At 45.7% G+C, this 72,089-nt stretch overlaps 1 protein-coding gene across 2 annotated transcripts; it reads right to left on the reverse strand.

Moving 5' to 3' along the window:
* Positions 1 to 11,794: 11,794 nt before the first annotated feature.
* On the reverse strand, positions 11,795 to 49,796 carry FOXK2 (forkhead box K2). Of its 2 annotated transcripts, XM_073660286.1 has the most exons (10): positions 49,358 to 49,795; positions 18,703 to 18,897; positions 18,439 to 18,586; positions 18,204 to 18,350; positions 17,925 to 18,118; positions 15,453 to 15,628; positions 14,478 to 14,768; positions 14,186 to 14,395; positions 13,674 to 13,733; positions 11,795 to 13,168 (listed from the first exon to the last, which is right to left on the reverse strand). In XM_073660286.1, the coding sequence occupies exons 1-10, from the start codon at positions 49,654 to 49,656 to the stop codon at positions 12,963 to 12,965; spliced, it is 1,926 nt and encodes a 641-aa protein (XP_073516387.1). In that variant the 5' UTR covers positions 49,657 to 49,795; the 3' UTR covers positions 11,795 to 12,962. The 2 variants fall into 2 exon arrangements, with proteins under 2 accessions (XP_073516387.1, XP_073516388.1); XM_073660287.1 differs by lacking the exon at positions 13,674 to 13,733 and having other exon boundaries at positions 49,358 to 49,796.
* Between the last annotated feature and the right edge of the window lie 22,293 nt (positions 49,797 to 72,089).

Below are 72,089 nucleotides of genomic sequence, written 5' to 3' on the forward strand. Positions count from 1 at the left end.
TACACCGAGGACACCGCAGCTTCGTCCCCCTCCTCCACGTATATGACATACGCCGAGGACACCGCAGCTTCGTCCCCCTCCATGTATAGGAAATACGCCGAGGACACTGCAGTTTCGTCCCCCTCCTCCACGTATAGGAAATACGCCGAAGACACTGCAGCTTCGTCCCCCTCCTCCATGTATAGGAAATACGCCGAGGATACCGCAGCTTCGTCCCCCTCCTCCATGTATAGGAAATACACCGAGGATACCGCAGCTTTGTCTCCCTCCTCCACGTATATGACATACACCGAGGACACCGCGGCTTCATCCCCCTCCCACACGTATAGGAAATACGCCGAGGATACCGCGGCTTCATCCCCCTCCCACACGTATAGGAAATACGCCGAGGACACTGCAGCTTCGTCCCCCTCCTTCATGTATAGGAAATACGCCGAGGACACTGCAGCTTCGTCCCCCTCCATGTATAGGAAAGACGCCGAGGATACCGCAGCTTCGTCCCCCTCCTCCATGTATAGGAAAGACGCCGAGGATACCGCAGCTTTGTCTCCCTCCTCCACGTATATGACATACACCGAGGACACCGCGGCTTCATCCCCTCCCACACGTATAGGAAATACGCCGAGGATACCGCAGCTTCGTCCCCCTCCATGTATAGGAAATACGCCGAGGACACTGCAGCTTCGTCCCCCTCCATGTATAGGAAATACACCGAGGACACGGCAGCTTCGTCCCCCTCCTCCACGTATAGGAAATACGCCGAGGACACCGCAGCTTCGTCCCCCTCCATGTATAGGAAATACGCCGAGGATACCGCAGCTTCGTCCCCCTCCATGTATAGGAAAGACGCCGAGGATACCGCAGCTTTGTCTCCCTCCTCCACGTATATGACATACGCCGAGGACACCGCAGCTTCGTCCCCCTCCATGTATAGGAAATACGCCGAGGACACCGCAGCTTCGTCCCCCTCCATGTATAGGAAATACGCCGAGGACACCGCAGCTTCGTCCCCCTCCATGTATAGGAAATACGCCGAGGACACTGCAGCTTCGTCCCCCTCCATGTATAGGAAATACACCGAGGACACGGCAGCTTCATCCCCCTCCTCCACGTATAGGAAATACGCCGAGGACACCGCAGCTTCGTCCCCCTCCTCCACGTATAGGAAATACGCCGAAGACACTGCAGCTTCGTCCCCCTCCTCCACGTATAGGAAATACGCAGAGGATACCGCAGCTTTGTCTCCCTCCTCCACGTATATGACATACGCCGAGGACACCGCAGCTTCGTCCCCCTCCATGTATAGGAAAGACGCCGAGGATACCGCAGCTTTGTCTCCCTCCTCCACGTATATGACATACGCCGAGGACACCGCAGCTTCGTCCCCCTCCATGTATAGGAAATACACCGAGGACACTGCAGCTTCGTCCCCCTCCATGTATAGGAAATACACCGAGGACACAGCAGCTTCGTCCCCCTCCTCCACGTATAGGAAATACGCCGAGGACACTGCAGCTTCGTCCCCCTCCATGTATAGGAAATACGCCGAGGACACTGCAGCTTCGTCCCCCTCCTCCATGTATAGGAAATACACCGAGGACACCGCAGCTTCGTCCCCCTCCATGTATAGGAAATACGCCGAGGACACGGCAGCTTCGTCCCCCTCCTCCACGTATAGGAAATACACCGAGGACACCGCAGCTTCGTCCCCCTCCTCCACGTATATGACATACGCCGAGGACACCGCAGCTTCGTCCCCCTCCATGTATAGGAAATACGCCGAGGACACTGCAGCTTCGTCCCCCTCCTCCATGTATAGGAAATACGCCGAGGATACCGCAGCTTCGTCCCCCTCCTCCATGTATAGGAAATACACCGAGGATACCGCAGCTTTGTCTCCCTCCTCCACGTATATGACATACACCGAGGACACCGCGGCTTCATCCCCCTCCCACACGTATAGGAAATACGCCGAGGATACCGCGGCTTCATCCCCCTCCCACACGTATAGGAAATACGCCGAGGACACTGCAGCTTCGTCCCCCTCCATGTATAGGAAAGACGCCGAGGATACCGCAGCTTCGTCCCCCTCCTCCATGTATAGGAAAGACGCCGAGGATACCGCAGCTTTGTCTCCCTCCTCCACGTATATGACATATGCCGAGGACACCGCAGCTTCGTCCCCCTCCATGTATAGGAAATACGCCGAGGACACTGCAGCTTCGTCCCCCTCCATGTATAGGAAATACGCCGAGGACACTGCAGCTTCGTCCCCCTCCATGTATAGGAAATACGCCGAGGACACTGCAGCTTCGTCCCCCTCCATGTATAGGAAATACACCGAGGACACGGCAGCTTCATCCCCCTCCTCCACGTATAGGAAATACGCCGAGGACACCGCAGCTTCGTCCCCCTCCTCCACGTATAGGAAATACGCCGAAGACACTGCAGCTTCGTCCCCCTCCTCCACGTATAGGAAATACGCAGAGGATACCGCAGCTTTGTCTCCCTCCTCCACGTATATGACATACGCCGAGGACACTGCAGCTTCGTCCCCCTCCATGTATAGGAAATACGCCGAGGACACTGCAGCTTCGTCCCCCTCCATGTATAGGAAATACGCCGAGGACACTGCAGCTTCGTCCCCCTCCATGTATAGGAAATACACCGAGGACACTGCAGCTTCGTCCCCCTCCATGTATAGGAAATACACCGAGGACACGGCAGCTTCGTCCCCCTCCTCCACGTATAGGAAATACACCGAGGACACCGCAGCTTCGTCCCCCTCCTCCACGTATAGGAAATACGCCGAGGACACTGCAGCTTCGTCCCCCTCCATGTATAGGAAATACGCCGAGGACACCGCAGCTTCGTCCCCCTCCTCCACGTATAGGAAATACGCCGAGGACACGGCAGCTTCGTCCCCCTCCTCCACGTATAGGAAATACACCGAGGACACCGCAGCTTCGTCCCCCTCCTCCACGTATAGGAAAGACGCAGAGGATACCGCAGCTTTGTCTCCCTCCTCCACGTATATAACATACGCCGAGGACACCGCAGCTTCGTCCCCCTCCATGTATAGGAAATACGCCGAGGACACTGCAGTTTCGTCCCCCTCCTCCACGCATAGGAAATACGCCGAAGACACTGCAGCTTCGTCCCCCTCCATGTATAGGAAATACGCCGAGGACACTGCAGCTTCGTCCCCCTCCTCCATGTGTAGGAAATACACCGAGGACACGGCAGCTTCGTCCCCCTCCTCCACGTATAGGAAATACACCGAGGACACCGCAGCTTCGTCCCCCTCCTCCACGTATATGACATACGCCGAGGACACCGCAGCTTCGTCCCCCTCCATGTATAGGAAATACGCCGAGGACACTGCAGTTTCGTCCCCCTCCTCCACGTATAGGAAATACGCCGAAGACACTGCAGCTTCGTCCCCCTCCTCCATGTATAGGAAATACGCCGAGGATACCGCAGCTTCGTCCCCCTCCTCCATGTATAGGAAATACACCGAGGATACCGCAGCTTTGTCTCCCTCCTCCACGTATATGACATACACCGAGGACACCGCGGCTTCATCCCCCTCCCACACGTATAGGAAATACGCCGAGGATACCGCGGCTTCATCCCCCTCCCACACGTATAGGAAATACGCCGAGGACACTGCAGCTTCGTCCCCCTCCTTCATGTATAGGAAATACGCCGAGGACACTGCAGCTTCGTCCCCCTCCATGTATAGGAAAGACGCCGAGGATACCGCAGCTTCGTCCCCCTCCTCCATGTATAGGAAAGACGCCGAGGATACCGCAGCTTTGTCTCCCTCCTCCACGTATATGACATACGCCGAGGACACCGCAGCTTCGTCCCCCTCCATGTATAGGAAATACGCCGAGGACACTGCAGCTTCGTCCCCCTCCCTGTATAGGAAATACGCCGAGGACACTGCAGCTTCGTCCCCCTCCATGTATAGGAAATACACCGAGGACACTGCAGCTTCGTCCCCCTCCTCCACGTATAGGAAATACGCCGAGGACACCGCAGCTTCGTCCCCCTCCTCCACGTATAGGAAATACGCCGAAGACACTGCAGCTTCGTCCCCCTCCTCCACGTATAGGAAATACGCAGAGGATACCGCAGCTTTGTCTCCCTCCTCCACGTATATGACATACGCCGAGGACACCGCAGCTTCGTCCCCCTCCATGTATAGGAAAGACGCCGAGGATACCGCAGCTTTGTCTCCCTCCTCCACGTATATGACATACGCCGAGGACACCGCAGCTTCGTCCCCCTCCATGTATAGGAAATACACCGAGGACACTGCAGCTTCGTCCCCCTCCATGTATAGGAAATACACCGAGGACACGGCAGCTTCGTCCCCCTCCTCCACGTATAGGAAATACACCGAGGACACAGCAGCTTCGTCCCCCTCCTCCACGTATAGGAAATACGCCGAGGACACTGCAGCTTCGTCCCCCTCCATGTATAGGAAATACGCCGAGGACACTGCAGCTTCGTCCCCCTCCATGTATAGGAAATACGCCGAGGACACTGCAGCTTCGTCCCCCTCCATGTATAGGAAATACACCGAGGACACTGCAGCTTCATCCCCCTCCATGTATAGGAAATTACACCGAGGACACGGCAGCTTCGTCCCCCTCCTCCACGTATAGGAAATACACCGAGGACACCGCAGCTTCGTCCCCCTCCTCCACGTATAGGAAATACGCCGAGGACACTGCAGCTTCGTCCCCCTCCATGTATAGGAAATACACCGAGGACACCGCAGCTTCGTCCCCCTCCTCCACGTATAGGAAATACGCCGAGGACACTGCAGCTTCGTCCCCCTCCATGTATAGGAAATACGCCGAGGACACCGCAGCTTCGTCCCCCTCCATGTATAGGAAATACACCGAGGACACGGCCGCTTCGTCCCCCTCCATGTATAGGAAATACACCGAGGACACGACAGCTTCGTCCCCCTCCTCCACGTATAGGAAATACACCGAGGACACGGCAGCTTCGTCCCCCTCCTCCACGTATAGGAAATACACCGAGGACACCGCAGCTTCGTCCCCCTCCTCCACGTATAGGAAAGACGCAGAGGATACCGCAGCTTTGTCTCCCTCCTCCACGTATATAACATACGCCGAGGACACCGCAGCTTCGTCCCCCTCCATGTATAGGAAATACGCCGAGGACACTGCAGTTTCGTCCCCCTCCTCCACGTATAGGAAATACGCCGAAGACACTGCAGCTTCGTCCCCCTCCTCCATGTATAGGAAATACGCCGAGGATACCGCAGCTTTGTCTCCCTCCTCCACGTATATGACATACACCGAGGACACCGCGGCTTCATCCCCTCCCACACGTATAGGAAATACGCCGAGGATACCGCAGCTTCGTCCCCCTCCTCCATGTATAGGAAATATGCCGAGGACACAGCAGCTTCGTCCCCCTCCTCCACGTATAGGAAATATGCCGAGGATACCGCAGCTTCATCCCCCTCCTCCACGTATAGGAAATATGCCGAGGACACCGCAGCTTCATCCCCCTCCTCCATGTATAGGAAATATGCCGAGGACACAGCAGCTTCGTCCCCCTCCTCCATGTATAGGAAATACGCCGAGGATACCGCAGCTTCATCCCCCTCCTCCACGTATAGGAAATACGCCGAGGACACAGCAGCTTCGTCCCCCTCCTCCATGTATAGGAAATATGCCAAGGACACAGCAGCTTCGTCCCACTCCTCATGTATAGGAAATACGCAGAGGATACCGCAGCTTCGTCCCCCTCCATGTATAGGAAATACACCGAGGACACGGCAGCTTCGTCCCCCTCCTCCACGTATAGGAAATACGCCGAGGACACAGCAGCTTCGTCCCCCTCCATGTATAGGAAATACACCGAGGACACGGCAGCTTCGTCCCCCTCCTCCACGTATAGGAAATACGCAGAGGATACCGCGGCTTCATCCCCCTCCTCCACATATAGGAAATACGCCGAGGATACCGCAGCTTCGTCCCCCTCCTCCACGTATAGGAAATACGCCGAGGATACCGCAGCTTCGTCCCCCTCCTCCACATATAGGAAATACGCCGAGGATACCGCAGCTTCGTCCTCTTTCTCTTCTTACAGGGATTATGAGACAGCTTCACCCCCCACCACCCTCTGATAGGGAATACGCTGAGGAAGATTCTGCAGCTGCATCCCCCTCCTCCCTTATAAATGAAACTGCAACTTTCTAATATACACTGCTCAAAAAAATAAAGGGAACACAAACAGAATATAACTCCAAGTAAATGAAACTTCTGTGAAATCAAACTGTCCACTTAGGAAGCGACACTGATTGACAATCAATCTCACCTGCTGATGTGCAAATGGAATAGACTATAGATGGAAATTATTGGCAATTATCAAGACACCCTCAATAAAGGAGTGGTTCTGCAGGTGGGGACCACAGACCACATCTTAGTACCAATGCTTTCTGGCTGATGTTTTGGTCACTTTTGAATGGTGGTTGTGCTTTCACACTCGTGGTAGCATGAGACGGACTCTACAACCCACAGAAGTTGCTCAGGTAGTGCAGCTCATCTAGGATGGCACATCAATGAGAGCTGTGGCAAGAAGGTTTGTGTCTGTCAGCGTAGTGTCCAGAGGCTGGAGGAGCAACCAGGAGACAGGCCAGTACACCAGGAGACGTGGAGGGGGTCGTAGGAGGGCGACAACCCAGCAGCAGTACCGCTACCTCCGCCTTTGTGCAAGGAGGAACAGGAGGAGCACTGCCAGAGCCCTGCAAAATGACCTCCAGCAGGCCATAAATGTGCATGTGTCTGCACAAACTGTTAGATACCGACTCCATGAGGGTGGTATGAGGGCCCGACGTCCACAGATGGGGGTTGTGGTCACAGTCCAACACCGTGCAGGACGCTTGGCATTTGCCACAGAACACCAGGATTGGCAAAGTCGCCACTGGCACCCCGTGCTCTTCACAGATGAAAGCGGGTTCACACTGAGCACATGTGACAGAGTCTGGAGACGAGGTGGAGAGTGATCTGCTGCCTGCAACATCCTTCAGCATGACCGGTTTGGCAGTGGGTCAGTAATGGTGTGGGGTGGCATTTCTTTGGAGGGCCGCACAGCCCTCCATGTGCTCGCCAGAGGTAGCCTGACTGCCATTAGGTACCGAGATGAGATCCTCAGACCCCTTGTGAGACCATATGCTGGTGCGGTTGGCCCTGGGTTCCTCCTAATGCAGGACAATGCCAGACCTCATGTGGCTGGAGTGTGTCAGCAGTTCCTGCAAGATGAAGGCATTGAAGCTATGGACTGGCCGCCCGTTCCTCAGACCTGAATCCGATTGATCACATCTGGGACATGTCTCGCTCCATTCACCAACGTCACGTTGCACCACAGGCTGTCCAGGAGTTGGCGGATGCTTTAGTCCAGGTTTGGGAGGAGATCCCACAGGAGACCATCCGCAACCTCATCAGGAGCATGCCCAGGCATTGTAGGGAGGTCATACAGGCACGTGGAGGCCACACACAATACTCAGCCTCATCAGGAGCATGCCCAGGCGTTGTAGGGAGGTCATACAGGCACGTGGAGGCCACACACAATACTCAGCCTCATCAGGAGCATGCCCAGGCATTGTAGGGAGGTCATACAGGCACGTGGAGGCCACACACAATACTCAGCCTCATCAGGAGCATGCCCAGGCGTTGTAGGGAGGTCATACAGGCACGTGGAGGCCACACACAATACTCAGCCTCATCAGGAGCATGCCCAGGCGTTGTAGGGAGGTCATACAGGCACGTGGAGGCCACACACAATACTGAGACTCATTGTGACTTGTTTTAAGGACATTACATCACAGTTGGATCAGCCAGTAGTGAGTTTTTCCACTTTAAGTTTGGGGCTTACTCCAAATCCAGGCCTCCATTGGTTAATAAATGTGATTTCCATTGATGATTTTTGTGTGATTTTGTTGTCAGCACATTCAGCTTTCTACAGAACAAAGTATTCAATGAGAAGATTTCATTCATTCAGATGTAGGAGGGGTATTGGAGCGTTCCCTTTATTATTTTTCAGCAGTGTACTTTATCCCAGACTCATCCTGGTCTTACAACCAATCTTACTCCAGTAAAAAAAAAAAATTGATATTAATGTTTGAACTTTTTTTTAATTTTACACTTTTTTTTTTTTTTAGGTTTACTTGGTTTCTCTCTTGCGCGGTGGTTTTCCTTATCCAGATGTTTTTAGCCTTATTCAACATTTTTTTAGGTTTTGCGTGTACCCGGCGTAACTCGCTGTCCACTGGATATGGCCCAATGTAATCAGATTCTAGCAGGAGAAACACTGAGATGGATTACAGGAAGTTGGGGGCGTGGCTCTGCCCGTAGACAGGAAGTTGGGGGCGTGGCTCTGCCCGTAGACAGGAAGCTGGGGGCGTGGCTCTGCCCGTAGACAGGAAGTTGGGGGCGTGGCTCTGCCCGTAGACAGGAAGCTGGGGGCGTGGCTCTGCCCGTAGACAGGAAGCTGGGGGCGTGGCTCTGCCCGTAGACAGGAAGTTGGGGCTGTTTCCCAATAAGAAATGGAAGGGAGGTCTTTATCTTTAAATAATGGGGGTGGGGGGTATAGTTTTGTTTTCTTTAGGAAGGAGGGCAGGTCTTCGCCCATTTATAGGATGTGGTGGCGGGTCTTTATTTTTCTACAGAAAGTGTAGGTGGGGGGCTTTGTTTCTTTACAGGAAGTAAGGTGGGTCTGTGTATTTGTACAGGAAGTGGTTTGATATGTCCATAGGAAATGGGGGTGTGTCTTAAATTTTACATTAAAAAGGGGGCAGGGCTTTGTCTCTACAGAAAAGGGGGTGAGCTTGTTCCACAAAAAAAAGTGGAAGCAATGCTTTTTAATTCAGGGGAAGGCTTTGTCCCCTTTACAAGAAGTCAGACCAGGCCTTTGCCAATTCTCACACTACACGGGCAACATCGGGAGTAATAGGATGCGGGGAAGATAAGAATAGGAACTTCCACGACTCAGGGCGCCGGCAAAATGCTGATAAAGAGGAATCTGAAAGATTTAACACTGAGCAGCATGCAATGGATGAGAACACATGCAGGCTGACAAAACATTTGTTTGAAAGCACCTAAAAGGGTAGTAAACTTGTGTAATAGTTTTTATGCCACATTTTTTGAGGTTTTCCTGCTTTTTTCAAAGGCAAAGCTATTGTAGAAATCCGACAAAATTAACAAAAAAAAAAAAAAAACACAAATATTTCTGCCGACTGATTGGCAATGTAAGAAGTTGTCAAGTGTCTAAACCAAGAAGCCAATATGCCCAAATATAATTTCCCCAACCTCCAAATAAAAACAAAACACCATGAATAAAAACTAAAAAATATTTATATTCTTGGGCCGAGATTAGCAAGGAGTATGAAATTTTGCATGGAGTATAAAATCCGGTTTACAACAAGCACCTGAAATGGCAATGATGCATCAGAAGTGCAAGTAATCGGCTTTACCATCCGGGCAGCAGAGGATCTCGTCATCATAGAGGCCTCCAGAGCAGAAATCAAAGCGTTCCAGCATTTTACGGACCCTCAAAAACAGTCCAAGAGTGCATCAAAGGCTTCAAGGTTGGCTATAAATGAATAAATTGTATGGAAGAAAAACAAAAAAACACAAAGTATAAATTGAAAAAAATACAAATAAAAAGTCATAAAAGGAAATTAAACCAAATAAATGGGAATAAAAAAAAAAACACTAAAGAAAAATATAAATCTAGAAAAAAAAAATACAAATAAAAAATAGAAGATCATGAGGAAATTAAATAAAATATTTAATAAAAAAAAAAAACATACAACACTAAAGAAAAAAGTGCAAATAAAAAATAGAAAATCATGAGGAAATTAAATAAAATATTTAACACTAAAGAAAAAAGTGCAAATAAAAAATAGAAAATCATGAGGAAATTAAATAAAATATTTAACAACACTAAAGAAAAAAGTGCAAATAAAAAATAGAAAATCATGAGGAAATTAAATAAAATATTTAATAAAAAAAACATACAACACTAAAGAAAAAAGTGCAAATAAAAAATTTAGAAACTACATCAAATGTAATAGGAATAAAAACAAAAATGAAAATCATAAAGTTAAATAAAAAAATGGGGAGAAAAAAAATTGGAAAAAAAAGGAAAATAAAATAAAAAAAAAAACACTAAAGAAAAACAATAGAAAAATACAAATAAAAAATCATGAGGAAATTAAATAAAATTTAATAAAAAAAAACAAAAGAAAATCATAAGGAAATTAAATAATATTTAATAAAAAAAATGGGGATAAAAACACTAAAGAAAATAGGAAAAAATAAGGAAATTAAATCAAATAAAAAGGAATAAAAACAAAACTCTAAAGAAAAATAAAATAGAAAAATGTACAAAAAAAATCAGAAGGGAATTAAAATTAATAAAAAAAGGGAAAAAAAAACAAAAAAAAACATACAACACTAAAAAATAGAAAAATGTACCAAAAAAATCATGAAGAAATTAAATCAAATAAAAAAAAACAAAAAAAAAAACACACTAAAGAATAAAATGCACAAATAAAAAATCAGAAGGGAATTAAAATAAAAAATGGGTATAAAAAAAACATACAAAACACAAAAAAATAGAAAAACGCACAAAAAAATAAATCATGAAGAAATTAAATCAAATATTTAATAAATAGAAATAAAAAAAAATATAGAAAATCATAAGGAAATTAAATAAAAAAATGGGAATAACCCCCCCTCCCCCAAAATATTGAATACAAATTTAAAGTCTTTCCCAATTGGGCACCCACAAAAAAGGTGCTACTGGGGGGGGGGGGGGGGGTCTCATCGCCGAGACCCCCACAGATCTGGAAAATGCTGTATAGGATGTCACCAGAGCCCTGGTCTTGGGACCGGTGAGGTCCCGGCCATTCCCAAGTTACCACCTACCCTAGAAGAAGCCTTTAAGACTTATTCATACGATGCAGTAAAATGTTGCTGCAATCCCCCCCCCCTATAAATTGCGTAGGGGGTTTTTGTTTTTTGCAAAAATTGTGACAAAACTGCAGCATTTTCCTGCAATTTTGTGACAATATTCCAAGACTTGGCTCCACCGTGTGAAGAGACTTGGCTCCACCGTGTGAAGAGACTTGGCTCCACCGTGTGAAGAGACCGGAAATAAATATCAAAAGGAACATAAAACGGACCTAGAAAATAAGGTTCATGTAAAATATCATACTCCAAGGTTTATGACAGGTCAAGATTATAAATATTTTAATGGTTGTAGGTAACAAAAAAAAATAATATATCTATGTATATATAAATAAGAGCCTCCGTTTTTTTCATCCGATCTCTTCGTTTTCATGGCAGCTGATGGTTTATAAAGGAAAATATAATTACAAATATTTATATAAATTATATATATATATATATATATATATATATATATATATATATATATATATATATATATATATATATATATATATATATATATATATATAAAAAAAACACCTAAAAAAAATGCAGTGGAAAGGAGGACGGCGAAATTCCAATTTTGCGGAATGACGTTAAAAATAAAATTATTACGTGCCGAAAATTAGACTCTGCGAGAGAAACGGGTTTACAGTTCCAGTGTTGAGTTGTTGTTTTTTTTTTTATTAATATTTTTTTTTTCCTGAAAATTTACCCTCGACACTTGTTTTTTTTTTTTTTTTTACTATTTTTTTCTCGTTTATTATTTTTCTGTTTCCTTCTTGAGGTTTGGAAATATTTTTTTCTTTTTTTTTTCCTTTTCTAAATGGGACTTGAACAGCAGCCTTTTGCCATTTAAACATACACAATATTAAGCAAGATATTTTTTGTGATTTTTTTTTTTTTTTTTTTTTAACCTTAGAAGTAAAAGTTTTTTTTTTTTTTTTGGGTGGAGGAAAAGGGGGCACAGGTGGTGGGGATAAAGATGGGTAAAATTAGGCCGGGGCACAGAACAAGGAAGGGAGGACGAGGAGTTAAGTGCAGCTCTGATCAAAACTGATAGCAGTTTCTTTACAATTTGTTAAACGTCTCTTACGATAATTTCTTTTTTTCCTCTTTCTTTTCTTCTTTCGGTTACATGCACGCTAAAAAAAAAAAAAACAATTTGATCACCACACGTGGCAAAAAAAAAAAAATTGCTAAATGTAACAGAAAAAAATAAAAAAAAATTCTACATTCAGTTTTTCAAAATTAAAGAAAAAAATTTTTTTTTTTTTTCCATGATGTTGAAGTGGCTGGAAATTCTGAAATGTACGACCCGTTGACCAGAGAAGTTATTTTTTTTAGATTTGTGTGAATTTAAAAAAAAAAAAAAAATAGTAGGGGTAGACGACATGTTGTGCGAGTCCAGAGGGGCAGGATGAAGGCTGTAGCTGCCGATCGTTGAATAGTTACAGTTTCCCTTTACAAAGGAACAAACGCTGAATTGTGACTTCCGGATTCAGCCAATATGGAGCGATGGCCAGAATAAAAAAAAAAAAAAAAACACCTAAAAGGGAGGGTGGGAGTTGTAGTCGAAGCATCCAACATTTCTCTAACAGTTTTCCGATTTGCGTACAGCGGGTGAGGAGAGAGGCGGACGATATCCAGGTAGAGGTGACAAAAAAAAAAAAAAAAAAAAAAGTTTCCAAAAACTTTCTATAATTTTCCCTTGATGTGATCTAGGCCACTCCCCCACCCCCCTCAATCTTCAGTGACTTTTCACCTCTTCACGGGGCCCACCCCCCCCCCCAATCCCAGGATTGTTTTTGGCACCTCTGAAGCTGCGCGTGTTTTCCTTTAAATGGAGGTCACTTCCAGAAACGAAGGGAAGGAAAACCAGGAAAGAACGAAGAAAAGAAAAAAAAAGGATGGATATATATATTTTTTTTCCTGTGTGTCGGGGAGGGTGGTTTCCTATTTTTGGTTGTTGTCTTGTTCACTGGACCCCTCCGTTTTCTGGGCGTTCTCGTTTATGGATATGACTAGGGCCTCGGAGCGATCTTCCACTTTGATTCTCTTGAGTTCCGGCTGGTCGTTCTGGTCTCCGTTTTGCCTCTTGGTGGGGAGGGAGGCCGATGCCGAGGCGTGGGTGGCCAGCATGTGCAGGGGGCTCGCTGTGGCTATAAGGGGGGGGAGAGAAGAGAGGCGAGTTATTCTCTGCACCAACAGTCAGAGACACCTGTTCTGGGACTGATCAGAGGCGTCTCTCATCCCGGTGAGTCTATGATGAAGTGACTGCAGTTCTGGGTCTACATTCCCCTCTGCAGACCTGTGTTGCCGTGGTAACAGACTACAAACAAACCCTGTGTAGTCAGATTCGGCTTCTGCTCGTAAGTTTTTTGGTAGGACCTTGTAATGGTGACCTATCGGCTGTATTTACACACAAAAATCAACAAAGACAACCCCCAATAAACGAACATACTAGTCATATATGCTCCGGGAGCATAGGTGTCCCAGTTGTGAAAGGGGGCTGGCTGAATGGTGTCAATGGAGGGGGCAGGCTCAGCTACTGAAATGAGCAGTCGGCTCCGAAGCCGGGAGCAGAGTGGATCCCCGACAAAATTGGGGTGATATAATAGTGGGGTCGGGGCTAGAATAACACAAGACAGACACAGCGGATCCTACCTCGGGCTCCATTTCCTCTCCATTGCCAGGGGCTGTCAGTCAGGGAGTAGCTGGCGTTTGCTGAAAAAACACATCCAGCTGAAGATCGGGATCTGAAGACGGGGCCAATCACCCGCCCAGCCAGACGCAATCAAGTCGTCTGATTTGACGAGAGGACATTAAATCTAAAGCAAAAGTTACCGTCCAGTCTGCGCCCTCTTACAGGAAACAGCAGGACGGGAACCCCGAGAAGCCTTAACTTTTCTATCCTACTCCCGAGCATCGATTTTGCTCACCGGTTTCAATATTTCTGCTTCCAATGGAAACACATCCTTCTCACAGCTGAGGGTTTGGTACAATTGCATCCAGTCTTAGATAATCCTCTTGTGAACCAGTTTGTTACAATGTATCAGCGCAGGTAAAACCTTGATACAACTGTAACAACCCATCAGCCGTGAAGCAGAGATGTTGAAAATGGTGAGGAACTGACACAAGCACCGGCTGTTCGCGGCGGCCCGTCCCCGGCTCCTTACCGGTGGTGACCTGTCCTTGGATGGCGGTGGTGATGGGCACGACGTGCGTCCCGTTCTGTGTGACCGCTTTGATGGGGAGCTGGTGTTGACCTAGAGGCGCTTGTTGCACTATGGTGACTGTCTGGAGGGGAGCGGACGTCGGGGTCTGGATGATGCGGCTCGCCGTGCCGAGCGCCGGGTGACTAATGGCAGGAATTGCTTCTACTTTCACTGAGGAGGAACAAGAGTGACCCCATTCACTGACAACAATAGATGAAATCACCCCCCGTAACCAGCAGGAGGCAGCACTGACCTTTCACCTCTTTGTGGTCTCCGTTCTCTTGAGGCTCTAGTTTGGGTTGGGCTACGACCGCGGCTTGTGCTAGCACCGCCTGCCCGCCCACCGTGTAGGTGTTGACAGGAGTGAGGCCCGAAACGTTGGTGACCGACACGGCCGGTATCTGGTGAACCACGTGCACGGTCTGCATCACCGTCTGCTGGGACGTGGTGACCGGAGTGGCCACCGTGTACGTGACCGGCTTTATGGTCTGCGGGAGCTGCCGCTGCACAGTGATGAGGACCGGCTGGCTGGAAAGGGGGGATCCTGCCCCAAAAGAGAGACATACGTGGTAAGAGACTGCAGCCACCACTAGGGGGAGCTCCCCATATACAGAGATACATGATAAGATCCTGTCTGCAGCCACCACTAGGGGGAGCTCCCTGTATACAGAGATGCATGATAAGATCCTGTCTGCAGCCACCACTAGGGGAAGCTCCCTGTATACAGAGATACATGATAAAATTCTGTCTGCAGCCACCACTAGGGGGAGCTCCCCGTATACAGAGATACATGATAAGATCCTGTCTGCAGCCACCACTAGGAGGAGCTCCCTGTATACAGAGATACATGATAAGATCCTGTCTGCAGTCACCACTAGGGGGAGCTCCCTGTATACAGAGATACATGATAAGATCCTGTCTGCAGTCACCACTAGGGGGAGCTCCCTGTATACAGAGATACATGATAAGATCCTGTCTGCAGTCACCACTAGGGGGAGCTCCCTGTATACAGAGATACATGATAAGATCCTGTCTGCAGCCACCACTAGGGGGAGCTCCCCGTATACAGAGATACATGATAAGATCCTGTCTGCAGCCACCACTAGGGGGAGCTCCCTCTATACAGTTAATACTGCAGTCAGTGGAGCTCCCCCTAGTGGAGGTTGCAGGCAGCCAGTATTTATACAGGGGGTTCAGATCTCATTACATAGGTGTCGCCCACCATTACCTGGAGCGCTCTGTGCAAACCGTGCTTCCTGGATGACTGCGAGCTTTGGCGGGATGGTGCTGGGTTCGGGGTCCATGGGGACCGGGGAGCCCTCTCTGGACAGGCTTTCTGGAGTCTGGACGCCACTTGAATGTGCAGACAAGACCCCCGAGTGGTTGGGAGACGCTGGAGCACTCCTGGGGGGACAAGAAGCCACAATTATACAGTGATGGGGGTAATGCCGTCACACTGGATCCTGCGCCTTGATGGGAAGGTTTATACACTTTGCTCTGGTCATCTGATAATCCGGAACCTCTCCGGTCTCATTGATGCCTGATGAAAGGAATCCGACTACAAAAGTCCAGAGCACACAGGTGATAGCCATTAAAAAAGAGGGGGCGCGCGGGAAAAAGGGGGCGCGCGGGAAAAAGGGGGCGCGCGGGAAAAAGGGGGCGCGCGGGAAAAAGGGGGCGCGCGGGAAAAAGGGGGCGCGCGGGAAAAAGGGGGCGCGCGGGAAAAAGGGGGCGCGCGGGAAAAAGGGGGCGCGCGGGAAAAAGGGGGCGCGCGGGAAAAAGGGGGCGCGCGGGAAAAAGGGGGCGCGCGGGCCAAAGGGAAAAAGGGGGCGCGCGGGAAAAAGGGGGCGCGCGGGCCAAAGGGAAAAAGGGGGCGCGCGGGCCAAAGGGAAAAAGGGGGCGCGCGGGCCAAAGGGAAAAAGGGGGCGCGCGGGCCAAAGGGGGCGCGCGGGCCAAAGGGAAAAAGGGGGCGCGCGGGCCAAAGGGAACGCGCGGGCCAAAGGGAACGCGCGGGCCAAAGGGAACGCGCGGGCCAAAGGGAACGCGCGGGCCAAAGGGAACGCGCGGGCCAAAGGGAACGCGGGGGCCAAAGGGAACGCGGGGGCCAAAGGGAAAAAGGGAACGCGGGGGCCAAAGGGAAAAAGGGGGCGCGCGGGCCAAAGGGGGCGCGGGGGCCAAAGGGAAAAAGGGGGCGCGGGGGCCAAAGGGAAAAAGGGGGCGCGGGGGCCAAAGGGAAAAAGGGGGCGCGGGGGCCAAAGGGAAAAAGGGGGCGCGGGGGCCAAAGGGAAAAAGGGGGCGCGGGGGCCAAAGGGAAAAAGGGGGCGCGGGGGCCAAAGGGAAAAAGGGGGCGCGGGGGCCAAAGGGAAAAAGGGGGCGCGGGGGCCAAAGGGAAAAAGGGGGCGCGCGGGCCAAAGGGAAAAAGGGGGCGCGCGGGCCAAAGGGAAAAAGGGGGCGCGCGGGCCAAAGGGAAAAAGGGGGCGCGCGGGCCAAAGGGAAAAAGGGGGCGCGCGGGCCAAAGGGAAAAAGGGGGCGCGCGGGCCAAAGGGAAAAAGGGGGCGCGCGGGCCAAAGGGAAAAAGGGGGCGCGCGGGCCAAAGGGAAAAAGGGGGCGCGCGGGCCAAAGGGAAAAAGGGGGCGCGCGGGCCAAAGGGAAAAAGGGGGCGCGCGGGCCAAAGGGAAAAAGGGGGCGCGCGGGCCAAAGGGAAAAAAGGGGGCGCGCGGGCCAAAGGGAAAAAGAGGGCGCGCGGGCCAAAGGGAAAAAGAGGGCGCGCGGGCCAAAGGGAAAAAGAGGGCGCGCGGGCCAAAGGGAAAAAGAGGGCGCGCGGGCCAAAGGGAAAAAGAGGGCGCGCGGGAAAAGGGAAAAAGAGGGCGCGCGGGAAAAAGAGGGCGCGCGGGAAAAAGAGGGCGCGCGGGAAAAAGAGGGCGCGCGGGAAAAAGAGGGCGCGCGGGAAAAGGGAAAAAAAGGGCGCGCGGGCCAAACGGAAAAGGGAAAAAGAGGGCGCGCGGGCCAAACGGAAAAGGGAAAAAGAGGGCGCGCGGGCCAAACGGAAAAAGAGGGCGCGCGGGCCAAACGGAAAAAGAGGGCGCGCGGGCCAAACGGAAAAGGGAAAAAGAGGGCGTGCGGGCCAAACGGAAAAGGGAAAAAGAGGGCGCGCGGGCCAAACGGAAAAGGGATAAGGGCGTGGGTTAAACAGAAAAGCGAGTGAGAACAAAAAATAGAAGAGGGAAAAAGCAAAAAAAAACGCATGCGGCAAACAAAAAAGGGATTAATGTGTGGGAGCCAAATAGAAAAGGGAAAAGCGCATGGGACAAAAAAAAAAAAAAGAAAAGGGCGCGTTGGGAAAAGAAAGTGCATGGGGGGAAAAAGTGCCTAAGGAGAGGTGGTGGGTGAAAGCCGTCTATTAGGAGACCAGGTATTCATCTGCCTCATGTACGGCTTTTGGCCTCTCTTGGTTTGGTCGCCTCTACCTGCTATTCCAACACTTGCCATAAAGGGGCGTCAGCGCTGACGAGGGATGGATTTCCAGGCCTAGCTCAGTGAGCGGTTTCCTGGGATAATTGGGGACACAGTAGAGCGACATACAATGGCTGGACTGTGACTCGGCTCCCATGAAGGTCGATGTATCTGAGGTGAACGTTGCAGATGATCATGTAAAGTGATATGGACGCTCAGCGCGGGAGGGCCGAGGTTTACTCCGTACCTTGAGGACAGGGGTCCTAGAGGGGTCCTGAAGCACGGCACGCCCCGTGGCCTTCGTTTCCTAAACGCTTGCTCTATGAGTTTGCTTTCCGAGGCGGGGTCTATCCTCCAGAAGGAACCTTTCCCGGGCTCCTCTTGGGACCGGGGGACTTTGATGAAATACCGGTTTAGAGAGAGATTGTGACGGATCGAGTTCTGCGGGAGAGAAGACGTACGAGGTGTGAATGTCGCGTCCCACCTCCGGGTCGCGGGGGCTCGGGAAGGCCTGGGGGGCACCCACCTGCCAGCCTTTGTCCGCTGTCCTGTAGTAGGGGTAGTTTTTCGTGATGTGCGTGTAGATGCCGTTTAACGTGAGCTGCTTGTCGGGGGCCATGGTGATGGCTTGTACTATGAGCTGTGCGTACGAGTACGGGGGCTTCGAGTCATCCTGGAAAACGGCAGAAGAAAATTCGAGAGCTGTGCACCAGAAAAGGGGGAAATTGGAGCGGCAGCCGGGAATGACCCCCATTACTGACCTTTGGGCTGTCTCCACCGGACGCTTCCTTGTCGTTTTCCAGGTGGGAGTTGTCGGCCATGAGGTGGAGGTCCGCAGCGATCACGCGGCCCATTTTATACCCTGATGAGCCGGCGCCGCGAGGACTTGATGGACAGGAGTTTGCAGCACTGGAGGGAAAGAAGGGTAAATCACGTGATCTCCGCTGTAACCGAAGCCCATGGTCGGCCACAGTTACAGAGGTAACCTCGGCTGTGTACCGGCCGTCTCGGGTGGCACCACCTACCTGATGGTTCCGGTGGGGGAGGGCAGCGGGCTGATCAGGTGCGCCATGTTGTCTGGAATGTTTATGGTCAGGGGGGAGATCTGCGGCTGCACGGGTTTGATGGGGGATTCGGGCGCCTCCTGCTTCTCCTTCTTGTCGCAGGACAGAGCCGTGAACGTGATCTTGATATTTGTGCTGGGAAACCTGAAGGTGCATCTGTGGGGAGACAGAAAGAGTTAAAGTACGAGGCAGGAAGACCCTCGTCCCGACTAACGGGGGGGGGTCTGATCCAGTTCTGGAGTCGGTCATACATTCATCATGATAACGAAGCTTCCTAAATCATTGCGACTAGTTAGTACTGGAAACCATCAGCAAGCTGGTGTAAGAGCAGTGGGGCCGTTCTTCCTACATAGTGTCTGCAGCCATCTAATGATCAGGGAATGAGAGGAGATTTCAGCTCTGAAGCCGGCAGAATTCACCTATAATAAAGGCTTATGCAGGAACGAGTACAGGAGCCCAGGGACAGAGGTCTCCGATTATCCTCACGGACCCCGGTCTGCTGGCCGCGAAGAGGAGCCAAAACAGTGCAAGGGACAGAAGTCACGGGGACAAGCGAGAAACGCCGCCGGCTTGTAGCTGCCCCCCGAGGACCTGGACCCCAGGGGGGCGGCCGCTGGACCCCAGGACAGTCATCCCAGCAGTTTAACCCCTTAGCAGCCAATCACAGGACAGGATTAGCCTGTGGAAGCGGGCACTTAATCGCTTCCTCCGGAGACGGCGGATTACTCCTCCAGTTACTCGGGGATAATCCTCGGCTGCTCGTTAGGACACCGGGGGCTTGTAGTTGCCGCGCTCATCTGTGCGGCCGTGAAATCAAGAAAAAGAGGAGTCACTGACTGACACAACCAACAGAAAAGAGCGGAAAATTAAATCTACTGCTCCCTGTTATCAGCCAATTCAGCTGGAGCTGATAACAGGGAGCAATAAACTGTCCCCTTCTGGCACATGAGACGTCTCTCCGCCCCGTTGAGGCATCGGGAGCAGCTTTCTCCGCAGGCGTCCGGCGCCCACAAAAGGTGAAAGGAATTCACCAGGAGACGGCAGAGCGCACAAAGGATGCAGAGCCGGGGGGCAATCCGTTACCATAGTAACCGGTCTCCTGCATTCCAGCGGTGCCCCCTCTGCAGGAGAAAAAGCAGAAAATTCGGATCTAGAAAGAGTAATAAAGAAGCTGCACTCCCCCAATGTGTGCAGCAGGAAACAGGGATCGGGAAGGGCAGAGACGCAGCGGCGCCATCTACCTCCAGTACCTGGAAAAAAGATGGTAGCCGTACTGTCAGCCGACAGGTTATAGAAATAGGGCACCGACCAGGAGACACGAGAGCCCCAGAGAGATTCACGACAAGTACGAGTATATACCGTACACTCACTGTACCCGTGTATACTGAGCAGGGAGGAGAAATGTAACCTGCCACTTTCCTGAAATACTTAGTGCTGCTGGGGACAATAATCGTCTCCTGAAATACTCAAGTGTCAGGGATTATGCACACGCACTACGTAGCTATCGGCATGCGAGCAGTGAGCGCATGGCGTCACACCTCCGAATAACAGCGCATGGAATATGTGTATACGCCCCCCCGTACAGTCACTGCCAGCTTCACGATAGCCCAATTAAGATTATTCGCCGCCACCGATCAAATTTGAATAGTCAAATCCAATACAGGCCTGATTGGACGCCTGATTTCTGGTAGCGTATATGGCTTCGGGGGAAGAATGATTACAAAACAGGACTATTATATTTTATATTTAATCAAAAAGGGAGAGAGTGTTTAGGAAAAATATACAAAGATTTAACAAAGGGGGACAAAACAATACAGAATATACAGTTACACAAAATAAAAAAAAGGTTAACCGAAGAATCTTACTAGACAGATCCCAGAGACGATGCAGTTTAGCTGGAGGGGAGGCGCTCCAATGGACCGCTATTGAACAGGACCCCTTCTTACACAAATATGTATCTCCCGGCACAAGTATACTGCAGATCCAGGCTCAGCTGGATCTTTTATGCTGAAGGGGGGACCTGACCGCACACTCCCTTGTGATGGTCTCCGCCATTCATGGTTTTTATTAAATCTCCAACTTCTGCGATAACTTGTTGCTGGTTGATTGCGGAAGTTAGCAAGTGACGTCATATTTTTTATTGCGAATTTACCTTTCTGTAGAGATCAGACATGACCGGGCTGCTGTCAGTTATTTTTGTACTTTCGCGTTCTAGCTCACCGGCAGGGCGTAGATACGGGAAAATACGCATATTGTTCCTTAGCTAACCCTGCCGCCAAAAATATGTCACCTCACAATCGGAATTATAGAACTTCCGATATTCCATACTTCGTGTTGGTACCTGCGAGACTGCAGATTGAACACACATGCAAATGGGGATGTCCTGGCAATTGTGTGGGGTGAGGTAGGTTTCCTTTGAGGCTTAACGAGCAGTTTCCTCTTTGATTCAATCTCTGGCCCATATGCTGAGGTGTCTGTTTACAGGTCTCTGCTACTATGAGCTACATTCGTATGGTAATTAGCCTGGATAATCGAGTTTGCCCCTTCTTTTGTACACGGCTATTTGCATAGAAGCAACTGGCTAGAGTGCTAGCTCTTCTCCTGTGACAAATAGTATAGGGGAGAGGGAAGAGGGGCATGGAGGGAGAGAGCATTTTCTATAATACTGAACGCTGCTGGGGACCCCCGCCCGTCTCCTGAAACACTCAGCGCTGCAGAGGATCCCCGCCCGTCTCCTGAAACACTCAGCGCTGCTGGGGACCCTGCGACTTCCACTAGGTATCTCTCGGCCTGTGGCCTCCCACTGCCCTTAAACTATTCAGTTTTTTCTATTATCTTTCAAACTATTCTTAAATCCTCTGTGCTGCTCGGGAGCCCCTCCTCCTAACATTATGATTTTGTGTCAACGGGTTCCCAACCTTATAGATATACAGATTGCTGTGGCGAGGTCAGTGATGTCACTGTTATCCTCATTTGTGCCACAAGGGGGTGCTGTGTGACAGCTGATAGAGGTCTGGCTTCTCTATGCAGAATCCAGGACAAAGCCAAAACCGAGGCCCCATAATAACCCGAAACAACGGGACCAGGAGAAAGTACAATCACCGATTCCTGACCGTCTGCTGGACTTGTGTCCTCAGCACTGGCCTTAAAGAGTTAAGGATCTGCTTGCACAGAGTCAGCAGAGGCCCAGCCGTTGCCATAGTGATTTCATTCTCTGTCCCTGACATGGCTGGTAACTCACCGGCTTCACCAGGCAACAGAGGAGAAGGATGGAAATAACAGTGAGGCCACAACACCAAACACACGGCAAAGGGGTGGGGGGGGGCAGCACGGGGCCAAAGAGAGGCCACAGTCCCCCAAAGCGTGAGGCCCACAACCACCCGGCCTCCACCGGGACACGATCTGCTCCCAATATACAGGAAGAGAGGAGGAAATAATCAGCAAAGAGAAGACAGAAAACATCATACCGCCCCCTATACACAGGAACATAACTACTATAATACTGCTCCCTATATACAAGAATATAACTACTATAATACTGCCCCCTATGTACAAGAATATAACTACTATAATACTGCTCCCTATGTACAAGAATATAACTACTATAATACTGCCCCCTATGTACAAGAATATAACTACTATAATACTGCTCCTATGTACAAGAATATAACCACTATAATACTGTCCCTATGTACAAGAATATAACTACTATAATACTGCTCCTATGTACAAGAATATAGCTACTATAATACTGCCCCTTATGTACAAGAATATAACTACTATAATACTGCTCCTATGTACAAGAATATAACTACTATAATGCTGCCCCTATGTACAAGAATATAACTACTATAATACTGCCCCCTATGTAGAAGAATATAACTACTATAATACTGCCCCCTATATACAAGAACATAACTACTATAATACTGCTCCTATGTGCAAGAATATAACTACTATAATACTGCTCCTATATACAAGAATATAACTACTATAATACTGCCCCCTATGTACAAGAATATAACTACTATAATACTGCTCTCTATGTACAAGAATATAACTACTATAATACTGCTCCTATGTACAAGAATATAACTACTATAATACTGCCCCTATGTACAAGAATATAACTACTATAATACTGCTCCTATGTACAAGAATATAACTACTATAATACTGCCCCCTATGTGCAAGAATATAACTACTATAATACTGCTCCTATGTACAAGAATATAACTACTATAATACTGCCCCTATGTACAAGAATATAACTACTATAATACTGCTCCTATGTACAATAATATAACTACTATAATACTGCCCCCTGTGTACAAGAATATAACTACTATAATACTGCCCCCTATGTGCAAGAATATAACTACTATAATACTGCTCCTATGTACAAGAATATAACTACTATAATACTGCTCTCTATGTACAAGAATATAACTACTATAATACTGCTCCCTATATAAAAGAATATAACTACTATAATACTGCCCCCTATGTACAAGAATATAACTACTATAATACTGCTCCCTATGTACAAGAATATAACTATTATAATACTGCTCCTATGTACAGGAATATAACTGCTATAATACTGCTCCTATGTACAGGAATATAACTGCTATAATACTGCTCCTATGTACAAGAATATAACTACTATAATACTGCTCCCTATGTACAAGAATATAACTACTATAATACTGCTCCTATGTACAGGAATATAACTGCTATAATACTGCTCCTATGTACAAGAATATAACTACTATAATACTGTCCCTATGTACAAGTATATAACTACTATAATACTGCTCCTATGTACAGGAATATAACTTCTATAATACTGCTCCTATGTACAAGAATATAACTACTATAATACTGCCCCCTATGTACAAGAATATAACTACTATAATACTGCCCCCATGTACAAGAATATAACCACTATAATACTGCTCCTATGTACAAGAATATAACTACTATAATATTGCCCCCTATGTACAAGAATATAACTACTATAATACTGCCCCCTATACACAGGAACATAACTACTATAATACTGCTCCCTATATACAAGAATATAACTACTATAATACTGCCCCCTATGTACAAGAATATAACTACTATAATACTGCTCCTATGTACAAGAATATAACTACTATAATACTGCCCCCTATGTACAAGAATATAACTACTATAATACTGCTCCTATGTACAAGAATATAACTACTATAATACTGCCCCTATGTACAAGAATATAACTACTATAATACTGATCCTATGTACAAGAATATAACTACTATAATACTGCCCCCTATATACAAGAATATACCTACTATAATACTGCTCCTTATGTACAAGAATATAACTACTATAATACTGCCCCTATGTACAAGTATATAACTACTATAATACTGCCCCCTATGTACAAGAATATAACTACTATAATACTGCTCCTATGTACAAGAATATAACTACTATAATACTGCTCCTATGTACAAGAATATAACTACTATAATACTGCTCCTATGTACAAGAATATAACTACTATAATACTGCTCCTATGTACAAGAATATAACCACTATAATACTGCTCCTATGTACAAGAATATAACTACTATAATACTGCTCCTATGTACAAGAATATAACTACTATAATACTGCCCCTATGAACAAGATAACTACTATAATACTGCCACCTATGTACAAGAATATAACTACTATAATACTGCCCCTATGTACAAGAATATAACTACTATAATACCGCCGCTATGAACAAGAATATAACTACTATAATACTGCCCCTATGTACAAGAATATAACTACTATAATACCGCCGCAATGAACAAGAATATAACTACTATAATACTGCTCCTATGTACAAGAATATAACTACTATAATACTGCTCCTATGTACAATAATATAACTACTATAACACAGCTCCTATGTACAAGAATATAACTACTATAATACTGCTCCCTATGTACAAGAATATAACTACTATAATACTGCCCCTATGTACAAGAATATAACTACTATAATACTGCTCCTATGTACAGGAATATAACTGCTATAATACTGCCACTATATACAAGAATATAACTACTATAATACTGCTCCTATGTACAAGAATATACGGTAACTACTATAATACAGCCCCCTATGTACAAGAATATAACTACTATAATACTGCCCCTATGTACAAGAATATAACTAGTATAATACTGCTCCCTATATACAAGAATATACGGTAACTACTATAATACAGCCCCCTATGTACAAGAATATAACTACTATAATACTGCCCCTATGTACAGGAATATAACTACTATAATACTGCTCCCTATATACAAGAATATACGGTAACTACTATAATACAGCCCCCTATGTACAAGAATATAACTACTATAATACTGCTCCCTATATACAAGAATATACGGTAACTACTATAATACAGCCCCCTATGTACAAGAATATAACTACTATAATACTGCCCCTATGTACAAGAATATAACTACTATAATACTGCTCCTATGTACAGGAATATAACTGCTATAATACTGCCACTATATACAAGAATATAACTACTATAATACTGCTCCTATGTACAAGAATATAACTACTATAATACTGCTCCTATGTACAAGAATATAACTACTATAATACTGCCCCCTATGTACAAGAATATACCTACTATAATACTACCCCCTATGTACAAGAATATAACTACTATAATACTGCCCCTATGTACAAGAATATAACTACTATAATACTGCTCCTATGTACAAGAATATAACTAGTATAATACTGCTCCCTATATACAATATACGGTAACTACTATAATACAGCCCCCTATGTACAAGAATATAACTACTATAATACTGCCCCTATGTACAAGAATATAACTACTATAATACTGCTCCTATATACAAGAATATAACTACTATAATACTGCCCCCTATGTACAAGAATATAACTACTATAATACCGCCGCTATGTACAAGAATACAACTACTACAATACCGCCGCTAGGTACAAGAATATAACTACTATAATACTGCCCCTATGTACAAGAATATAACTACTATAATACTGCTCCTATGTACAAGAATATAACTACTATAATACTGCCCCCTATGTACAATATAACCACTAAAATACTGCCCCCTATGTACAAGAATATAACTACTATAATACTGCCCCCTATGTACAAGAATATAACTACTATAATACTGCCCCCTATGTACAAGAATATAACTACTATAATACTGCCCCCTATGTACAAGAATATAACTACTATAATATTGCCCCCTATGTACAAGAATATAACTACTATAATACTGCTCCTATGTACAAGAATATAACTACTATAATACTGCTCCTATGTACAAGAATATAACTACTATAATACTGCCACTATATACAAGAATATAACTACTATAATACTGCTCCTATGTACAAGAATATAACTACTATAATACTGCTCCTATGTACAAGAATATAACTACTATAATACTGCTCCAATGTACAAGAATATAACTACTATAATACTGCCACTATATACAAGAATATAACTACTATAATACTGCCACTATATACAAGAATATAACTACTATAATACTGCTCCTATGTACAAGAATATAACTACTATAATACTGCTCCTATGTACAAGAATATAACTACAATAATACTGCCCCCTATGTACAAGAATATACCTACTATAATACTACCCCCTATGTACAAGAATATAACTACTATAATACTGCCCCTATGTACAAGAATATAACTACTATAATACAGCTCCTATGTACAAGAATATAACTACTATAATACTGCTCCTATGTACAAGAATATAACTACTCTAATACTGCCCCTATGTACAAGAATATAACTACTATAATACTGCCCCCCATGTACAAGAACATAACTACTATAATACTGCCCCCTATGTACAAGAATATAACTACTATAATATTGCCCCCTATGTACAAGAATATAACTACTATAATACTGCTCCTATGTACAAGCATATAACTACTAGAATACAGCTCCTATGTACAAGCATATAACTACTAGAATACTGCTCCTATGTACAAGAATATAACTACTATAATACTGCCCCTATGTACAAGAATATAACTACTATAATACTGCTCCTATGTACAATAATATAACTACTATAATACTGCTCCTATGTACAAGAATATAACTACTATAATACTGCTCCTATGTACAAGAATATAACTACTATAATACTGCTCCTATGTACAAGAATATAACTACTATAATACTGCTCCCTATGTACAAGAATATAACTACTATAATACTGCCCCCTATGTACAAGAATATAACTACTATAATACTGCCCCTATGTACAGGAATATAACTACTATAATACTGCTCCTATGTACAAGAATAAAACTACTAGAATACTGCTCCCTATGTACAAGAATATAACTACTATAATACTGCTCCTATGTACAAGAATATAACCACTAGAATACTGCTCCTATGTACAAGAATATAACCACTATAATACTGCTCCTATGTACAAGAATATAACTACTATAATACTGCTCCTATGTACAAGAATATAACCACTATAACACTGCCCCTATGTACAAGAATATAACTACTATAATACCGCCGCTATGAACAAGAATATAACTACTATAATACTGCCCCTATGTACAAGAATATAACTACTATAATACCGCCGCAATGAACAAGAATATAACTACTATAATACTGCTCCTATGTACAAGAATATAACTACTATAATACTGCTCCTATGTACAATAATATAACTACTATAATACTGCTCCTATGTACAAGAATATAACTACTATAATACTGCTCCCTATATACAAGAATATACGGTAACTACTATAATACAGCCCCCTATGTACAAGAATATAACTACTATAATACTGCCCCTATGTACAAGAATATAACTACTATAATACTGCTCCTATATACAAGAATATAACTACTATAATACTGCCCCCTATGTACAAGAATATAACTACTATAATACCGCCGCTATGTACAAGAATACAACTACTACAATACCGCCGCTAGGTACAAGAATATAACTACTATAATACTGCCCCTATGTACAAGAATATAACTACTATAATACTGCTCCTATGTACAAGAATATAACTACTATAATACTGCCCCCTATGTACAATATAACTACTAAAATACTGCCCCCTATGTACAAGAATATAACTACTATAATACTGCCCCCTATGTACAAGAATATAACTACTATAATACTGCCCCCTATGTACAAGAATATAACTACTATAATACTGCCCCCTATGTACAAGAATATAACTACTATAATATTGCCCCCTATGTACAAGAATATAACTACTATAATACTGCTCCTATGTACAAGAATATAACTACTATAATACTGCTCCTATGTACAAGCATATAACTACTAGAATACTGCTCCTATGTACAAGCATATAACTACTATAATACTGCTCCTATGTACAAGAATATAACTACTATAATACTGCTACCTATGTAGAAGAATATAACTACTATAATACTGCCCCTATGTACAAGAATATAACTACTATAATACTGCTCCTATGTACAAGAATATAACTACTATAATACTGCTCCTATGTACAGGAATATAACTACTATAATACTGCCCCCTATGTACAAGAATATAACTACTATAATACTGCTCCTATGTACAAGAATATAACTACTATAATACTGCTCCTATGTACAAGAATATAACTACTATAATACTGCTCCAATGTACAAGAATATAACTACTATAATACTGCCACTATATACAAGAATATAACTACTATAATACTGCTCCTATGTACAAGAATATAACTACTATAATACTGCTCCTATGTACAAGAATATAACTACAATACTGCCCCCTATGTACAAGAATATACCTACTATAATACTACCCCCTATGTACAAGAATATAACTACTATAATACTGCCCCTATGTACAAGAATATAACTACTATAATACAGCTCCTATGTACAAGAATATAACTACTATAATACTGCTCCTATGTACAAGAATATAACTACTCTAATACTGCCCCTATGTACAAGAATATAACTACTATAATACTGCCCCCCATGTACAAGAATATAACTACTATAATACTGCCCCCTATGTACAAGAATATAACTACTATAATATTGCCCCCTATGTACAAGAATATAACTACTAGAATACTGCTCCTATGTACAAGCATATAACTACTAGAATACTGCTCCTATGTACAAGCATATAACTACTAGAATACTGCTCCTATGTACAAGAATATAACTACTATAATACTGCCCCTATGTACAAGAATATAACTACTATAATACTGCTCCTATGTACAATAATATAACTACTATAATACTGCTCCTATGTACAAGAATATAACTACTATAATACTGCTCCTATGTACAAGAATATAACTACTATAATACTGCTCCTATGTACAAGAATATAACTACTATAATACTGCTCCCTATGTACAAGAATATAACTACTATAATACTGCACCCTATGTACAAGAATATAACTACTATAATACTGCCCCTATGTACAGGAATATAACTACTATAATACTGCTCCTATGTACAAGAATAAAACTACTAGAATACTGCTCCCTATGTACAAGAATATAACTACTATAATACTGCTCCTATGTACAAGAATATAACCACTAGAATACTGCTCCTATGTACAAGAATATAACCACTATAATACTGCTCCTATGTACAAGAATATAACTACTATAATACTGCTCCTATGTACAAGAATATAACCACTATAATACTGCCCCTATGTACAAGAATATAACTACTATAATACCGCCACTATGAACAAGAATATAACTACTATAATACTGCCCCTATGTACAAGAATATAACTACTATAATACCGCCGCAATGAACAAGAATATAACTACTATAATACTGCTCCTATGTACAAGAATATAACTACTATAATACTGCTCCTATGTACAAGAATATAACTACTATAATACTGCTCCTATGTACAAGAATATAACTACTATAATACTGCTCCCTATGTACAAGAATATAACTACTATAATACTGCCCCCTATGTACAAGAATATAACTACTATAATACTGCCCCTATGTACAGGAATATAACTACTATAATACTGCTCCTATGTAGAAGAATAAAACTACTAGAATACTGCTCCCTATGTACAAGAATATAACTACTATAATACTGCTCCTATGTACAAGAATATAACCACTAGAATACTGCTCCTATGTACAAGAATATAACCACTATAATACTGCTCCTATGTACAAGAATATAACTACTATAATACTGCTCCTATGTACAAGAATATAACCACTATAATACTGCCCCTATGTACAAGAATATAACTACTATAATACCGCCGCTATGAACAAGAATATAACTACTATAATACTGCCCCTATGTACAAGAATATAACTACTATAATACTGCCCCTATGTACAAGAATATAACTACTATAATACTGCTCCTATATACAAGAATATAACTACTATAATACTGCCCCCTATGTACAAGAATATAACTACTATAATACCGCCGCTATGTACAAGAATACAACTACTACAATACCGCCGCTAGGTACAAGAATATAAGTACTATAATACTGCCCCTATGTACAAGAATATAACTACTATAATACTGCTCCTATGTACAAGAATATAACTACTATAATACTGCCCCCTATGTACAATATAACTACTAAAATACTGCCCCCTATATACAAGAATATAACTACTATAATACTGCCCCCTATGTACAAGAATATAACTACTATAATACTGCCCCCTATGTACAAGAATATAACTACTATAATACTGCCCCCTATGTACAAGAATATAACTACTATAATATTGCCCCCTATGTACAAGAATATAACTACTATAATACTGCTCCTATGTACAAGCATATAACTACTATAATACTGCTCCTATGTACAAGCATATAACTACTATAATACTGCTCCTATGTACAAGAATATAACTACTATAATACTGCTACCTATGTACAAGAATATAACTACTATAATACTGCTACCTATGTACAAGAATATAACTACTATAATACTGCTCCTATGTACAAGAATATAACTACTATAATACTGCCACTATATACAAGAATATAACTACTATAATACTGCCACTATATACAAGAATATAACTACTATAATACTGCCACTATATACAAGAATATAACTACTATAATACTGCTCCTATGTACAAGAATATAACTACTATAATACTACCCCCTATGTACAAGAATATAACTACTATAATACTGCCCCTATGTACAAGAATATAACTACTATAATACTGCTCCTATGTACAAGAATATAACTACTATAATACTGCTCCCTATATACAAGAATATACGGTAACTACTATAATACAGCCCCCTATGTACAAGAATATAACTACTATAATACTGCCCCTATGTACAAGAATATAACTACTATAATACTGCTCCTATATACAAGAATATAACTACTATAATACTGCCCCCTATGTACAAGAATATAACTACTATAATACCGCCGCTATGTACAAGAATACAACTACTACAATACCGCCGCTAGGTACAAGAATATAACTACTATAATACTGCCCCTATGTACAAGAATATAACTACTATAATACTGCTCCTATGTACAAGAATATAACTACTATAATACTGCCCCCTATGTACAATATAACTACTAAAATACTGCCCCCTATGTACAAGAATATAACTACTATAATACTGCTCCTATGTACTAGAATATAACTACTATAATACTGCCCCCTATGTACAATATAACTACTAAAATACTGCCCCCTATGTACAAGAATATAACCACTATAATACTGCCCCCTATGTACAAGAATATAACTACTATAATACTGCCCCCTTTGTACAAGAATATAACTACTATAATACTGCCCCCTATGTACAAGAATATAACTACTATAATATTGCCCCCTATGTACAAGAATATAACTACTATAATACTGCTCCTATGTACAAGAATATAACTACTATAATACTGCTCCTATGTACAAGCATATAACTACTAGAATACTGCTCCTATGTACAAGCATATAACTACTATAATACTGCTCCTATGTACAAGAATATAACTACTATAATACTGCTACCTATGTACAAGAATATAACTACTATAATACTGCTCCTATGTACAAGAATATAACTACTATAATACTGCTCCTATGTACAAGAATATAACTACAATAATACTGCCCCCTATGTACAAGAATATACCTACTATAATACTACCCCCTATGTACAAGAATATAACTACTATAATACTGCCCCTATGTACAAGAATATAACTACTATAATACTGCTCCTATGTACAAGAATATAACTACTATAATACTGCTCCTATGTACAAGAATATAACTACTATAATACTGCCCCCCATGTACAAGAATATAACTACTATAATACTGCCCCCTATGTACAAGAATATAACTACTATAATACTGCCCCCTATGTACAAGAATATAACTACTATAATATTGCCCCCTATGTACAAGAATATAACTACTATAATACTGCTCCTATGTACAAGCATATAACTACTAGAATACTGCTCCTATGTACAAGCATATAACTACTAGAATACTGCTCCTATGTACAAGCATATAACTACTAGAATACTGCTCCTATGTACAAGAATATAACTACTATAATACTGCCCCTATGTACAAGAATATAACTACTATAATACTGCTCCTATGTACAATAATATAACTACTATAATACTGCTCCTATGTACAAGAATATAACTACTATAATACTGCTCCTATGTACAAGAATATAACTACTATAATACTGCTCCTATGTACAAGAATATAACTACTATAATACTGCTCCCTATGTACAAGAATATAACTACTATAATACTGCCCCCTATGTACAAGAATATAACTGCTATAATACTGCTCCTATGTACAAGAATAAAACTACTAGAATACTGCTCCCTATGTACAAGAATATAACTACTATAATACTGCTCCTATGTACAAGAATATAACCACTAGAATACTGCTCCTATGTACAAGAATATAACTACTATAATACTGCCCCTATGTACAAGAATATAACTACTATAATACCGCCGCTATGAACAAGAATATAACTACTATAATACTGTCCCTATATACAAGAATATAACTACTATAATACCGCCGCAATGAACAAGAATATAACTACTATAATACTGTCCCTATATACAAGAATATACGGTAACTACTATAATACAGCCCCCTATGTACAAGAATATAACTACTATAATACTGCCCCTATGTACAAGAATATAACTACTATAATACTGCTCCTATATACAAGAATATAACTACTATAATACTGCCCCTATGTACAAGAATATAACTACTATAATACTGCCCCTATGTACAAGAATATAACTACTATAATACCGCCGCTATGTACAAGCATATAACTACTAGAATACTGCTCCCTATGTACAAGAATATAACTACTATAATACTGCTCCTATGTACAAGAATATAACCACTAGAATACTGCTCCTATGTACAAGAATATAACCACTATAATACTGCTCCTATGTACAAGAATATAACTACTATAATACTGCTCCTATGTACAAGAATATAACTACTATAATACTGCCCCTATGTACAAGAATATAACTACTATAATACCGCCGCTATGAACAAGAATATAACTACTATAATACTGTCCCTATATACAAGAATATAACTACTATAATACCGCCGCAATGAACAAGAATATAACTACTATAATACTGCTCCTATGTACAAGAATATAACTACTATAATACTGCTCCTATGTACAATAATATAACTACTATAATACTGCTCCTATGTACAAGAATATAACTACTATAATACTGCTCCCTATATACAAGAATATACGGTAACTACTATAATACAGCCCCCTATGTACAAGAATATAACTACTATAATACTGCCCCTATGTACAAGAATATAACTACTATAATACCGCCGCTATGAACAAGAATATAACTACTATAATACTGCCCCTAAGTACAAGAATATAACTACTATAATACCGCCGCAATGAACAAGAATATAACTACTATAATACTGCTCCTATGTACAAGAATATAACTACTATAATACTGCTCCTATGTACAATAATATAACTACTATAATACTGCTCCTATGTACAAGAATATAACTACTATAATACAGCTCCCTATATACAAGAATATACGGTAACTACTATAATACAGCCCCCTATGTACAAGAATATAACTACTATAATACTGCCCCTATGTACAAGAATATAACTACTATAATACTGCTCCTATATACAAGAATATAACTACTATAATACTGCCCCTATGTACAAGAATATAACTACTATAATACTGCTCCTATGTACAATAATATAACTACTATAATACTGCTCCTATGTACAAGAATATAACTACTATAATACTGCTCCCTATATACAAGAATATACGGTAACTACTATAATACAGCCCCCTATGTACAAGAATATAACTACTATAATACTGCCCCTATGTACAAGAATATAACTACTATAATACTGCTCCTATATACAAGAATATAACTACTATAATACTGCCCCCTATGTACAAGAATATAACTACTATAATACCGCCGCTATGTACAAGAATACAACTACTACAATACCGCCGCTAGGTACAAGAATATAACTACTATAATACTGCCCCTATGTACAAGAATATAACTACTATAATACTGCTCCTATGTACAAGAATATAACTACTATAATACTGCCCCCTATGTACAAGAATATAACTACTATAATATTGCCCCCTATGTACAAGAATATAACTACTATAATACTGCTCCTATGTACAAGCATATAACTACTAGAATACTGCTCCTATGTACAAGCATATAACTACTAGAATACTGCTCCTATGTACAAGCATATAACTACTAGAATACTGCTCCTATGTACAAGCATATAACTACTATAATACTGCCCCTATGTACAAGAATATAACTACTATAATACTGCCCCCTATGTACAAGAATATAACTACTATAATACTGCCCCCTATGTACAAGAATATAACTACTATAATACTGCTCTCCATGTACAAGAATATAACTACTATAATACTGCCCCTATGTACAAGAATATAACTACTATAATATTGCCCCTGTGTACAAGAATATAACTACTATAATACTGCTCCTATGTACTAGAATATAACTACTATAATACTGCTCCCTATGTACAAGAATATAACTACTATAATACTGCTCCCTATGTACAAGAATATAACTACTATAATAGTGCCCCCTATGTACAAGAATATAACTACTATAATACTGCTCCTTTGTACAAGAATATAACTACTATAATACTACTCCTATGTACAAGAATATAACTACTATAATACTGCTGCTATGTACAAGAATATAACTACTATAATACTGCTCCTATGTACAAGAATATAACTACTATAATAGTGCCCCCTATGTACTAGAATACAACTACTATAATACTGCTCCCTATGTACAAGAATATAACTACTATGATACTGCCCCCTATGTACAAGAATATAACTACTATAATACTGCTCCTATGTACAAGAATATAACTACTATAATACTGCTCTCCATGTACAAGAATATAACTACTATAATACTGCTCTCCATGTACAAGAATATAACTACTATAATACTGCCCCTATGTACAAGAATATAACTACTATAATACTGCCACTATGTACAAGAATATAACTACTATAATACTGCCACTATGTAGAATATAACTACTATAATACTGCCCCTATGTACAAGAATATAACTACTATAATACTGCCCCTATATACAAGAATATATCTACTATAATACTGCCCCTATGTACAAGAATATAACTACTATAATACTGCCCTCTATGTACAAGAATATAACTACTATAATACTGCCCTCTATGTACAAGAATATAACTACTATAATACTGCCCTCTATGTACAAGAATATAACTACTATAATACTGCCCCTATGTACAAGAATATAACTACTATAATACTGCCCCCTATGTACAAGAATATAACTACTATAATACTGCTCCTATGTACAAGAATATAACTACTATAATACTGCTCCTATGTACAAGAATATAACTACTATAATACTGCCCCTATGTACAAGAATATAACTACTATAATACTGCCCCTATGTACAAGAATATAACTACTATAATACTGCCCCTATGTACAAGAATATAACTACTATAATACTGCTCCTATGTACTAGAATATAACTACTATAATACTGCCCCCTATGTACAAGAATATAACTACTATAATACTGCCCCCTATGTACAAGAATATAACTACTATAATACTGCCCCCTATGTACAAGAATATAACTACTATAATACTGCTCTCCATGTACAAGAATATAACTACTATAATACTGCCCCTATGTACAAGAATATAACTACTATAATATTGCCCCTGTGTACAAGAATATAACTACTATAATACTGCTCCTATGTACTAGAATATAACTACTATAATACTGCTCCCTATGTACAAGAATATAACTACTATAATACTGCTCCCTATGTACAAGAATATAACTACTATAATAGTGCCCCCTATGTACAAGAATATAACTACTATAATACTGCTCCTTTGTACAAGAATATAACTACTATAATACTACTCCTATGTACAAGAATATAACTACTATAATACTGCTGCTATGTACAAGAATATAACTACTATAATACTGCTCCTATGTACAAGAATATAACTACTATAATAGTGCCCCCTATGTACTAGAATACAACTACTATAATACTGCTCCCTATGTACAAGAATATAACTACTATGATACTGCCCCCTATGTACAAGAATATAACTACTATAATACTGCTCCTATGTACAAGAATATAACTACTATAATACTGCTCTCCATGTACAATATAACTACTATAATACTGCTCTCCATGTACAAGAATATAACTACTATAATACTGCCCCTATGTACAAGAATATAACTACTATAATACTGCCACTATGTACAAGAATATAACTACTATAATACTGCCACTATGTACAAGAATATAACTACTATAATACTGCCACTATGTAGAATATAACTACTATAATACTGCCCCTATGTACAAGAATATAACTACTATAATACTGCCCCTATATACAAGAATATATCTACTATAATACTGCCCCTATGTACAAGAATATAACTACTATAATACTGCCCTCTATGTACAAGAATATAACTACTATAATACTGCCCTCTATGTACAAGAATATAACTACTATAATACTGCCCTCTATGTACAAGAATATAACTACTATAATACTGCCCCTATGTACAAGAATATAACTACTATAATACTGCCCCCTATGTACAAGAATATAACTACTATAATACTGCTCCTATGTACAAGAATATAACTACTATAATACTGCTCCTATGTACAAGAATATAACTACTATAATACTGCCCCTATGTACAAGAATATAACTACTATAATACTGCCCCTATGTACAAGAATATAACTACTATAATACTGCCCCTATGTACAAGAATATAACTACTATAATACTGCTCCTATGTACTAGAATATAACTACTATAATAATGCTCCCTATGTACAAGAATATAACTACTATAATACTGCTCCTATGTACAAGAATATAACTACTATAATACTGCTCCTATGTACAAGAATATAACTACTATAATACTGCTCTCCATGTACAAGAATATAACTACTATAATACTGCTCTCCATGTACAAGAATATAACTACTATAATACTGCCCCTATGTACAAGAATATAACTACTATAATACTGCCCCTATGTACAAGAATATAACTACTATAATACTGCCACTATGTAGAATATAACTACTATAATACTGCCCCTATGTACAAGAATATAACTACTATAATACTGCCACTATGTAGAATATAACTACTATAATACTGCCCCTATGTACAAGAATATAACTACTATAATACTGCCCCCTATGTACAAGAATATAACTACTATAATACTGCCCCTATGTACAAGAATATAACTACTATAATACTGCCCCTATGTACAAGAATATAACTACTATAATACTGCTCCTATGTACAAGAATATAACTACTATAATACTGCTCCCTATGTACAAGAATGTAACTACTATAATACTGCCCCCTATGTACAAGAATATAACTACTATAATACTGCCCCTATATACAAGAATATATCTACTATAATACTGCCCCTATGTACAAGTATATAACTACTATAATACTGCCCTCTATGTACAAGAATATAACTACTATAATACTGCCCTCTATGTACAAGAATATAACTACTATAATACTGCCCTCTATGTACAAGAATATAACTACTATAATACTGCCCCTATGTACAAGAATATAACTACTATAATACTGCTCCTATGTACAAGAATATATATACTATAATACTGCTCCTATGTACAAGAATATAACTACTATAATACTGCCCATATGTACAAGATTATAACTACTATAATAATAATAATAATTTATACAAGAATATATCTACTATAATACTCCACAGTCACCTGCAGATGACGGGAGGACAGGCGGGATGCGACAGGCTCCTCTCCACCCCCCACATCATGTACACAGTGACAGGGGGAGGATGACAGTTATGTAACACGGCCTCAGGCGTCCTGTGTCGTTTCCACATCTCCATAAACATAAACAAGCGGTAGCGTGTGGCGCACATGAGTGGCGGTGTCCCACAGGACGTCTGTGTGTAAATATACATGCACAGGGCTATTCTCGGAGGCCCTGGGGGCGGCCATCGATACGAGCGAGTACTACGCTCCAGCATCAATCACTCAGCACATACAGAGTATACACTATATCACTGGCAGTCAGTGGCCATTAGCAGACACTTATTAGCCAACTGGTGGGGTCATGGGGTCAAGCTGAAGGCCTGAACTACGTGACTGAATGAGCGTCCAGGGGTCTGCTCATCCTGATCTCTCTGGTGCACTGGTCCTCATCATTCAGGTCGGCCATAATTGGTCTGACATGCAGCAATGCATTTGCCTATTTCTGGCTCGCAGCAGTCACCTAGAAGTAGGCCATGTGCACCGCCGGGAGGAACACATTGTGACGACACCCCCCCTCCACAATATGCGGGTCACCGCAGCAGGAAGGAAGCACATGCCGACGTACGGCCCTGCGCAGGGGAAACCACAGCGCTGCTTTTCAGCAATGTTCTTCAAAGTCACCGACCATGGTAGTAAATACCCAACATACAATACACGGGTACTGCGCCTTTAAGACTGGGCAGAGCGATACGATAAGGTCAGCCTGACTTGTCTTACAAGTTACATTTCTAGTTAATGTCATTTTTCTGCCTGCTGTGTAAAGCATGGGGGATTCACTGAAGAAGCTCTATATAAGATATATTGGTTTTATGTGCGGGAGAATGGAAACCTCTATTCTTTACACTGCAGGCTGCACCAGGAAAATAGTGCAAAAAGGAGAAAGGTTTTACAGGAGATGGAAAAGTGTGCAGAGCTCCTTAAAGATGGAGCCTGAATGGAGAAAATGTGTTCTCCTGTGTCTTTATACATAGACCTGCTCATCCGGAGCCTCCTGCTTCACCCTATCAGAACTGGAGTGAAAAATAATAAAAAAATTGGGCTCGTCTTCGCACAACGAGCTGGCACCATACCCGCTCCGACTGGGCGAAACATCCAGCACCGCAGCCAAAAAGGAGACGAGCCGCTGCCAAAAGGAGGAAAATGTGCAGGCCGGCTCCACCGCCGGCATGTAGACACAAGTTCTGCCGCTGCCGGGATCAGACGTGACACTGCGGGCAGGCAGGGCTGGCACATGTGCTGCATCACAGGAGGCTGCCAGTCAGCGCCAGGGAAAAACCAACATGGAGGCAGGACAAACACGAGGGCATGGAAACAAAGAGGCTGCCAGCCTGGGGAGGCAGCGTCCCCATCGCTGGGGTCCGAGCCTGTGGATTGGGGAGAAGATCCCAATGGCTGGGGTCCGAGCCTGTGGATTGGGGAGAAGATCCCAATGGCTGGGGTCCGAGCCTGTGGATTGGGGAGAAGATCCCAATGGCTGGGGTCCGAGCCTGTGGATTGGGGAGAAGATCCCAATGGCTGGGGTCCGAGCCTGTGGATTGGGGAGAAGATCCCAATGGCTGGGGTCCGAGCCTGTGGATTGGGGAGAAGATCCCAATGGCTGGGGTCCGAGCCTGTGGATTGGGGAGAAGATCCCAATGGCTGGGGTCCGAGCCTGTGGATTGGGGAGAAGATCCCAATGGCTGGGGTCCGAGCCTGTGGATTGGGGAGAAGATCCCAATGGCTGGGGTCCGAGCCTGTGGATTGGGGAGAAGATCCCAATGGCTGGGGTCCGAGCCTGTGGATTGGGGAGAAGATCCCAATGGCTGGGGTCCGAGCCTGTGGATTGGGGAGAAGATCCCAATGGCTGGGGTCCGAGCCTGTGGATTGGGGAGAAGATCCCAATGGCTGGGGTCCGAGCCTGTGGATTGGGGAGAAGATCCCAATCGCTGGGGTCCGAGCCTGTGGATTGGGGAGAACTTCCCGATTACGCCCCCCAAAAAAAATATTTAAGAGAAAAAATGTATAATATAATTATAGAAAAAAAATGAACTAGAATAAAAGTATAAAATACTAAAATAAAATGGCTAAAAAAAATAACTAAACTATTAAGATTACGATATAAGTGTAACAGATATACATTAATAAAAAATAGATAAAAAAACAAAAACATCAAATAGTGGGGGAAAAAAATGAAAGTGATGTAGAAGCGAGTGAGCGGATCTTCCCTCTGTAGGAGATAACGCTGTGGATGTTTATGGCGCTGACGTAGCAGCTTCTGGCCCCCGCCATGCTCCTCCTCCGGCCCCCGCCATGCTCCTCCGGCCCCCGCAGAGCGGATCGCGCTTCCTCTCTGGGGCCAGAAAGATCCAAGCGGCAATTTACTGAACGGGACAATTGCATGGAAGAAAGTTATAAACGGGGGAATTGTTTAGTGCACGGCGGGGAGGAAACATCGTAGGGGCGGACAACCTACAGTGGGACGTTATCGCAGAGACCACACGCGTGTTCGGACCGTCGGTGTTGCCCTCCGGGACCCAAGACTGATGAGGACCTTTCAAGCACTATTTTTTATCAGCTACAGATTCCACCTCTGATTCACAGATTTTAAGATCTCGGCAGTATAATGGTCGGCAGATCCTGGATCGTAGTGGATCAGCGCACGGTGTCAGGTGATTGATGAAAGCGTTGATAGATGCTGAATCTGTAGCGTTGGCCGATCACCGCTGCTGATCAGCTCGGAGGCCTCGGCCCACGTAGAGTTAACTCCGCAGCCCAACGGCTGGAAATTTCCACTCTCTACCAGCAGAGAAGAGGAATGAAAACATCTCCGGTTATAAATATGGAGGCCGTGCGATAATCCCCCCGGTGAGCCGGCCTCGCAGATAATATCCCTGTAAGCAAACAGCCATATTGTTCCCTCCGCAGCGGCTAAGTCTGCACCGATTGGCGTGAAATGTGCGGCTGCAAGAGGGCGACGCGAGCGACTGCAAAGGGGCGACGCGAGCGACACGAAATAAACGGTGATTTTAACTTCTCCCCCCACCACAAGAGGTCGCTGTTCATCGGCTGCCACAGATCAGTCATCATCCAGCAAAGAGACGGACTAGATACGGATCGAGGGCCACACGTCTGTACGAGAGACGGGAAGACAGCAAATAATCTATCGTCACCATCACTCAGGAGTCTAAGAAAACTGCGAACATTCCTGAAAATATCCAACAGCGGACGGAGAAACCGATCAACAAATACAGGAGGAGAAATCACCACTAACCACATACACAAAGCAATAATCACTGCCCAGAGCTACCTCCTGTATTATAACCCAGAGCTGCACTCACTATTCTGCTGGTGCAGTCACTGTGCACATACATTACATTACTGATCCTGAGTTACCTCCTGTATTATACTCCAGAGCTGCACTCACTATTCTGCTGGTGCAGTCACTGTGTACATACATTACTGATCCTGAGTTACATCCTGTATTATCCTCCAGAGCTGCACTCACTATTCTGCTGGTGCAGTCACTGTGTACATACATTACATTACTGATCCTGAGTTACAGCCTGTATTATACCCCAGAGCTGCACTCACTATTCTGCTGGTGCAGTCACTGTGTACATACATTACTGATCCTGAGTTACATCCTGTATTATACCCCAGAGCTGCACTCACTATTCTGCTGGTGCAGTCGCTGTGTACATACGTTACATTACTGATCCCGAGTTACCTCCTGTATTATACTCCAGAGCTGCACTCACTATTCTGCTGGTGCAGTCACTGTGTACATACATTACATTACTGATCCTGAGTTACATCCTGTATTATACTCCAGAGCTGCACTCACTATTCTGCTGGTGCAGTCACTGTGTACATACATTACATTACTGATCCTGAGTTACCTCCTGTATTATACTCCAGAGCTGCACTCACTATTCTGCTGGTGCAGTCACTGTGTACATACATTACATTACTGATCCTGAGTTACATCCTGTATTATACTCCAGAGCTGCACTCACTATTCTGCTGGTGCAGTCACTGTGTACATACATTACATTACTGATCCTGAGTTACCTCCTGTATTATACTCCAGAGCTGCACTCACTATTCTGCTGGTGGAGTCACTGTGTACATACATTACATTACTGATCCTGAGTTACCTCCTGTATTATACTCCAGAGCTGCACTCACTATTCTGCTGGTGCAGTCACTGTGTACATACATTACATTACTGATCCTGAGTTACATCCTGTATTATACTCCAGAGCTGCACTCACTATTCTGCTGGTGCAGTCACTGTGTACATACATTACATTACTGATCCTGAGTTACATCCTGCATTATCCTCCAGAGCTGCACTCACTATTCTGCTGGTGCAGTCACTGTGTACATACATTACATTACTGATCCTGAGTTACCTCCTGTATTATACTCCAGAGCTGCACTCACTATTCTGCTGGTGCAGTCACTGTGTACATACATTACATTACTGATCCTGAGTTACATCCTGCATTATCCTCCAGAGCTGCACTCACTATTCTGCTGGTGCAGTCACTGTGTACATACATTACATTACTGATCCTGAGTTACCTCCTGTATTATACCCCAGAGCTGTACTCACTATTCTGCTGGTGCAGTCACTGTGTACATACATTACTGATACTGAGTTACATCCAGTATTATACTCCAGAGCTGTACTCACTATTCTGCTGGTGCAGTCACTGTGTACATACATTACATTACTGATTCTGAGTTACCTCCTGTATTATACTCCAGAGCTGCACTCACTATTCTGCTGGTGCAGTCACTGTGTACATACATTACATTACTGATCCTGAGTTACATCCTGTATTATACCCCAGAGCTGTACTCACTATTCTGCTGGTGCAGTCACTGTGTACATACATTACTGATACTGAGTTACATCCAGTATTATACTCCAGAGCTGCACTCACTATTCTGCTGGTGCAGTCACTGTGTACATACATTACATTACTGATCCTGAGTTACCTCCTGTATTATACTCCAGAGCTGCACTCACTATTCTGCTGGTGCAGTCACTGTGTACATACAATACTGATCCGTATAAGCCCCCCGGTGTTCTGCCCCCCGGTGCGGCTGAGCTAAAGGCGTAACCTAAAGCGAAACATCCCGGCGTCACTGAACACGGGGCAGCACGACTGACGGTGACACTGCTGGTGAGAAGCTGGCACTGCCCTATAGGATCAGAGCTGCAGGCGCAGTGTGCCGCCACATGGTGCACCTATAAAGGTGACCTATATAAAGGATACCATCCTACAGCCAGAGCTGTGCTCGTAGTTCTGCTAGTTTACTCTCCAGCAGGTTAAGTGCAGACTCGCTCTATACAGACTCCTCCTGCTGGACTGACGGCCATATATGACAGGAGGTGAACCCTGCCTCCGCTGATCTCTGTAATCTTGTGCTTCCTAGTAAGAAGGTCAGAGAGCAAGCGGGGTGAGATAATCTGCAGGGAGTAATCTCCTTACACCAGAGCAGGACACAGCGAGCTGCCCCATCTACTGCCTCCAGAGTCCAGACCGCCCCCTCCCATCCAATCACAACCTATTTGTTTTCACAGCTGAGGCTTTGCTACAATTGTATCCTCAGCAGTAAGGAGCTCATCAGCTGCCTTAATATTTCGTTACAATGTGTCAGTCTGGAGAAACCTCAACATAACTCACTCAATGAAAGAGGACAGCAAACAGGAATCTGGAAACCAGCACTGAAATCTGCTTCATCCAGAGCTGTAATCACAAGACTGCTCAGCCTCCAGTGCAAAAAAAAAAACATTAAAGGGGGTGTCCCCCTTGTGGGGAAAATGTACGTACTTTTTCTTAAATACATGCATTAGGGGCTAGAAATTAATTTTTTCCAATTGGGTTTTATTAAAGATTTTGAACCTTCTGGCTTCTGGTTGCAGAATGAGTTAACTGAGTATCTGTCAGCCAGCTGGTTTCTGAGCAGAGGAGTTTCTGAGCTGCTCTCCACTGATTTATAGCTAAAGACCACATCAAAGTTGAATGTGGGGGGAAACAAAAGCCCGTAAAAGGCAAAAGGTGCAAGATATTGAGGATCAGGTCATAAGTGCAAACATTTTTATTATTTTTTTTTTCATTTTTAAATCCGCCATACGTTTAGGAGATTTGGGCCTTTTTATTTAGTGCCAATTTTTAGGGTCTTTGCAAAGGGCTGTGGGTCACAGGGTAATAATGCAGAGCAGCCTAGAGAACTGTGAGCCACACCCCTTTGGTAAAGATCATAAATATTAGCACTAAATAAAAAGTGCCCATATCTCTGGAACCGTATGGTGGACATAAGAAAAAAATAATAATCAAAAAAGAAAAAAAAAGTGAAAACAAAAATATGAAAAATGAATAAAATAAATGAAAATAAAATATATAGAAAGAAAAAATAATAACGAAATAAAACAAAAGCGAAAAATATAAAAAATAACCCAAAAAAAAAGTGAAAACAAAAATCTGAAAAATAAAATAAATGAAAATAATATTAAAAATAAAATCTATAAAAAGAAAAAATAATGAAATAAAATAGAAGCGAAAAATAAAATAAGCGAAAAATAAAAAATTAAATATGAAAAAATAAAAAAAAAGTGAAAACCAAAATATGAAAAATAAATGAATAAAATAAATGAAAATAAAATTAAAGGTAAAATCTATAAAAATAAAAAATAATAATGAAATTAAATAGAAGCGAAAAATAAAAAAATAAATATATAAAATAATAATAAAAAAAAAGTGAAAACAAAACTGAAAAAATAAATGAATAAAATAAATGAAAATAAAATATAAAAAGAAAAAATAATGAAATAAAATTGAAAAGCTTAAAATAAAAAATTAAATATAAAAAATAAAAAAAATGAAAAATAATAAATGAAAAATAGAAAATTAAATATAAAAAATAATAATCAAAAAAAAAAGTGAAAAATAATAAACGAAAAATAAAACAAAAAAATAATAAAAAATGTAAAATATAATTAAATATAAAAAAAAATGAAAAAATAAACTATGGGGAGCAGCAGAAGAAAATAAGAGCAAAAAGTGAAAATTTGACAGGTCCTCGTTAAAGAATAAGCATCGGACTGGCCTCCTGTGTTATAGACTTCCAGAAGTCCAGACCTTACTGAAAAACATCATTGTAGATATATATTGTACATTTTTTTTTTTTTTTTTACAAACAAAAACACTCGGAAAATAGAGAAAAAAAAATGAAAAAGCCGCGCTCCTCTCCAACACTAAAAAAATAGCAAAATGTATTTGAAAACATAAATAAATAATTCTGGCTCTCACCGCTGTCAATGAATGGAGCTGCTTGTTGTGTACGTGACAGCGGCCAGAGGGGGGCGCTGCCTTGTACCTGTGCAGGAGGAGGGAGGGGGGGGGACCAAAACAAAAACATTCCCAGCCTCGCCCCCTCCTCCCGGAGGACAAGGCCGCCATAATCCCAGGATGCCTCAGCACCAAGGTCTCAGCGCAGATGGAGAAGGTTGTAGTGTCCCTGATCCAAGGACACCTACAGAATAAAAGTCCAGACCAACAAGACTCCAAAACTACAACTCCCAGCATGCCCGCACAGCACGATGGACAAGATAGACACCGAGCATCTAGAGAAGTGTAATACACGGCTGATAAAGCTATGAACGGTCACACGCTGATCTGGAGGACGTCATTGGTAGATCACCACCGGACATCAATCTACCAATCAGAAAGCAGGAAATCAGAAGCAGCCATGTTGTCAGGCCGGCCGCCCCTCCCCCGGAGCAGACCATGCATTACCGCAGCCCTGGATACATTTCTCTCTCCCATCTATATCACGTGACCTGGAGACCACGGTGGGGTCACATATACACAGGGGGCTCCGCAGACACCCCCACCCCCTACACCAGAAATCACATTTCCCAGCATGCTCCAAGTGTAAACATCCCCTCCCTCTGAGCCCCTCAGCCATCAGTCTGTATACATCCCCTCCCCCATTATTTACATTTCCCACATACCCCATTGCTAGGAGTCCTGTAGCCCCCATACAAGCTTCTGTGTCTCTTTCTACCCCCCCCCCATAATTTACCCTTTTGCATCTATAGAAACCCCATTTCAGGTAACTGAACACCCCTATGTTTCCTTTCCACTTCTCACAGCCTATAGTCCAAGGGACCCCCATTCTCAGTGCAGCCCCTCCCCCACTCAGCTGCACATTTTAGGTTGATTGAAGGCCCGACCACCTTTTCTATGTATCGCCTCCCCCATTATTTACCCCCTTCCCATTGATAGATGCCCCATTTCTCATCTCCCTTCCCCACAGTACAGTGACCCCCATCATTTTATTATTTATCCCCTCCCTCATTATTGACCCCCCCCACCCTATCCCACCATCGGCCCCCATATACTTTGCATCACCATTTCAGCATCTTTCACCTACTCCCCATTATTATTGATCAGGAGCCCCCCCACTTCCTATATATCACAACCCCCCACTATTTATCCCTTTCCACTCATCTCCCATGAGGACCCCCAATATTTCCTATATATATATATATATATATATATATATATATATATATATATATATATATATATATATATATATATATATATATATATACACATCCCATTACTTACCCCTCCTCCATCAGCTCCGCACATATTTACTACATCCCCCATTACTATTTACTCCTCCCACTCTCCATCAGGACCCCTTTATTCCCCATAAACCCCCTCCCCCCCGCTTTATTATTTATCCTTCTCAACCATCAGGACCCCTTTATCTGCCCCTAAGGATTCTTATCTCCGCCCCCCAGTTCCCCTTTATTATTTACACCCCCCACGCCCTCCTCAGGACCCCCCCTCATCTCTCCCCGTCGCCCTCCTCAGGACCCCCCCTCATCTCTCCCCGTCGCCCTCCTCAGGACCCCCCCTCATCTCTCCCCGTCGCCCTCCTCAGGACCCCCCCTCATCTCTCCCCGTCGCCCTCCTCAGGACCCCCCCTCATCTCTCCCCGTCGCCCTCCTCAGGACCCCCCCTCATCTCTCCCCGTCGCCCTCCTCAGGACCCCCCCTCATCTCTCCCCGTCGCCCTCCTCAGGACCCCCCCCATCTCTCCCCGTCACCCTCCTCAGGACCCCCCCTCATCTCTCCCCGTCACCCTCCTCAGGACCCCCCCTCATCTCTCCCCGTCACCCTCCTCAGGACCCCCCCTCATCTCTCCCCGTCGCCCTCCTCAGGACCCCCCCTCATCTCTCCCCGTCGCCCTCCTCAGGACCCCCCCTCATCTCTCCCCGTCACCCTCCTCAGGACCCCCCCTAATCCTCCTCAGGACCCCCCCTCATCTCTCCCCGTCACCCTCCTCAGGATCCCCCCTCATCTCTCCCCGTCACCCTCCTCAGGATCCCCCCTCATCTCTTCCCGTCACCCTCCCCAGGACCCCCCCTCATCTCTCCCCGTCACCCTCCTCAGGACCCCCCCTCATCTCTCCCCGTCGCCCTCCTCAGGACCCCCCCTCATCTCTCCCCGTCGCCCTCCTCAGGATCCCCCCTCATCTCTCCCCCTCCTTAGGACCCCCCTCATCTCCCCCCATCACCCTCCTCAGGACCCCCTTATCATCCCATCATCCCTTTATTTCCCCCAGGACCCCCCTCATCTCCCCCCATCACCCTCCTCAGGACCCCATCATCCCTTTATTTCCCCCAGGACCCCCCTCATCTCTCCCCGTCACCCTCCTCAGGACCCCACCTCATCTCTCCCCGTCGCCCTCCTCAGGACCCCCCTCATCTCTCCCCGTCGCCCTCCTCAGGACCCCCCCTCATCTCTCCCCGTCGCCCTCCTCAGGACCCCCCCTCATCTCTCCCCGTCGCCCTCCTCAGGACCCCCCTCATCTCTCCCCGTCACCCTCCTCAGGATCCCCTCATCTCTCCCCGTCACCCTCCTCAGGGCCCCCCTCATCTCTCCCCGTCACCCTCCTCAGGGCCCCCCTCATCTCTCCCCGTCACCCTCCTCAGGACCCCCCTCATCTCTCCCCGTCACCCTCCTCAGGGCCCCCCTCATCTCTCCCCGTCACCCTCCTCAGGACCCCCCTCATCTCTCCCCGTCACCCTCCTCAGGACCCCCCTCATCTCTCCCTGTCACCCTCCTCAGGACCCCCCTCATCTCTCCCCGTCACCCTCCTCAGGACCCCCCTCATCTCTCCCCGTCACCCTCCTCAGGACCCCCCTCATCTCTCCCCGTCACCCTCCTCAGGACCCCCCCCTCATCTCTCCCCGTCACCCTCCTCAGGACCCCCCCCCCCTCATCTCTCCCCGTCGCCCTCCTCAGGACCCCCCCTCATCTCTCCCCGTCGCCCTCCTCAGGACCCCCCTCATCTCTCCCCCTCCTTAGGACACCCCTCACCCTCCTCAGGACCCCCCTCATCTCTCCCCGTCACCCTCCTCAGGACCCCCTTATCATCCCATCATCCCTTTATTTCCCCCAGGACCCCCCTCATCTCCCCCCATCACCCTCCTCGGGACCCCCTTATCATCCCATCATCCCTTTATTTCCCCCAGGACCCCCCTCATCACCCTCCTCAGGACCCCCTTATCATCCCATCATCCCTTTATTTCCCCCAGGACCCCCCTCATCTCCCCCCATCACCCTCCTCGGGACCCCCTTATCATCCCATCATCCCTTTATTTCCCCCAGGACCCCCCTCATCTCCCCCCATCACCCTCCTCAGGACCCCCTTATCATCCCATCATCCCTTTATTTCCCCCAGGACTCCTTTATTATTAACCCCTCGCAGCAGAGCCCCTTCATCACTGGCCAATCTGTATTATTTCCCCCTCCCACCCCACATCAGGACCCCCTTATCTGAGCCCCGGTACTCACACCCGGGGCAGCTGCAGCGGCGGGGCCCCCCTCCTCTGGAACACGCCGTCCACGAACACCCCGTTCTTGCCCAGGCAGCGCAGGTAGAAGTCGGCCCCGGCCTCCTCGTCGTCCCCTGCGGTGAAGATCTCCAGGTGGCGGCGGGAGATGAAGCTGGAGTGGCCCATGCTGACATCCACGGAGCCCTGCGACGAGTTCCGGCCTATGGTCACCGAGCGCTTCTTCATCAGGTACTCGAACTCTCGGCCCTCCAGCCGGGCCACCACCGACACCCCGCCGCTCATCACCACCGCCGCCATCTTGTCAGCACACACGGAGGGGAGGGAGGGGGCGGACGGACGCGCGCCCGGGGGCGGCTGACAGGAGCTCCGGGGACCGGCGGCGGCGGCGGCAGCAAGAGAAAAGGAAAGGGGGAGGCGCAGCCTAACGTGAAGCGCACGCAGCCGACGGGCGGCAGCCAATAGGAGGAGCCGGCTCCGGAGACGTCACTCGGGGGGGGCGTGGCGCTAGCCGTTCGGTTGAGACGTGTATTGACTGAGAAGAGGCGAGAGGGGGCGGGGCTTGTTGTTAGGTTGAGGCGTGCTGAAGTTGTTAATGACAGCGGTGGGCGTGGTTACGGCGGGTTTGGTTGTAGCGGAGAAAGCGGCCTGGGCCTGCAAAAAATGTGGACGGGAGGGGTTTATTCTATCAACAGCAGCATGGCAGGGCCGCTATCACACAACCCGCGGCCACAACAACAACAAACAGCTGCAGGAGGAGGCTCCGAGGTGCGTGTGTCTGTGTGTGTGCGGGGGCCGACATGCATCTGGCCGAAAATGGCAGCAAATCACCAACAATCGCCAAATGTCGGCGAATCTGACAGGAAAATCAGAGAAATCCGACCAGATTTACCTCACAGCGTACAAATGGCATCAAAAATGGCACAAATAAGTGAAATGTGGCAAAATATCACAGAAGGTGGGCGAAAATTGTAAAAAAAAGGCATTAACCTGACACATTTACCTCACAAAAGAAAAAATAGGTAGAATTTACCCCCAAAAATGCAGCAATATACAGAATTTACAGTAATAAATGCAATAAAATGGCTGCCAGGAGATCAATAATGATACATGAGGCAGCTTTACCTCAGAAATGTGAAATTTACTGTGTAAAAAAGCAACATGGCGACATATTTACCTCAGAAACGCGGTAAAATCTCACATTTACCTCAGAAATGAAGCGTTTAACAAAAAAAAACGCAGCGATATATGGAATTTACAGTAATAAATGCTATAAAATGGCCGCCAGGAGATCAATAATGTAGCAGAAGATCAACTTTACCTCAGAAATGTGAAATTTACTTGGTAAAAAAGCAAGATGGCGACTCATTTACCTCAGAAACGCGGTAAAGTCTCACATTTACCTCGGAAGTGAAGCGATATGTGCGATCACCCTAAAAACATGCAATGATAAAGGGGAATTTATAATAAAGAAAAGGGAAAAAATGGCCGCCAGGGCTTCACTAATAACAAGAAATATAGAAAAATGACAAATTTACCTCAGAATGTAGTGTAGAGAGAGGCTCCTGTTTCACAAAGAGGAGTAGCATGTGCACCTTTGCCGCAAATCCTACTCCAGGCCCTGCTGGAGTAAGATATGTTGGTATAGCGAACTCAGCCACTGAGCGTCGACCAGCACTCCCTCATCCCACCCCAGCTTGACCATTTCGACCATCACTCCCTCATCCCACCCCAGCTTGACCATTTTGACCATCACTCCCTCATCCCACCCCAGCTTGACCATTTCGACCATCACTCCCTCATCCCACCCCAGCTTGACCATTTCGACCATCACTCCCTCATCCCACCCCAGCTTGACCATTTCGACCATCACTCCCTCATCCCACCCCAGCTTGACCATTTCGACCATCACTCCCTCATCCCACCCCAGCTTGACCATTTCGACCATCACTCCCTCATCCCACCCCAGCTTGACCATTTCGACCATCACTCCCTCATCCCACCCCAGCTTGACCATTTCGACCATAACTCCCTCATCCCACCCCAGCTTGACCATTTCGACCATCACTCCCTCATCCCACCCCAGCTTGACCATTTCGACCAGCACTCCCTCATCCCACCCCAGCTTGACCATTTCGACCATCACTCCCTCATCCCACCCCAGCTTGACCATTTCGACCATCACTCCCTCATCCCACCCCAGCTTGACCATTTTGACCATCACGCCCTCATCCCACCCCGGCTTGACCATTTCGACCATCACGCCCTCATCCCACCCCAGCTTGACCATTTTGACCATCACGCCCTCATCCCACCCCAGCTTGACTATTTCGACCATCACTCCCTCATCCCACCCCAGCTTGACCATTTCGACCATCACTCCCTCATCCCACCCCAGCTTGACCATTTCGACCATCACTCCCTCATCCCACCCCAGCTTGACCATTTCGACCATCACTCCCTCATCCCACCCCAGCTTGACCATTTCGACCATCACTCCCTCATCCCACCCCAGCTTGACCATTTCGACCATCACTCCCTCATCCCACTCCAGCTTGGCCATTTCCCCGGAACTGTGCAAACATGGCCTAAGAACAGCAAAAAATTTTGCTCGAGTTGTGCCAAAATTATGCTACTTTTCAAAGCTTTTTACTCCAGCCATAAAAGCTTTGATGAATCAGGCTTGAAGTCTCTCGTATTCGTATGCCTCCTGTTTCGAGACCATGCAAAAGCCTTCAATATCGTATTGTTTCCTCCATCACGGGTAATGTTGCAGTGCCTAGTAGATGGACTAAGATGGCAACTCTGGAGGCCATGAACGACAAGGCAGGAAGAAAATGATGATCTTACATAATACTTCTCAAAGCTGAGGGTTTGTTATAGTGCATGAACGACAAGGCAGGAAGAAGATGGAGACTCCACGTCGTACTTCTCATAGCTGGGGGTTTGTTACAGTGCAGGAATGACAAGGCAAGAAGAAGATGGAAACCAAAGCTGGAAGAAGATGGAGAACTGAAGTCATACTTCTCATCGGTGGTGGATTGTTACAGTGTATGAGCAAGAAGGCAAGAAGAAGATGGAAGCCAAAGCTGGAACAAGATGGAGATCCGACATCATACTTCTCATAGCTGGGGGTTTGTTACAGTGCAGGAACGACAAGGCAAGAAGAAGATGGAAACCAAAGCTGGGAGAAGATGGAGACCCAACGTCATACTTCTCATCGGTGGTGGATTGTTACAGTGTATGAGCAAGAAGGCAAGAAGAAGATGGAAACTAAAGCTGGAAGAAGATGGAGACCCAACGTCATACTTCTCATCGGTGGTGGATTGTTACAGTGTATGAGCAAGAAGGCAAGAAGAAGATGGAAACTAAAGCTGGAAGAAGATGGAGACCCAACGTCATACTTCTCATAGCTGGGGGTTTGTTACAGTGAATGAATGACAAGGCGAGACGAAGATGGAAACTAAAGCTGGAAGAAGATGGAGACCCAACGTCATACTTCTCATCGGTGGTGGATTGTTACAGTGTATGAGCAAGAAGGCAAGAAGAAGATGGAAACTAAAGCTGGAAGAAGATGGAGACCCAACGTCATACTTCTCATAGCTGGGGGTTTGTTACAGTGAATGAATGACAAGGCGAGACGAAGATGGAAACTAAAGCTGGAAGAAGATGGAGACCCAACGTCATACTTCTCATCGGGTGGTGGATTGTTACAGTGAATGAATGACAAGGCAAGAAGAAGATGGAAACTAAAGCTGGAAGAAGATGGAGACCCAACGTCATACTTCTCATCGGGTGGTGGATTGTTACAGTGTATGAGCAAGAAGGCAAGAAGAAGATGGAAGCCAAAGCTGGAACAAGATGGAGATCCGACATCATACTTCTCATAGCTGGGGGTTTGTTACAGTGCAGGAACGACAAGGCAAGAAGAAGATGGAAACCAAAGCTGGGAGAAGATGGAGACCCAACGTCATACTTCTCATCGGTGGTGGATTGTTACAGTGTATGAGCAAGAAGGCAAGAAGAAGATGGAAACTAAAGCTGGAAGAAGATGGAAACCCAAAGTCATACTTCTCATAGCTGGGGGTTTGTTACAGTGAATGAATGACAAGGCAAGACGAAGATGGAAACTAAAGCTGGAAGAAGATGGAAACCCAAAGTCATACTTCTCATAGCTGGGGGTTTGTTACAGTGAATGAATGACAAGGCTAGAAGAAGATGGAAACTAAAGCTGGAAGAAGATGGAGACCCAACGTCATACTTCTCATAGCTGGGGGTTTGTTACAGTGAATGAATGACAAGGCAAGAAGAAGATGCAAACTAAAGCTGGAAGAAGATGGAGACCCAATGTCATACTTCTCATCGGGTGGTGGATTGTTACAGTGTATGAGCAAGAAGGCAAGAAGAAGATGGAAGCCAAAGCTGGAACAAGATGGAGATCCGACATCATACTTCTCATAGCTGGGGGTTTGTTACAGTGAATGAATGACAAGGCAAGAAGAAGATGGAAACTAAAGCTGGAAGAAGATGGAGACCCAACGTCATACTTCTCATAGCTGTGGGTTTGTTACAGTGTGTGAACATAAGAGTTCAAGGCAGGAGAAATATAGAGGCTTGTTCTGACATCATACTTTACCAACTGAGGGTTTGTTACAGTGTGTGAACCAGAATGCAAGAAGAAGATAGAGAAAATGCTGGAAGAAGATGGAGGCCCGATGACATACTTCTTATAACTGTGGGGTTATTACAGTGTGAGTTCAAGGCAGGAGTAAGGTCGAGGCTTGTTCTGACATTATACCTTACCCAGCTGAGGGTTTGTTGTTAGTCACTTTTCACAGCTGACTTTGCTACAGTGTATCAGTGTAAGAGTCACAAGCAGGAATGAGATGGAGACCTGTCTTGATGGAATACTACTCACAGCTTAGGTTTTGTTACAGATGGAGATGGCAACCAATACTGATGTAAAATTTCTGACAAATCAGGGTTTGCTATAGTGTATGGACGAGTCCAAGGCCGGTGGAAGATTGAGACCTGTCCTAAGATAAAACTTTTCACTGCTCGAGGATTGTTACAGTGTATGAACAAAGGCAAGCCTTAAATGGAGACCTGTTCTGATGTAAATCATTCTCAGCTAAGTTTGTTACTGTGTATGAACTTAGTCTAAAGTTGAAGATGGAGAGTTGTCCTGACAATACTTCAGCTGAAGGTCTGTTACAGTCTTTGAATGTAAGAGTACAAGACAGGAGAAAGATCAAAGCCTGTCCTGACAATACTTCTCATAGCTGAGGGTTGTCACAGTGTATGAACATAAGAGGCCAAGGAAGCCGGTTCCTTGTATTTTGTGATATTTTTTCTCACAGCGGAGTTTTTGTCAAAGAATATGAGCATAAAAAGTAAAAGGCAGGTGAAAGATGGACCCCAACACAGTATGATCCCCCAACTGTGACCCCCTAGAGCTAGAGAGGATGGTAGGTAATAAGGGACGGTGTTATACATAATAAGAGATGAAACTATATAACTAAGGACTATACATAATAAGTGAGTACACTATATACTAAGGGAGTATGTTATACATAATACGGCTACATTCCTGTATCTGTGTGCAGTCTCGGTGTGCTGCCCTGTTTTACAGATGCATTGAGCATGTCCTATTCTAATCCTTCAGATCAGAATAGGACATTCTCTGACCCTCACAGATCTCATTCTCAGATCCGTGATTTTCATGGATGTGTGAATGGATCTATAAAACTCTATGAGTCTGTGGACCATCCGATAAAAAAATCTGGCAGTATACGGACATTTCACACAAATGTGAGAATGCAGCCTAAAGGATTTTAAAGATAACATTATCACTCCAAATCCTATAGTGCAGATACAGAATAATATCTATATCCAGGTACTTTACCGCTGACGTCTCATCAGATCAGAGACGGTTTCTGCTGTTTCTTCTCCGTCTGGTCAGACCTTCATGTCGACATCTCCCAGCCACGACCTGTCTTGTCACGATGATCAGTGCAGCCCTAAAAATAACAAGGTCACATATATTGTATATATACATGTGTCTCCCTCGCACTGCGCTCCTGACTACAGATATATACCCCACCATTAATATACTATTAGCCACTTAGTAATCAAATTATAAAGTGATAAACTGCACTGTGCCCCCCATTAACTATAATCTCCACCGGCCAAAATATACAAGGCTTTACAGTACAAGCAAAGTGAAGCCCCCATAATTGCTCTCTCCCAGCACCCCCATCATTGCTCTCTCCCAGCACCCCCATAATTGCCCTCTCCCAGCAACCTCATCATTTCTCTCTCCCAGCACCCCCATCATTGCTCTCTTCCAGCACCCCCCATCATTGCTTTGTCCCAGCACCTCCATCATTGCTCTCTCCCAGCACCCCCATCATTGCTCTCTCCCATCACCCCCATCAATGCTCTCTCCCAGCGCCCCCGTCATTGCTCTCTCCCAGCGCCCCGGTCATTGCTCTGTTCCAGCACCCCCATCATTGCTCTGTCCCAGCACCCCGTCATTGCTCTGTCCTAGCACCCCCGTCATTGCTCTCTCCCAGCACCTCCATCATTGCTCTCTCCCAGCACCTCCATCATTGCTCTCTCCCTGTACCCCCATCATTGCTCTCTCCCAGCACCCCCATTGCTCTCTCCCAACAACCTGTCATTGCTCTCTCCCACCATCCCCATCATTGCTCTTCCCATCCTCATCATTGCTCCCCCCATCCTCATCATTGCTCTTCCCAACCCCATCATTGCTCTCCCCAACCCAATTATTGCCCTCCCCAACCCCATCATTGCTCTCCCCAATCCCATCATTGCTCTCCCCAACTCCATCATTGCTCTTCCCAGCCCCATCATTGCTCTCCCCATCCCCATTATTGCTCTCCCCAGCCCCATCATTGCTCTCCCTAGCCCCATCATTGTTCTCCCCAGCCCCACCATACCCATCATTGCTCTCCCTATCCCCATCATTGCTCTCCCCAGCCCCACCATCCCTATCATTGCTCTCCCCAGCCCCATCATTGCTCTCCCCAGCCCCACCTTCCCCATCATTGCTCTCCCCAGCCCGATCTGCCCCATAATTGCTCTCCCCATCGCTACCATCCCCCTCATTGTTCTCCCCATTGCCACCATCCCCATCATTGCTCTCCCCAGCCCCATCATTGCTCTCTCCAGCCCCACCATTCCCATCATTGCTCACCTCAGCCCCATTATTGCTCTCCCCAGCCCCACCATTCCTCTCACCAGCCTCACCATTCCCATCATTGCTCTCCCCAGCTCCATCATTGCTCTCCTCAGCCCCATCATTGCTCTCCTGAGCCCCACCATTCCCATCATTGCTCTCCCCAACACCATCATTCCCCAGCTTTTCAGTGAAAAAAAAAAAAATAATACAACTTACCTCTCAGCTCGCTCCCCTGCAGCATCCTCGTTCCCAGCAACTTTCTCCCTGACCCAGGTGCGCGCTGCATGATGACATCAAGCTTCGTGCGTCTGTGTCAGGGAGGAAGCGCCGGGCAGGAAGCAGAGGACGGATCCCTCAGCTCCGCTGCCATTTTCTCCTGTCAGCAGCGGAACTGGCGAGATCCCTCCCTGCCCGCCATGTGTGATGAAGGCAATCTGGCCATGGGCCCCCCGGAGCTTCGAGCTCCGAGAAGCAGGCCAGATTGCCCTCGATTTTAGCCGCCCAGGAAGGGCCCCCCTGACCCTCCAGGCCCCGATGCAGCTGCACTGGCGGTATGTCCGCCCCTAGACTGCTATGGGGCCCCCCGCCTCATGGGCCCCATAGCAGTCGCGTGGCCTGCCGCCATTGGGGGCACACCACTGGAATATAGGTATGGTCATTTAATTAAAGAAAACTGACTGCCAAAAGTTTTGCATCTACTATTTATTGATCACATCATAGAGAGTAATTCATTGCTTACAATGCCATAACTTAGTATTTTGTATCATAACCTCTTGCTTTAATTACTGCACCACACCGACGGGGCATTGAAGCCACTGTGGTATTCAAGACATCTTGAGGGATCTTGCTCCATATATTTTGGCTTGGCACTTATTTGTCATACCTCAGGTCAGCGATGCCCTAGGAATATGTTTAGCATATTTGCCAGCTGGTGGATGTATCAAGAATGTTTTAATTTAGTAATATGGTGATGAATTGATATAGTAAAAGGTACGTTCAGACCAGATTTGTAGTCCTAAAATCCGTACCATATTACTATAGTAGCAAAGTTTACGAGAGTTTAACAATTGTAGAAAAAAATATGTAAATCTCCGTCATAGCCTGGTTTATAGTTCTTCAATGTTTCTGCTCCCTGCCACTGAATCTCCGCCCACCTAGTCTGATTGACAGCTCCTCTCTTTCTCCTCCCATGTTGGATCTCCTCCCACCAATCCTGATAGCTCTTCAGTATCTGCCCTCTCAGCTACTGCTGAATCTCTGCCCATCTAGCCTGAATGATACTCCTCAGTGTTCCTCTTCCCAGCTGCTGTTGTATCTCACACTGCTCACTACAGGTTGCAGCTGTCAGGCTGAGTGTGCTGGTATTAAATAACTGTCAGACTGGGTAGACAGATATTGATGAACTGTCAGTCATGCTGCATTTGTAGAGATTGAATAGCTGTCAACTATGATGGGTGGATAATGAATAGCTGTCATCCTGGGTGGGCGGATATTTAATAGCTGACAGGCTGCATGGGCGGAGATTGAATAGCTGTCAGGCTGGGTGGGCAGAGATTGAATAGCTGTCAGGGTGGGTGGGCGAAGAATGAATAGCTTTCAGGCTGGGTGTAGATTGAATAGCTGCCAGGCAGGGTGGGTGGAGATTGAGTAGCTGTCAGGCTGGGTGGAGATTGAATAGTTGTCAGGCTGGGTGGGCGGAGATTGAATAGCTGTGAGGCAGGGTGGGTGGAGATTGAATAGCTGTCAGGCAGGGTGGGTGGAGATTGAATAGCTGTCAGGCTGGGTGGGTGGAGATTGAGTAGCTGTCAGGCTGGGTGGGCAGAGATTGAATAGCTGTCAGGCTGGGTGGGCGGAGATTGAATAGCTGTCAGGGTGGGTGGAGATTGAATAGCTGTCAGGGTGGGTGGGCAGATATTGAATAGCCGTCAGGGTAGATAGTCAGGGATTGAATAGCTGTCAGGATGGGTGGAGATTGATTAGCTGTCAGGCTGGGTGGGCGGAGACTAGTTGACAGGGTGGATGGTCAGAGATTGAATAGTTTACATGCTGGATGGGCAGAGATTGAATAGCTTTCAGGATGTGTGTGCGCAGAGTTAGAATAGCTGTCAGGCTGGGTGGGTTTAGATTGAATAGCTATCAAACTGGCTGGATGGAGACTGAATAGTTGACAGCCTGGGTGGATTTAAACTGAGTAGCGGACAGGCTGAATGGGCACAGATTGAAAGCTGTCAGGATGGGTGGGCGGAGATTAAATAGCTGTCAGGCTGAAAGGGCGGAGATTGAATGGCTGTCACTCTGGAACACGTGGAATTTTAGTCAGCCTAGGTGGGCGGATATTAAATAGCTGTCGGGTGGGGGGGGGGGTTAATCAGAGATTGAATAGCTGACATCCTGGGTGGTCGAGATTGAATTGATGTCTGGATGGGTGGTCAGATTGAATTGCTGTCAGGGTGGGTGGTGAGAGATTGAATAGCTGTCAGGGTGGGTGGTCAGAGAATAAATAGCTGTCAGGGTGGGTGGGCGGAGATTGAATAGCTGTCAGGCTGGGTGGGTGGAGATTGAATAGCTGTCAGGCCGGGTGGGCAGAGACTGAATAGCTGACAGGGTGGGTGGGCAGAGATTGAATAGCTGTCAGGGTGGGTAGGCGTAGAGATACAATGGCTGGCAGGATAGAGATTGAATTTCTGCCAGGGTGGGTGGTCTGAGATTGAAGAGCTGTCAGGTTGGGTGGGCGGCGAGTGAATTTCTGTCAGTCTGGGTGGGCAGAGATTTAATAGCCGTGAGGCTGGGTAGGCGGAGATTGAATAGCTGTCTGAGTTGGTGGGCGGAGATTGAATAGCTGTCAGGCTGGGTGGGCAGAGAGTGAATAGCTGTCAGGGTAGGTAGGCGAAGATTGAATAGCTGTCAGGCCTTGTAGGCGGAGAGTGAATAGCTGTCAGGGTGGGTGGGAGGAGATTGAATAGCTCTCAGGCTGGGTTGCCGGAGAGTGAATAGCTGTCAGGGTGAGTGATTGGAGATTGAATATTTTTTCAGGGTGGGTGGAGATTGAATAGCTGTCAGGCTGGCAGGATAGAAAATGAATAGTTGTCAGGGTGGATGCTTGGAGATTGAATAGCTGTCAGGCTGGGAGGGCGGAGAGTGAATAGCTGTCAGGCTTGGTGTGCGGAGAGTGAATAGCTGTCAGGCTGGGTGGGCGGAGAGTGAATAGATGTCAGGCTGGGTGTGGGAGATTGAATAGCTGTCAGGCTGGGTGGTGTCACGCCAGGTGTGGGAAAGACTTAATTCAACACAGAGGGAGCCCAGACTCTAGGGAAAGGGGGAAGTGGAAACCTCCTAGTCTGGTCTAGCGTCACCCTGTGTCAACTACCGTCCCTATATTGCCTCTTCAGCAATCGCAGCGTGCGTGCCTCACCCTACTTTCCCTGGCGTATGACTACGTCTAGGGATGGGAGGAGATGAGCACTAGTCAACCTCCACTAAACACTATAGACAACAAGGGTAGACAAAACAGGGGGAAATAGCTTAGCTTTAGATGACTGCAAATATGCAGGCGGCCTCAAGCTCCAGAGAGGATGAAGTACTGATCCTGTTAAGCCTCACAAGTAGAAATGAATATAGCCATCAACTCCCTCTCAGACACACCAGGTATATATACACCCAGGCCACAGAGCAAATTAGCAGAGTGGAGGTAGCCGCTAGGTCCTAAAGACAGCCTCTCATCTAAGAAGCTGTCTGCAATGCCAAACGTAGAGATCTGCAACCAACTGCAGGGCGACTGTCTCTTACCTGTGACTGCCGTGATAGGTGTGTGGAGAGTGAATAGCTGTCAGGAGTGTGGTCGGATATTGAACAGCTGTCAAGCTGGGTGGGCGGAGAGTGAATAGCTGTCAAGCTGGGTGGGCGGAGAGTGAATAGCTTTCAGGCTGGGTGGGTGGAGAGTGAATAGCTGTCAGGTTGGGTGGAGATTCAATAACTGTCAGGCTGGGTGGGCGGAGAGTGAATAGCTTTCAAGCTGGGTGGTCGGAGATTGAATAGCTGTCAGGGTGGGTGGAGATTGAATAGCTATCAAGGTGGGTGGTCTGAGATTGAATAGCTGTCAGGGTGGGTGGTCTGAGATTGAATAGCTGTCAGGCTGGGTGGGCGGAGAGTGAATAGCTGTCAGGAGGGGTGGGTGGAGAGTGAATAGCTGTCAGGCTGGGAGGGCGGATATTGAATAGCTGTCAGGCTGGGTGGGCGGAGAGAGAATAGCTGTCAGGCTGGATGGGCGGAGATTGAATAGTTGTCAGCGTGGGTGGGCTGACATTAAATAACTGTCTGGCTGGGTGGGTGGAGAGTGAATAGCTGTAAGGCTGAGTGGACGGAGAGTGAATAGCTGTAAGGCTGGGTGGCCGGAAAGTGAACAGCTATCAGGCTAGGTGGGTGGAGAGTGAAAAGCTGTCAGGCTGGTTGGGCAGAGAGTGAATAGCTGTAAAGTGTGTGGTTGGAGATTAAACAGCTATCAGGGTGGGTGGGTGTAGATTTAATAGCTGTCAGTCTGGGTGGGCCAAGAGCGAATAGCTGCCAGGGTGGGTGGGCTGATAGTGAATAGCTGTCAGGGTGGGTGGGCGGAGAGTCAATAGCTGTCAGGGTGGGTAGGCGGAGAGTGAATAGCTGTCAGGCTGGTTGGGCGGAGGTTGAATAGCTGTCAGGCTGGGTGGGCGGAGAGTGAATAGCTGTCAGGCTGGGTGGGCCGAGAGTGAATTGCTGTCAGGCTGGGTGGTCAGAGATTAAATAACTCTGGCTGGGTAAGTGAAGAGTGAATAGCTGTAAGGCTAAGTGGGCGGAGAGTGAATAGCTGTCAGGCTGGGTGGGTGAGGAGTGAATACCTGTCAGGCTGGGTGGGCGGAGAATGAATAGCTGTCAGGTTGGATGGGCAGAGTGTGAATAGCTTTCAGGTTCGGTGGGCGGTGAGTGAATAGTTGTCAGATTGGGTGGGGATTCAATAACTGTCAGGCTGGGAGGATGGAGAATGAATAGCTTTTAAGCTGGGTGGTCGGAGATTGCATAGCTATCAAGGTGGGTGGTCTGAGATTGAATAGCTGTCAGGCTGGGTGGGTGGAGATTGAATACCTGCCAGGGTGGGTGGGCTGATAGTGAATTGCTGTCAGGGTGGGTGGGCGGAGAGTGAATAGCTGTCAGGGTGGGTAGGCGGAGAGTGAATAGCTGTCAGGCTGGTTGGGCGGAGGGTGAATAGCTGTCAGGCTGGGTGGGCGGAGAGTGAATAGCTGTCAGGCTGGGTGGGCCGAGAGTGAATAGCTGTCAGGCTGGGTGGGCAGAGATTAAATAACTCTGGCTGGGTAGGTGAAGAGTGAATAGCTGTAAGGCTAAGTGGGCGGAGAGTGAATAGCTGTTAGGCTGGGTGGGCGAGGAGTGAATACCTGTCAGGCTGGGTGGGCAGAGTGTGAATAGCTTTCAGGTTCGGTGGGCGGAGAGTGAATAGTTGTCAGGTTGGGTGGGGATTCAATAACTGTCAGGCTGGCAGGATGGAGAATGAATAGCTTTTAAGCTGGGTGGTCGGAGATTGAATAGCTATCAAGGTGGGTGGTCTGAGATTGAATAGCTGTCAGGCTGGGTGGGTGGAGATTGAATACCTGTCAGGCTGGGTGGGTGGAGAGTGAATAGCTGTCAGGCTTGGTGGGCAGAGAGTGAATAGCTGTCAGGCTGGGTGGGCGGAGAGTGAATAGCTGTCAGACTGGGTGGACGAAGAGTGAATAGCTGTCAGGCTGGGTGGGCGAAGATTAAATAACTGTCTGGCTGGGTGGGTGGAGATTGAATGGCTGTAAGGCTGGGTGGGCGGAGAGTGAATAGCTGTAAGGCTGAGTGGGCGGAGAGTGAATATCTGTCAGGTTGGGTGGACGAAGAGTGAATAGCTGTCAGGCTGGGTGGCCGGAAAGTGAATAGCTGTCAGACTAGGTGGGCGGAGAGTGAATAGCTGTCAGGGTGGGTGGGCGGAGAGTGAATAGCTGTCAGGGTAGGTAGGCAAAGATTGAATGGCTGTCAGGCTGTGTGGGCGGAGAGTGAATAGCTGTCAGTGTGGGTGGGCGGAGAGTGAATAGCTGTCAGGCTGGGTGGGTGGAGAGTGAATAGCTGTCAGGCTGGGTGGGTGGAGAGTGAATACCTGTAAGGCTGGCTGGACGTAGAGTGAATAGCTGCCTCGCTGGGTGGGCGGAGAGTGAATGGCTGTCAGGCTGGGTGGCCAGAAACTGAATAGCTGTCAGGCTAGGTGGGCGGAGAGTTAATAGCTGTCTGGGTGGGTGGGCGGAAAGTGAATAGCTGTCAGGGTGGGTGGGCTTAGAGTGAATAGATGTCAGGCTGGTTGGGCGGAGAGTGAATAGCTGTCAGGCTGGGTGGGCGGAGAGTGAATAGCTGTCAGGCTGGGTGGGCGGAGAGTGAATAGCTGTCAGGCTGGGTGGGCGGAGATTGAATAGCTGTCAGGGTGAGTGATTGAAGATTGAATAGTTTTGATGGTGGGTGGGTGGAGATTGAATAGCTGTCAGGCTGGCAGGATAGAGAATGAATAGTTGTCAGGGTGGATGCTTGGAGATTGAATAGTGAATATCTGTCAGGCTGGGTGGGCGGAGAGAATAGCTGTCACGGTGGGTGGGCGGAAAGTGAATAGCTGTCAGGGTAGGTAAGGGAAGATTGAATGTCTGTCAGGCTGTGTGGGCGAAGAGTGAATAACTGTCAGGGTGGGAGGGCAGAGAGTGAATAACTGTCAGGGTGGGTGGGCGGAGAGTGAATAACTGTCAGGGTGGGTGGGCGGAGAGTGAATAGCTGTCAGGCTGGGTGGGCGGAGATTGAATAGCTCTCAGGCTGGGTGGGCGGAGAGTAAATAGCTGTCAGGGTGAGTGATTGGAGATTGAATAGTTTTGAGGGTGGCTGGATGGAGATTGAATAGCTGTCAGGCTGGCAGGATAGAGAATGAATAGTTGTCAGGGTGGATGCTTGGAGATTGAATAGTGAATATCTGTCATGCTGGGTGGGCGGAGAGAATAGCTGTCAGGCTGTGTGGACGGAGAGTGAATAGCTGTCAGGCTGGGTGGGCGGAGACTGAATAGCTGTCAGGTGTGTGGTTGGATATTGAACAGCTGCCAGGCTGGGTGGGCGGAAAGTGAATTGCTGTCAGGTGTGTGGCTGGAGATTGGACAGCTGTCGGGCTGGGTAGGTCGAGAGTGAATAGCTGTCAGGCTGGGTGGGTGGAGAATGAATAGCTTTCAAGCTGGGTGGTCTGAGATTAAATAGCTGTCAGGGTGTGTGGTCCGAGATTGAATAACTTTCTAGGTTGGTGGAGATTGAATAGCTGTCAAGCTGGGTGGTTGGAGAGTGAATAGCTGTCAGGCTGGGAGGGCTGATATTGAATAGCTGTCAGGCTGGGTGGGCGGAGAGTGAATAGCTGTCAGGCTGTGTGGGCGGAGATTGAATAGTTCTCAGGGTGGGTGGGCGGAGAGCGAATAGCTGCCAGGGTGGGTGGGCTGATAGTGAATAGCTGTCAGGGTGGGTGGGCGGAGAGTGAATAGCTGTCAGGCTGGGTAGGCGGAGAGTGAATAGCTCTCAGGCTGGTTGGGCGGAGGGTGAATAGCTGTCATGCTGGGCGGGCGGAGAGTGAATAGCTGTCAGGCTGGGTGGGCTTAGAGTGAATAGCTGTCAGGCTGGGTGGGCAGAGATTAAATAACTCTGGCTGGGTAGGTGAAGAGTGAATAGCTGTAAGGCTAAGTGGGCGGAGAGTGAATAGCTGTCAGGCTGGGTGGGCGAGAAATGAATACCTGTCAGGCTGGGTGGGCGGAGAGTGAATAGCTGTCAGGCTGGATGGGCAGAGTGTGAATAGCTTTCAGGCTCGGTGGGCGGAGAGTGAATAGTTGTCAGGTTAGATGGGGATTCAATAACTGTCAGGCTGGCAGGATGGAGAATGAATAGCTTTTAAGCTGGGTGGTCGGAGATTGAATAGCTATCAAGGTGGGTGGTCTGAGATTGAATAGCTGTCAGGCTGGGTGGGTGGAGATTGAATACCTGCCAGGGTGGGTGGGCTGATAGTGAATAGCTGTCAGGGTGGGTGGGCGGAGAGTGAATAGCTGTCAGGGTGGGTAGGCGGAGAGTGAATAGCTGTCAGGCTGGTTGGGCGGAGGGTGAATAGCTGTCAGGCTGGGTGGGCGGAGAGTGAATAGCTGTCAGGCTGGGTGGGCCGAGAGTGAATAGCTGTCAGACTGGGTGGGCAGAGATTAAATAACTGGCTGGGTAGGTGAAGAGTGAATAGCTGTCAGGCTGGGTGGGCGAGGAGTGAATACCTGTCAGGCTGGGTGGGCAGAGTGTGAATAGCTTTCAGGTTCGGTGGGCGGAGAGTGAATAGTTGTCAGGTTGGGTGGGGATTCAATAACTGTCAGGCTGGCAGGATGGAGAATGAATAGCTTTTAAGCTGGGTGTTCGGAGATTGAAAAGCTATCAAGGTGGGTGGTCTGAGATTGAATAGCTGTCAGGCTGGGTGGGTGGAGATTGAATACCTGTCAGGCTGGGTGGGTGGAGAGTGAATAGCTGTCAGGCTTGGTGGGCAGAGAGTGAATAGCTGTCAGGCTGGGTGGGCGGAGAGTGAATAGCTGTCAGGCTGGGTGGACGAAGAGTGAATAGCTGTCAGGCTGGGTGGGTGAAGATTAAATAACTGTCTGGCTGGGTGGGTGGAGATTGAATGGCTGTAAGGCTGGGTGGGCGGAGAGTGAATAGCTGTAAGGCTGAGTGGGCGGAGAGTGAATATCTGTTAGGCTGGGTGGACGAAGAGTGAATAGCTGTCAGGCTGGGTGGCCCGAAAGTGAATAGCTGTCAGGCTAGGTCGGCGGAGAGTGAATAGCTGTCAGGCTGTGTGGGCGGAGAGTGAATAGCTGTCAGTGTGGGTGGGCGGAGAGTGAATAGCTGTCAGGCTGGGTGGGCCGAGAGTGAATAGCTGTCAGGCTGGGTGGACGAAGAGTGAATAGCTGTCAGACTGGGTGTCCGGAAAGTAAATAGCTGTCAGGCTAGGTGGGCGGAGAGTGAATAGCTGTCATGGTGGGTGGGCGGAGAGTGAATAGCTGTCAGGGTAGGTAGGCGAAGATTGAATGGCTGTCAGGCTGTGTGGGCGGAGAGTGCATAGCTGTCAGGGTGGGTGGGCGGAGAGTGAATAGCTGTCAGGCTGGGTGGGCGGAGAGTGAATAGCTGTCAGGCTCTGTGGCTGGAGAGTGAATACCTGTAAGGCTGGCTGGACGTAGAGTGAATAGCTGCCTCGCTGGGTGGGCGGAGAGTGAATAGCTGTCAGGCTGGGTGGCCAGAAAGTGAATAGCTGTCAGGCTAGGTGGGCGGAGAGTGAATAGCTGTCTGGGTGGGTGGGCAGAAAGTGAATAGCTGTCAGGGTGGGTGGGCTTAGAGTGAATAGATGTCAGGCTGGTTGGGCGGAGAGTGAATAGCTGTCAGGCTGGGTGGGCGGAGAGTGAATAGCTGTCTGGGTGGGTGGGCGGAAAGTGAATAGCTGTCAGGGTGGGTGGGCTTAGAGTGAACAGATGTCAGGCTGGGTGGGCGGAGAGTGAATAGCTGTCAGGCTGGGTGGGCGGAGAGTGAATAGCTGTCAGGCTGGGTGTGCGGAGAGTGAATAGCTGTCAGGGTGGGTGGGAGGAGATTGAATAGCTGTCAGGCTGGGTGGGCGGAGATTGAATAGCTGTCAGGGTGAGTGATTGGAGATTGAATAGTTTTGATGGTGGGTGGGTGGAGATTGAATAGCTGTCAGGCTGGCAGGATAGAGAATGAGTAGTTGTCAGGGTGGATGCTTGGAGATTGAATAGTGAATATCTGTCAGGCTGGGTGTTAGAACCTTGCTCTTAGTTTTTTTTTCCTTTGCTGGTCACATGACCTTGTTGGCCTATTTAATCCTGCTCCGCCCTTCTGGCTTTGCTGGACTTCATTGTATATCTACTTTCTAGCTAGCCTGTGCTCTGTGTCTTGCTCTGTTAGTTTGCTTGGTCTACTGACCTCTATGTTCTATATATTTTGTTTGTTCGTCTGTCTGCTACTATTTCTGTTAGGAGGTGTCCCATATTCCTCCCAGTCCTTAGTACTTGTAGGGATTCCTTCCCCACATCTATAGGTCTGCGTACAGACTAGCTTAGGACTTTAGCAGGTCTGATCACAGGATCAGGTTCCCTGTTACATCGTAGGGATTAAGCTGAGTTCTATCGTAGGGACAGATCTCCTCTCTTTCCTTAGCTCTGGTAGCAGAACATAACAGTAAGTCCAGCCCGTATTGCCTGTTTAAATTCCAAGGGTGTATTTTTAGCTGCTTCCACGATTGCTCAGGAAAAATTAATGGAATTTCGGGTGTTTGTCGATTGTGGGTCTACTCTGAATGTTATTGATGGGGGATTCGTGGAAAGACTCAATTTAAAACCTGAACCTTTATCATCCCCCATTGCTGTGGTTTCTGTGGATGGTTCCCCTTTGAAGAATATTACTCTCAAGGTCTGTGAATTTCCTCTCACTATTAATGGTGTTCACCATGAGAAATTGGATTTGGTAGTGTTGAATAACTTGCCTTCTCCAGTAATATTGGGATTGCCCTGGTTAAAATTTCGCAATCCTGTACTGGATTGGTCTACCAGTGAAATTAAATCCTGGAGCCATAAATGTTATGACAAGTGTTGTAATGGGCGTATTGCAGCTTTGGATAGGGGAGAATTGCCTGTTCCTATTCAGGATTTTTGGAGAGTTTTTTCTGAGAAGGAATCGCAGGTTTTGCCTCCCCATAGAGACTATGATTGTTCCATTGAATTTGTCCCTGGAGCGACTCTTCCTAAAAGTCGTTTATTTAACCTTACTATTCCTGAGAGGAAGGCTTTGGAGGAATACATACAGACAAGTTTGGCCGCCGGTCACATTAGGCCCTCTAAGTCTCCTGTGGCGGTTGGATTTTTTTTTGTAAAAAAAAAGGACGGCGGTTTACGTCCTTGTCTGGATTTTCGTGAGATTAACAAAATTACTGTACGCAATCCTTACCCACTGCCATTGATTCCTGATCTGTTTAACCAGTTAATGGGGGCCAAGTGGTTCTCTAAAATTGACCTTAAGGGGGCATACAATCTGTTGCGCATGAAGGAGGGTGACGAATGGAAGACTGCTTTTAACACTCCTGTGGGTCATTTTGAGAATCTGGTTATGCCTTTTGGTCTTACTAATGCTCCTGCATTTTTTCAGAATCTGATTAATGACATCCTTAGACCTTTGATCGGTAAAAATGTGGTTGTGTATTTGGATGACATTTTGATTTATTCGCCGGATCTGGAGTCTCATTGGCGGAGCGTGCGTGAGGTATTACAGTTATTAATGGACAATTCGCTTTTTGCTAAGCTGGAGAAATGTGAGTTCGCTGTACAGAGAATTAGTTTTTTGGGCTACATTATCTCCAGCAAAGGTTTTGAGATGGATCCGGTTAAGGTTCAGGCTGTGCAGGAATGGCCTAGGCCTATTGGTTTGAAATCGATACAGAGGTTTTTGGGTTTCGCCAATTACTATAGAAAGTTCATAAAAAATTTTTCTAGTATTGTCAAACCTCTGACTGATCTCACCAGGAAAGGTGCTGATGCGGTTCAGTGGTCTTCTGAGGCCATTGAAGCTTTTGTGTATCTCAAGGAGAAGTTCACCTCTGCTCCCATCCTTATGCAGCCTGATGTTACTAGGCCGTTTTTGGTTGAGGTTGATGCTTCCTCTGTGGGGGTTGACGCAGTATTGTCTCAGGATAACGGGGATGGATTACATCCCTGTGCCTTTTTTTCAAAAAAATTTTCGGAGACTGAACTGAATTACGATATTGGTAATCGGGAATTATTGGCTATTAAACTCGCATTTGAACACTGGCGCCACTTCTTGGAAGGTGCGGAATTTCCCGTTCAGGTTCTTACGGATCATAAAAATCTGATATATCTTGATGCTGCCAAGCGCCTGAATGCCCGTCAGGCTAGGTGGGCACTGTTTTTCTCGCGGTTTAATTTCTCCGTTACTTACATCCCTGGTACTAAGAATGTTAAGGCGGATGCCTTGTCTCGCAGTTTTTCTCCCATAGTCGGTGCTGAGAAAGAGGAGAACATTTTACAAGAAGGTGTTGTGATAGCTGCTTTGGACTCCGTTTTGGAAAATGAGATTCTTAAAGCTCAGGAGAATGCCCCTTCTAATACTCCTCATGGGAGGTTGTTTGTGCCTGGGACCTTTAGGAGAGATTTGTTTGTTGAGTATCACGAATCTCGGTTGGCAGGTCATCCCGGAATCTCTGAGACCAAGAGACTGGTGGGTCGCAGTTTTTGGTGGCCTGGATGGCAGAAGGAAGTCATTAAGTGGGTGCGTCAATGTACTATATGTGCTAGATCTAAGTCCTCACATACTCCTGCTGCGGGGTTGCTTTGTCCTTTGGAGGTTCCCAGTGCTCCTTGGACACATTTGGCTATGGACTTTATAACTGACCTTCCCCCCTCTGAGGGTTTTACTGTCATCTGGGTGGTCGTGGACCGTTTTAGCAAGATGTGTCACTTGGTTCCTTTCGTCAAACTGCCCTGCGCTAAAACTCTCGCTAAGGCCTTTGTCAAGGAAATTGTCAGACTTCATGGCGTTCCTACTGACATTGTTTCTGATAGGGGTCCTCAGTTCGTGGCTCGTTTTTGGCGTGCCTTTTGTGATAGGTTGGGAGTTCATTTGTCTTTCTCATCCGGATATCATCCTGAATCTAATGGCCAGACAGAAAGGAAAAACCAGGATGTTGAGCAGTTCTTGCGTTGTTTTGTGGCAGACAATCAAGAGGGGTGGTCTGAGTTTCTGCCACTTGCTGAATTTGCTCTGAACAATCATACATCTTCTTCTGCTGGTTGTTCGCCTTTTTTTTGTTGTTCTGGGAGACATCCGTCGTTTGGGTCGTTCTCCAAGTTGGGATCTGCCGTGCCTGAGGAGGAGAATTTTTCCGGTGATTTGGAGAGAGTTTGGACGGATGTGCGTGGTAATCTTCAGGAGGCCAACAGAAAATCTAAAGACTACTTTGATAGGAAACGACAGGAGGTTTTGTTCGCTGTTGGTGACATGGTTTGGTTGTCCTCTAGGAATCTGCGGTTGAGGATTCCTTCAAAGAAATTGGGTCCCAAGTTTGTAGGGCCCTTTAAGGTGCTTCAGGTTGTCAACCAATCTGCTGTTAGGTTGGAGGTTCCTACCTCCTGGAGAATTAATCCGGTATTTCATGTCTCTCTGTTGAAAAAAGCTGTTGTATCGGATTGTGACGCCTCTGCCTCTGTTCCTCCGGTGGTGGACGGGGAATATGAAATTTCTCGCATCCTTAACTCTAGACGGTATAGAGGTAGTTTGCAGTATCTTGTGGCCTGGAAAGGTTTCGGTCCCGAGGATAACTCTTGGGTGAGGTCGGATGATGTTTCCGCGTCCAGACTTATCAGAGCGTTTCACAGGAGATTTCCTGATAAGCCTGGTCCTAGGGGATCCGGAGGATCCTCTTAGAAGGGGGGGTACTGTTAGAACCTTGCTCTTAGTTTTTTTTTCCTTTGCTGGTCACATGACCTTGTTGGCCTATTTAATCCTGCTCCGCCCTTCTGGCTTTGCTGGACTTCATTGTATATCTACTTTCTAGCTAGCCTGTGCTCTGTGTCTTGCTCTGTTAGTTTGCTTGGTCTACTGACCTCTATGTTCTATATATTTTGTTTGTTCGTCTGTCTGCTACTATTTCTGTTAGGAGGTGTCCCATATTCCTCCCAGTCCTTAGTACTTGTAGGGATTCCTTCCCCACATCTATAGGTCTGCGTACAGACTAGCTTAGGACTTTAGCAGGTCTGATCACAGGATCAGGTTCCCTGTTACATCGTAGGGATTAAGCTGAGTTCTATCGTAGGGACAGATCTCCTCTCTTTCCTTAGCTCTGGTAGCAGAACATAACACTGGGTGGGCGGAGAGAATAGCTGTCAGGCTGGGTGGGCGGAAAGTGAATAGCTGTCAGGGTAGGTAAGAGAAGATTGAATGTCTGTCAGGCTGTGTGGCGAAGAGTGAATAACTGTCAGGGTGGGAGGGCGGAGAGTGAATAACTGTCAGGGTGGGTGGGCGGAGAGTGAATAACTGTCAGGGTGGGTGGGCGGAGAGTGAATAGCTGTCAGGCTGGGTGGGCGGAGATTGAATAGCTCTCAGGCTGGGTGGGCGGAGAGTAAATAGCTGTCAGGGTGAGTGATTGGAGATTGAATAGTTTTGAGGGTGGCTGGATGAAGATTGAATAGCTGTCAGGCTGGCAGGATAGAGAATGAATAGTTGTCAGGGTGGATGCTTGGAGATTGAATAGTGAATATCTGTCAGGCTGGGTGGGCGGAGAGAATAGCTGTCAGGCTGGGTGGGCGGAGACTGAATAGCTGTCAGGTGCGTGGTTGGATATTGAACAGCTGCCAGGCTGGGTGGGCGGAAAGTGAATAGCTGTCAGGTGTGTGGCTGGAGATTGGACAGCTGTCGGACTGGGTAGGTCGAGAGTGAATTGCTGTCAGGCTGGGTGGGTGGAGAATGAATAGCTTTCAAGCTGGGTGGTCTTAGATTAAATAGCTGTCAGGGTGTGTGGTCTGAGATTGAATAGCTTTCTAGGTTGGCGGAGATTGAATAGCTGTCAAGCTGGGTGGTTGGAGAGTGAATAGCTGTCAGGCTGGGAGGGCGGATATTGAATAGCTGTCAGGCTGGGTGGGCGAAGAGTGAATAGCTGTCAGGCTGTGTGGGCGGAGATTGAATAGTTCTCAGGGTGGGTGGGCGGAAAGCGAATAGCTGCCAGGGTGGGTGGGCTGATAGTGAATAGCTGTCAGGGTGGGTGGGCGGAGAGTGAATAGCTGTCAGGGTGGGTAGGCGGAGAGTGATTAGCTGTCAGGCTGGTTGGGCGGAGGGTGAATAGCTGTCAGGCTGGGTGTGCGGAGAGTGAATAGCTGTCAGGCTGGGTGGGCAGAGAGTGAATAGCTGTCAGGCTGGGTGGGCAGAGATTAAATAACTCTGGCTGGGTAGGTGAAGAGTGAATAGCTGTAAGGCTAAGTGGGCGGAGAGTGAATAGCTGTCAGGCTGGGTGGGCGAGGAATGAATACCTGTCAGGCTGGGTGGGCGGAGAGTGAATCGCTGTCAAGCTGGATGGGCAGAGTGTGAATAGCTTTCAGGCTCGGTGGGCGGAGAGTGAATAGTTGTCAGGTTGGGTGGGGATTCAATAACTGTCAGGCTGGCAGGATGGAGAATGAATAGCTTTTAAGCTGGGTGGTCGGAGATTGAATAGCTATCAAGGTGGGTGGTCTGAGATTGAATAGCTGTCAGGCTGGGTGGGTGAAGAGTGAATAACTGTCAGGCTTGGTGGGCAGAGAGTGAATAGCTGTCAGGCTGGGTGGGCGGAGAGTGAATAGCGGTCAGGCTGGGTGGACGAAGAGTGAATAGCTGTCAGGCTGGGTGGGCGAAGATTAAATAACTGTCTGGCTGGGTGGGTGGAGATTGAATA

The sequence above is a fragment of the Phyllobates terribilis genome, unplaced genomic scaffold, assembly GCF_046119375.1.
Source record: "Phyllobates terribilis strain yellow unplaced genomic scaffold, ASM4611937v1 Scaffold_25__1_contigs__length_18738178, whole genome shotgun sequence".
NCBI lineage: Eukaryota > Metazoa > Chordata > Amphibia > Anura > Dendrobatidae > Phyllobates > Phyllobates terribilis.

What these genes read in the sequence shown, in the direction of transcription:
- FOXK2 (XM_073660286.1), bottom strand. Translation starts at nt 49,656, where the DNA reads ATGGCGGCGGTGGTGATGAGCGGCGGGGTGTCGGTGGTGGCCCGGCTG. An exon ending in CCAAGGACAGGTCACCACCG is followed by an intron (nt 13,734 to 14,185) that starts GTAAGGAGCCGG and finishes GTGTTTTTTCAG; the next exon opens with CAAACGCCAGCTACTCCCTG. An exon ending in GAGAGGAAATGGAGCCCGAG is followed by an intron (nt 13,169 to 13,673) that starts GTAGGATCCGCT and finishes CCCCCCTTATAG; the next exon opens with CCACAGCGAGCCCCCTGCAC.